The sequence below is a fragment of the Pseudochaenichthys georgianus genome, chromosome 8 (genome assembly GCF_902827115.2).
Source record: "Pseudochaenichthys georgianus chromosome 8, fPseGeo1.2, whole genome shotgun sequence".
NCBI classification, from domain to species: domain Eukaryota; kingdom Metazoa; phylum Chordata; class Actinopteri; order Perciformes; family Channichthyidae; genus Pseudochaenichthys; species Pseudochaenichthys georgianus.
In genome coordinates, this window is record NC_047510.2 from 9013408 (window position 1) to 9085496 (window position 72089).

General features: G+C 41.8%; 2 protein-coding genes and 1 long non-coding RNA gene across 7 annotated transcripts; all 3 read right to left on the reverse strand.

Moving 5' to 3' along the window:
• Nucleotides 1–16240: 16240 nt before the first annotated feature.
• foxk2b (forkhead box K2b) lies at nucleotides 16241–41715 on the reverse strand. The gene is made up of 9 exons (XM_034089066.2): nucleotides 41226–41715; nucleotides 26074–26268; nucleotides 23867–24020; nucleotides 23071–23217; nucleotides 22758–22951; nucleotides 20982–21184; nucleotides 20525–20767; nucleotides 18356–18556; nucleotides 16241–17758 (listed from the first exon to the last, which is right to left on the reverse strand). Exons 1-9 carry the CDS (start codon nucleotides 41516–41518, stop codon nucleotides 17568–17570), a joined length of 1821 nt encoding a protein of 606 aa, XP_033944957.1. The 5' UTR covers nucleotides 41519–41715; the 3' UTR covers nucleotides 16241–17567.
• A 9493-nt stretch (nucleotides 41716–51208) lies between these two features.
• LOC139434302 (transmembrane protein 238-like) lies at nucleotides 51209–52449 on the reverse strand. Its single transcript, XM_071204169.1, has one exon. The coding sequence runs from the start codon at nucleotides 52410–52412 to the stop codon at nucleotides 51936–51938; it is 477 nt and encodes a 158-aa protein (XP_071060270.1). The 5' UTR covers nucleotides 52413–52449; the 3' UTR covers nucleotides 51209–51935.
• A 15256-nt stretch (nucleotides 52450–67705) lies between these two features.
• LOC117451462 (uncharacterized) lies at nucleotides 67706–69959 on the reverse strand. 5 transcript variants are annotated; one of them, XR_011643661.1, is made up of 6 exons: nucleotides 69917–69959; nucleotides 69574–69726; nucleotides 69148–69284; nucleotides 68534–68633; nucleotides 68255–68368; nucleotides 67706–68091 (listed from the first exon to the last, which is right to left on the reverse strand). It is a non-coding gene; the product is annotated as an uncharacterized lncRNA (long non-coding RNA). The 5 variants fall into 5 exon arrangements; XR_011643660.1 differs by having other exon boundaries at nucleotides 69870–69956; XR_011643662.1 differs by having other exon boundaries at nucleotides 69912–69953.
• Nucleotides 69960–72089: the final 2130 nt, after the last annotated feature.

Below are 72089 nucleotides of genomic sequence, written 5' to 3' on the forward strand. Positions count from 1 at the left end.
AACTTTCGGGAGAAGTAGCTCACGGGGTGATCGATGGCCTGTGCATCTTCTTGTAGAAGAACAGCCCCTGTCCCAACTCCACTGGCATGGACCTCGAGCTTGAATGGCTTCTAAAAGTCTGGTGCAGAAAGAACAGGAGTACAACACAGAATACCTTTTAGGCTCTCAAATGACTGTTGACACTCACCGGACCAAATGAAAGGCTTTGAGGGACAGGTCAAAGTAGTGAGTGGGGCCGCTACCGAGGAAAAGTTTCTGCAGAAACGGCGATAGTACCCTGCCATTCCTAGGAAGCAGCGAAGTTCCCTCCTGGTGGATGGCAATTGCCCTGTTCTTTGCATCAGCAGGGCACACCTGCCCTCGACCAACCTGCTGACCAAGGTAGAGAACGGTACCTTTTCCAAACTCACATTTGGCAAGGTTAAGCGTTAGGATGCGGCCGACAAGCATTTAAAAAAAGGACAGACAACAATGTCGTCCAGATATGCCTTACAGTTTGGAACATGTCCTAATACAAGATTTACAAGCCTCTGAAAGGTGGCAGGTGCGTTACACATACCGAAAGGCATCACAGTATACTGAAGGAAACTGTCAGGTGTCACAAAGGCCGAGATGTCAGAAGCACGCTGTGTTAAAGGAACTTGCCAGTATCCCTTTAACATGTCCAGTTTACTGACAAATTGTGCAGGACCAATTTCATCGATGCAGTCATCAATGAGCGGTAATGGGTGTGCATCGGGGACAGTGACAGCATTAACCTTGCGAAAGTCAGTGCAGAATCTGGGACTGCCATCTGACTTTGTGTCTAGCACACAAGGGGAACTCCAGGGACTGGAACTAGGCCTTGCAAATCCGTTTTTAAGTAGATATTCAACTTCCCTTTTCATAACCTCTCTCTTAACTGGGTTAACTCTGTACGCCGCTGTTTGATGGGCGAGGGGTTGGTCAAAACCACATCATGAGCTAGGACAGAAGTTTGTGATGGAGTGTCATTAAAAAGACATGCAAAGTCAAATATCAGTTTCTGTATATCACTTCCTTGGATATCAGGAAGATGAGACAAGTAATTGGGCAAATCAGCTAATACCTCAGTATTGCTTAGTCTTGCCCCCTGTGGTGTTGCACTGCGCATCACCAACTCATCCTCATTTGAGCTCACCTTTGAAACTGAAGCCATAGGAGAGACGGTTGTCTCCACCTGGTGAGCTTTAGAAGACTCACTTTGGTCTTCCCTGGTGCAGTACTTCTTTAGCATGTTGATATGACACACTCTGGTAGGACGTCTGCGGTCAGGTGTTTGAATGACGTAGTTTGTTTCACCGAGCTTCTTATCTACAACATAAGGACCAGCAAATTTAGTAGACAGAGCAGAACCAGGTACAGGCAATAGAACCAACACCTTGTCACCTGGCTGAAACAAGCATGCTACCGCCTTCTGGTCGTAGCGTTTCTTCATGTTCCCCTGGGTAGAGGTCAGAGCTTCCGTAGCCAAGGAGCAAGCACGCAAGCATACTCCGGGATACTGCAAACTGTTTTCGTGGGCATGATCAAATGCTCTTTAAGAACTCTTAAAGGACCTCTGACCTCATGTCCAAACACTAGCTCAGCAGGACTAAAACCTAGAGACTCCTGAACAGCTTCACGGGCAGCAAAAAAGGAACACCGTCATCCCAATCTTTATGAGACTCGTGGCAATGTTTTCTTAACATGCATTTCATAGTCTGGTGAAACCTCTCTAATGCCCCCTGACTTTCAGGATGATATGGGCTGGATATCACATGCTTTAGACATGAAGCTGGTACCTTGGTCTGTTTGAACTACCTCCGGTAGACCAAACATGGAGAAAAACTTCAGAAGTGCCTTGGTGATGACCGGGGCAGTAATTTTCCGTAGTGGGATGGCTTCTGGGAACCTAGTGGAAGCACACATGACAGTTAAGAGAAACTGGTTTCCAGTTTTAGTTTTAGGTAAGGGTCCCACACAATCCACAATCACCCTTTCAAATGGCTCTCCCATTACCGGAATAGGAATGAGAGGAGCAGGTTTACCAACAACTTGGCACACATGACATGTTCGACAATAAAGAACTACATCAGACTTAAGTCCTGGCCAAAAGAAGTGTTTTAAAACTCTTTGATATGTTTTTGTTACCCCCATGTGACCTGACCATGGATGATCATGAGCCAAGGACATCACCTGAGAACGATAGGTTGTTGGCACGACAACTTGATAAATTGCTAAGGAGTCTGACTCCTCACAGGCATCACTAATCCAGCGACGCATTAATAGGTGATCTTCCATAATGTAGGCCATCTTCTTTGACTTGGCCTCTTCCTGACTGATAACAGAAGAGACATTTAGAAAGTGTTTCATCACTTAACTGGGCTGCCATGAATTCTTCCCGAGTGGCAGGCAGTTGTACAAGCTCTGAGCTGTTACTGGGTGATCCAGCACCAGCAGACCGGGCCTCCTCTGGCAGTCGGTCCGACACTGTCATGTCTTCAAGAAACTGCCCTGTAGCAAGAAAAGAATCAGACAAGTCCTCTCCGTATTTCTTTGACTGTGCCCTTGTAACAACACAAGCAGGAAAGATTTCGGGAGGTACTTCAGCTGATTTCTCTGCGTCTAAACTTAGATCAGGAGAATCAATGACCTCAGGTACTGGCTTAACTTTGCCCCCAGCCAAGTCATTACTGAGGATGAAATCAACACCTTTGATGGGCAAGGCAGGGAGGACAGCTACTTTAAAGAATCCTTTGACAAGAGATGAGTGAATATAAACATTGTGCAAAGGAGCCGCAACTAGTGTCATGCCTACCCCTTGAACAACAGCACTTGATCCACATGATGATCTGGAGGTTAAAGGTAAGATGCCTTCCCTAATAATGGACTGAGAACCTCCTGTGTCCCTAAGTACCTGTACTGGCAGCTGGTCTTTAGGATCCCCTGTTAAAGAAACAAAGCCCTTGGAAATAAAGGGTTTGAAACAGGGATCAGGTACATCATCTTCCTGGGACATTTCTATGTCTGATAGGGAAACTCCTTTAATGAGTCCCATGCCTTTTGGCGTTTGAAAGCGTTGCGAAAATTGTTGTTTACGCTTTAAGAAATTACACCCTGAAATAAGGTGTCCTGTTTTATGGCAGTAGCTACACTCCCCGTGGAGGTGATGGTGGTCCTCTAGACCTTTCAAAAGTTGTTGGGCCAAGATCAGGTCTTCCGGTTTGTGATATTGAAGCTTTATCTGGGCGCAAGGGTGAAGAAAACACAGTCTTGTGAGTGAGCATAAATTCATCCGCTAAAACAGCTGCCTTAGCCAGTGAAGTAACCTTCTGTTCATTTAAGAATATCACCATCCTTTCAGGCAAAGAATTCTTAAAATCTTCCAAGAGAAGTAACTGACGAAGACTCTCAAAATGATCCTTCACTTCATTAGCCGCACACCATTTATCAAAGAGAATGCCCTTCTCTCGCGCAAACTCAACAAATGTCTGCGTAGCAGACTTTTTATGGTTTCTGAACTTTTGTCTGTAGGCCTCCGGCTCATAAGCACGCAATATCGACTCTTTAAGCACTTCGTACTGCAAGCTTTCTTCCAAAGAAAGTGAAGATACCACTTCCTGAGCCTTACCTACTAATTTGCACTGAAGTAGGATTGGCCACATGTCTTTAGGCCAGACCAGTGCGGTAGCAATTCTCTCAAAAGCACAAAAATATGAGTCAACCTCTGACTCTCTAAAAGTTGGCACCAAAGCAATATTTTTACTAACATCAAAACTTTTTGTATGCGAAGGTATTGACCTCTCAAATGTCTGCTCTGAAGAGATTCTCAGGGCATCAACTTCAAGCCGCTTTAACGTGATTTCTTTCTCACTTGCGAATCTGCAGTTTGTAATCATAGTCCGCTCTACGCCCTCCTTTTCCTGGACCTCCATCTGAAGACGGGCAAGACGAACCTTCAGTTTGGCATTACTACTTGCACCTAAGCTACCTGGAGAGAAAGCCTCAAACCTAGGAAGCGTTGCAGGAGCTTCAGGACTAAACGTGTCAACTCTAGGTGGAGCTAATACTCTTTCCCTATCATCTTCAATAGACACCTCAGCCCTAGGCTGAGTTGACATGCTTGGGATTACAAGAATCTTTAACTCCTCTAGTTTTTGCAGGATTTTCTCTCTTATCTCTTTTTTTACTTTATACTTGTCTACTGAAATGTTAAAGTGAGCTACAATACATAACATGTCATCTTTGCGACAGGAATACAACTTATCAACACTTGGACTTTCAATAAAGTCCTGTAAGTCAAAACCCATTTTTCCACCAATGTACAACACCTACAATGACTTCTCAATTATTGGTTGTTTTTAGCTCAGGAAAATAGATGTCTCGGATGAGACCCCATGTGTTACATCCCCACTAAGGCCTAGGGGACCTGGAGACAATAACATACAACCAATACAAATGAGGGAGTCAGCGTAACAGTTGACAAAAGGTTTATTTTGTGTAAACCCCGAACCGAACGGACATGTAATTGAAACCCAGACGTACCCAACTCCTCCACCTCTCAACACACACACTTTCAAAAAGGTCAGACAATACAAAGCGAATGAGTTGCTAAACACTGCAGGCTCCTCAATCAGCAACAGGCCCAGAGTGAGAGAGCGAGAAGACTTCCTGGGTGCCTCCTTTATGGTCGGCCCTGGCTGCTGATAGGCCAGCTGAGGGTGAGAGGATCCAATCAGCCATCAGACTCAGGTGCACAGGCAGATACCGATCAGCTGCTGATCAGCTGTGCAGAAGACAGGGAGAAGAGAGAAACACAGGAGGGAAGGAAAACCACACAAGTACAGCCTGCCTGGCACGTAAAAGTCTTTTTTTTGTTTGTTTATAAAAGCTACAGCCAAATGAGATAATGTTGTTAATAAATGTATTCTTTGATATGGTTTAGCCTTTCTCAGGCTACACCATGGTTAAGTTTATGAATATTACTAAGGAATACAAATCCCTCTTTGCAGCGTCCTTAGGCTTTTCAATCACAATCATTAAACTGGAATAAAAACAATATTGTTAACATGAAAATATGATTTAATGTTCGTTGTTTAGAGTTATTCTAAGGCTTTACTCATTGGGAACTCGGTATGAGATAGAGCACACTGTTGAGATGTCCAATCTGCCTGTTGTACACACTTTGACCAACGGGGCAGTGATGTTACGTATTGCGCCGAGGCTTCGGAGCGTGTGTCGAGTAATCCCCGAAGCTTTTTGTGAAGCATGTTTCGAGGCTTGTATCGTTTTGGGTCAGTGACGTCATCGATGACAAACGAAGCCTCGCTGCCTGTCGATACCACTTGACTGCTTCAGGAAGCGATTCAGATCGGTTGAACCGTTGAACCACAACGCTCATATTACCCATGGATGTATAATAACAATATTACCCCTCCTGTACCCGGGCCCGGTGACACGATGGAATTAAGAGAGCTCAGACCCTCACTTATATAGAGGTCGCAACATGTCATAAGTATCAATGAATAAAAGCATAAATAAAAGTAGGAACAAAAACATCAATAAATACAGGAATAAATATGTTGCAGTGTTTTCAGGGAGCTGTAGTGTGTGTGCTGCGGCTCAGCTGGAAAGCAGTTGACTCATGACCGCAGGGTCCCTGGTTCGACGACTGAACAATACGTATTTGTTGTTGTTTATAAAAGCTACAGCTAAATGAGATAATGTAGTTAATGTATTCTTTGATATGGTTTAGCCTTTCTCAGGCTACAACATGGTTAAGTTTATGAATATTATTAAGGAACACAAATCCCTCTTTGCAATGTTTACCAGCCTCCTTAGGCTTTTCAATCACAATCATTCAACTGGAATAAAAACAATATTGTTGACATGAAGATATGATTTCATGTTCGTTGTTATTCTACTCATTGTGAACTTGGTATGAGATAGAGCTGTTGAGATGTCCAACCTGCCTGTTGTACACACTTTGACCAGCAGGGGGTTTGTGTTCAGATGAAGCCCATGATGAAGCCTCATGAGATGAACCCTTTTGAGAACCAATTGGCTGGAAAGCTTCAGAGCTTCATAAGGCTTCATCTCGCCATCACCAGTTACAACCAACAATAAAACACAGAGAGGAGCAGTGTCCTGGTGCACCGAGCAGGGCAGCAGAGAGAGAGCGAGAGCCTGTTCTGCAGCCCTCTTAAATACTGGAACCAGGTGCCACAGGTGGGTCTCATCACTGCTGATTAGAAGGAAAACCCAGGTTACAACAGCACCACCTGGTGGACAACCACAGGGTTGTCACAGCACACTTTTGCACATTTCTTATAGCATAATTTATTTTTAGAATATTCTAACCGTCAACAAAATATCTACGCTATAATTAAAAACATTATAATATGGGGTTTTCTCAAATTTGGTGATTCATGATTGCCGTCATATATTTTAATTGGTAAAAAAGCCCCAACATAATATACATTAACTGTGTAAAAGGACATTAATGGGCACATGACCCAACCAACCCTGTTCACATGTTATTCTGCTGCCATTACTCATCACACACTTTCAAATCTTATGTCAAAACATATTTAACTCTTCTCTCTATTTATTATATCTCTACCGAACTCTCTTTTTCCAAACAACTAAAAAAGTTGGTTTCAAAATAGTAGATGAGTGCAGGTGAACAACACAAAAATGTTGATGTTCCATTTTTGTTTCCGTGACCTTTACCGAACCAGAAAATAGCTTTGTGCCAACCAACCTCGGTCTCCCCTACTTGACATTTAAAGTGTTTTTAGCATCCCATTAGCATGTAAACATCAGTGGCAGCACGCTCTGTGTGCACGTCGAGGCCTCAGTGACATGCCTTCAAGTGCCTACCAAACACACGTCAATACAGCGTCCCAGAGGATTGCCCAGAGTAGAGTATCTTTCCTCTCTGCTCACAGCCACCCACATCTCTTTTTCACTGCCTTTCTCTCTCTGTCTCCATCACTCGGGCCTCACTCCCCTCTCTGCTGCTTATGGAAATGGATGACATTCGCTCTGCTTCAATCAGATGTCAAAGACATTAAGAGTCTGAGAATGAAAAATAATCCATTATATTCAACATATGTGGCACTTTAGCTGTTCATTGTATTGTGAACGCATCATCTGGTGCCGCACTTGTGACTTTGTTTTGTGTCTGTGTTTGTGTTTATGTTTACAACATCAGGAAGATACGTCCCCAGCTGACCTCACGCCTAGACTACTGCAACTCCCTCCTGGCTGGTCTACCTGCATGTGCCATCCGACCTCTGCAGCTCATTCAGAATGCAGCGGCTCGTCTGGTCGTCAACCTTCCTACATTTTCCCACACCACGCCGCTCCTCCGCTCCCTCCACTGGCTTCCGGTAACTGCTAGAATCCACTTCAAGACAATGGAACTTGCGTACCATGCTGCGAATGGATCTGGCCCTTCCTACATCCAGGACATGGTTAATCCGTACACCCCAGCACGTGCACTCCGCTCTGCATCAACCAAACGACTCGCTGCACCCTCGCTGCGCAAGGGACCCCAGTTCCCATCAGCACAAACACGTGGGTTTGCTATCCTGGCTCCAAAACGGTGGAATGAGCTCCCCATTGATATCAGGACGGCAGAAAGCTTACACACCTTCCGGCGCAGACTGAAAACTCATCTCTTTCAACTCCACTTTGAGCGATAGAATTACTAACAAAGCACTGCTAATAGTGCACTTATATACTAATAAAGGACTGGCTTATCTATAGCCAGTTGAGTAGCACTTGAAATGTTTGGCTCTATGAAACCTGATGTACTTATATGATTCTGTTTTCTTCAAGGTTGTGTCTTCCTGGTCGAATGTACTTATTGTAAGTCGCTTTGGATAAAAGCGTCAGCTAAATGCAATGTAATGTAATGTGAATGTGGAGGCCATGAAGCTTTCTAATTTCTCTAATTTCCCCCCCTCGACTCCTCGGTTGCGGTCGAATAGTCCAAAGATCAGCTCCTATCGTCCTATCGTCTATTCCTTGACCTCTGTTTGAAACGTCATGGGGCTAAGGAATAGTGGATAGGAGAATTCAAAAGAACTTAGGAGAAGAGACTGCGGTCCTTTGAGAATCGACTGCACTTTCACTATCCGACGTATTTATGATGCGCCATAAATGTGCGTCTGCTGCTGTGGGGAAACTATGGAAACTACAGTTTTCTATACAGCGGACTACAACATGGATGTTTAATAAGAACGAGGGACTGCTGTAAACTCATCTAGAGACTCTGCACCGTGCTCTGATGCTGTTGTTTTATGCTTTATGAACGGGGACAACAGAGGAACATATTCTTCATGACCAAAGTTGGAATTTGTTTTTTATTTAACCAGATAAAAGCATTGAGATAAAATCTCATTTTCAATGCTGACCTGGCCAAGAAGGCAGCAACGTTACACATAACACATCAAACACAGAGAACATACAGTAACTAAGAAAACAAAAGACGAAAAAGCAGTCACTACATTGTGCACATTAGGACAGTAAGAAAGGTACACTACTTATTACTGCAAGAGCAGCTGGTGGTAAGGACTTCAGACGACATCAATTTAAAACATGCTCTTGAGACAAGCACCCTCAGTTTTAGGCTTGATTGAAGATCATTCCAAGACCAAGGACCATAATAGAAAAGACTCCTTTTCCCAGCCGCAGTCCGCACGGCAGGAACCTGGAACCGTATCCAGGCACTGGATCTGAGGCTGTAAGAGTCACAAACTGTGGAAAATCTGGCACATATGTACAGTGGAAGCTTACCTAAAATGGCTTTATACATGAATAAAAACCAATGCTGCATCCTACGCATAGTAAGTGAGGACCATCCAGTTAGGCTATACAGTTTGCATTATGATGAGTCCTATAGGGTGCATTTGATATATCGCAGTGCAGCATGGTAGAGTGGGTCCAGTTTGGCCAAAACAGTGGGACAGGCAAATATATAGATGGTATCACCGTAGTCCAGCTGGGACAGGAATAAGCTGGAGACCAATCTTTTACGGGATGAAGTTGAAAAACAACATTTAAGTCTGAAAAGGAAGCCAAGAGTGAATTTCAATTTCTTTGTTAGAACTTCAATATGGTGTTTAAAGTTCGTATCGACAAACTCATCAGAGACGCCTAAATAAAAAAGGAAAATGAAACTTATGCTCGTCACCCTCTCCCTCCGGTCCACATAAATACAAATGATCCCAATAGAGAGCCGAAGTCCCTCCCCTTTCCTTATTTCTGAAAAATTGTGTATTGAAGTCAATGGAGAGAGAAAACGTATCTTTCAATCCCGTTTTAATTGTGCCATATGATGTTTGTCAATCCACCGGAAAGGGAGGGACTTCGGCACTGAGAGTAACGGCCCGTCTACACTACAGGCATCGAAAAATGCTTTCAACGCTTCGCCCATTCATTTGAATGGGGTGACGTAGAAGATTTTTAAACTTCACCGAACTGCATTGTGGGGACTGGAGCATGGCATGGCTTTGCAAGCATCACGAGCCTCAAAAGTTGAACATTGTTCAACTTTTGAGGCTCGATGCTTGGCATCAGCCAATCAAATCCCGCGTATGCAAATCTGACAGTACAAGCGCTAGCCAATCAAACCGCGTGTATGCTGGGAGAGACTACGCAGGTCATTTCCTCATATTCAAAAAAATGGAGCGGTAGTGAATCACCCGGTGCTGTATGATCAGTCTCTGTTCATCTACCGGGATACAAACCGGAGGAGCGAGGCATGGAGGGAGGTGGCAGAGACAGTGGATGAAACTGGTAGGTTTTCGCCTGTTTGTGGATTTTATATCCAGTTTACTTCGTTTTAACATTGCTATTGCTTTGTATGCCGGGGGCGGGCGGGAGATTCCTGATTGGTTGTTGGTCGCGAGAAATCGCCAAGCCTCAGACACGCCCAGCTTCAAGATTTTTTGATGCCTGTAGTGTAGACGGGCCGTAACAAATGCGTCACTTCCGGGCAAACATTTGAATGGCGGTCAATTCAAATTCAGAAGTTTTTGCCAATCCGATCAGAAATTTAAGAAAACCGTGGATTTTAGGATCTTCAAAGAGCCCGATTACAATGGCCAGACAGGCAAACAATTACATTAAATCATTGGAAATCGACGATCGGGCTCGATATATGGTTAAATATAGCAGTAGGCGATCGATGTCCATAGATGAGAGTAACATCTACGTCACTTCCGGGCGAAAATTATGGCCCTGCCCACTTTTGGGGGAAACAACACTGTCATTTGAATGGCGATCAAGGCTGAAGCCACAGAGCTCTTCTTTTACTGTCCTTTTTTCTTAGAGGAAGTACAGAAACACGTAACTCTGGATTTGTTTTAATGTTTGAGGTGCAATAAACGACACAGCAGCTTTTTGGCATGATAAAACTATTATTTTACCTAGAGGGGTGCTAGTGGAGCCTCGGCGACACCGTGCCGCGCCACACTAATTGCGCCGCATAAACGCATAGGTGCGCAGCATTTGCGGCTCAGTTGAGGCTCCCTCCGCAAGATGAGGCTCCCTCCGCGAGATGAGGCTCCCTCCGCGAGGTGAGGCTCCCTCCGCGAGGTGAGTCTCCCTCCGCGAGGTGAGGCTCCCTCCGCGAGGTGAGTCCCCCTCCGCGAGGTGAGGCCCCACGCAGTCTGCGTGATCTTCCTGTAGGGAGGGACAGCCCTGCGTGTGGTACAGTGTGTAGGTGTGTGTTGTACAGTGTGTAGGTGCGTGTAGTACAGTGTGTACTGTGTAGGTGCGTGTAGTACAGTGTGTAGGTGTGTGTGGTACAGTGTGTAGGTGTGTGTGCAGGGCCGCCTTAATGCACGGGCTGACCTGGGCTGAAGCCCAGGGGCCTATGGAGATCGGGGGCCTATCATGAGCCAATACAAACTTTAAAAAAAAAAAAATTCTATTTGAATTTTTTTTATTTCGGGTGTTTTATTTTAAATAAACAAAGTCTTGGCTTTCAGAATATGAAACTTGTATTTCCAAAATCACACGATAAATACATTTTTGAAGCTTGTAAAGGGAAGAAGACAGCTCTCACTCGCCACTCTGCTGTTCCACAGCGCCGCTCCCCCTCCCTCCGCTGAAATTATGAATGTAAGGCGTATAGTAATCATATCGTTACAGTTTGTTTTTATCTGATTTCAAATAAACAAAGTCTTGGCGTTCAGAATATATATTGTTTCGGCAAATTCAGATGATAAATACAGCTTTGAAGCTTGTAACGGCATAATTACAAGCGGAGAACGGAGTAACTTGACGTCACAGCAGGCATAACAACAGCCGGTATTTCTCGTGAGTGTTTTCCCCGGGAAACAAACACAATACACACAAACGCAAAAATACACAAACACGCACACACACACACACACACTCATGAGCTTCCCCCAGACCAGTAATCCAAACGAAAATATCATCCCTCCATACTATTTTGATCATTTGCTCCGCTAATCAATCAGATCGATGGATTCCAGAGATTTTTCTCAAAGATGATGACTCCGTAACAGTAAGTGGGCACCACTTAACAGCCAATCAGAATGAGAATATGTTTCACATGTGACTTATTCAAATTGCGAGTGATTGAGTGACAGATGAAGGTTGTTTAGGAGAAAATGTCGCAGAAGAAAAAGTTTGAGAGTGGCGCTCGGAAAAGGAAATTGTTGAGGGAAAAGGAGTTTCGAGACAAGCAGCTATTACAAAACATGCCGAAGCTTACAGGTTATTTTAAACCTGTAGGCCAGGATGAGGAGGAAGGACGGATTAGTTCTGTACCGAGCGGCAGCGGTGCAGTGGTGCAGTGGTGGAGCTGGGGGGTGGCTAGGGGTGGCCCTGGCCCTATTGGCCGCCCCAAACACCCTCACCACGCGGCCCAAACAATTTTAGAACATTCAGAACAAATGTTTTAAGTAACCTTTCAGCATTCATCAATAATTAACATTAATATTATGTTATATTGATAATGTACTCACTAAACTTACAATTCATTTAACTTATTTTCTTCCAAAAGTTAATTATCCAAAGCCTCTGTACACCCCCTTCTATTTACATCTAATGGTTTGGTCCCGCCTCCAAACGGTACTTTCTAGCAGAGAGTGAGAGCATGTTAGGAGCAGGGATGCTAGCACTTACGTGTGTACGATGTCTCAACGACTCACAAAGTCAGGCTTTCAAAAAGGAAAGAAAGGAGAGAAAGAAAAGAGAGAGGGACTAAAGGGCGACAGTATGTCACCCAGTATTTGAAGAGAAAAGGTGAGTGTGAGCATTTTTATGTTTTTTTTTTTACTAAGCTGACATTAAAGGTGGGGTAGGTAAGTTTGAGAAACCGGCTCGAGATACACTTTGTTGTTATATTCCATGAAATGCTCTTAACATCCCGATAGCAATGGCCCCCCAGGGCCTGATGGCAGGTTAAGGCGGGCTTGTGTGTGTGTGTGTGTGGTGTGTGTGTTGTGGGTGTGTGTGTGTGTGTGTGTGTGTGTGTGTGTGTGTGCGTAGATGCGGCAGACAGACGGGTCTCAGTTGGTTTGGTGTCCTATGCTTACTTTAAATACTTGTAAATAATACTTGTAAAGAAAACTTTTGGCCCGTAATTTCAGTTCCCCCATTGTAGCGACCAGAGAGAGGGGGGGGGGGGTATATCCAGTCTCTGATAGTGTTACGTTATTATGAGAGTGCTCTCATACTTGTTTGATTCTGAAATTGTATATATGAATATATATATATATATATATATAAATGTGTGTATATGTCCGCATCTGTAGCTTGTTATTGTCTCATTATACCGCACTGTCAATGAATTAAAAGTAAATATATAAGTCGTCATGAACACAGTTCTGTCCATCAGACAGAGGGCTGCTGTGCCTCCTGTCATCATTAATGGACGTCTCTTTAAAATGACCGCTCAGAGGAGAGGAGTTCTCATTTCTCTAACCGCCTGCTGCTTACCCTCCTCTCTCCTCTCTCCTCGGTTCCCCTCATCGACTCCTCCGCTCGCATCTCCTGCGGGCGGGACTAAGACACGAGGAAAGGAGTCGAGGAGGGGAATTAGAGAAATGAGAAAGCTTCCATGTGTGTGGACGTGCAAGTGTGCATGCTTTGCTCTACACTGCCACCGTGGGGTCAGTGAGAGTACTGCAGTCTCATAGGAGATTGTTCATCTGCAGCATTTTTCTTATGAATTGTGTTTTTATCTGATTATCAGATTTTCTAGTTGTACTTGCATCAGGTAGCATTTGGAGTGCATGAACTTTGTGGTGATTAATTCAGAAAAATCCCCCAGGACACATAAAGAGGTGCGTTAACACTGCAAGAATCATTCACAAAAACTGTGAACTGACTTCTCTCTTTGGTAAGTTATCTCCCTTAAGAGGAAATGTAGATGATATCAATAGAGCGACATTTTAAAAGGAAATCATGTTTCTCAGCGATACAGCGGCCCATAACACTTCCATTAGGAGAGACTCGTGGCAATCAAAACATAAAAACACAAATGTGCCATAACACATGAAAATTAAGAAACATCTTCACCAACTTGACAAAACATGCACAGCGTTTACTAAAAGTGCTGCATAAACAAAACACGGCAAATAAAAAAACTATGCAAGAAGCTCAAAACAACATGGAAGATGGAGATTATATAGATTGCCAACTGAACTGTCACTGGAAACTTACCTAAAAAGTTGTATCTGCTTATTTTAACAATGTGATTGCATGACTACTTTTGATATTATTGAAGATCTGCTGTAAGCTAGCTCGCTAAAGAAGCTAACATTGTCATTTCAATACTGACAAAACATTCACAATTATGAAACAGACTAACTCTGTGAGATTGACATGCAATTTACAGTAAACATATTGTTTGAAAGTGCAGCACGATTTTCCTAATTGTAGCGCGTTTGCATGGGTCGGCCACCGTACTATTAGAACCAAAAGATCAGGACACAAATAAGGTAAATAATTAGGAGAGAATTTATATTTTATTTGATAGGGACAATCTTTTCTGAAATGAAATGCTGTCTCTATGACAACACATAAAATATTGGAGAAAATAATATTAGAAAGAGCATCAGGAAACATAAAAAGAACTAGCCAACACTAAAAACAGTAGAGTTGCAGCTTGCAGGCAGTTTCTGCTCCAGTTGCAGCTCTCATTGAGTCCTGTGAGGCTGAACGAATGAAAGGCTTTTTGTTTTTGCTGCTATGTCTAAACAGGGATTGCAATAACTACCAAATAATTGGATTTGGTCTCTTAAAATAGCAGCGTCACAAGAGGAAAAAAGTAACGAGAAATGTGCGTCATCGCTCTATATCTCGTCTTTAAAGGTCATGTTTTCATGTCATAAGACCCAGTTTTAATGGCTCCTCACATAGTGCGCTGATCCCGGCTACTTGTGTAAAAAAAACTGCAGATTTAAGAAGCTGCAGATATGATCAGAGACCTGGAATAGTTTCCCACTGCACAAACAGCCTCATGACCTTAAGGAGCAGCTAATACCAGACATGACATGAGGCCAGAGGTTTTGATATTTGTTAGATCTCCATTCGTGAAAAGGAGGGAGAATTCTGAGAACAATTTGGATGAGGAGCAATCATGCAGCAGAGAATTTTGGATAAACAGCACTCTTGCTCGTCCCTCCAGTAGCAGCTCGATGCAGGCAGTCACAACAAGCTCCTGGTTTCTATGGAGACTCCATCTACACATCCGCAGTGGAGACACACACACATCCTCCCTGTTAGTCACCTTTCTCTGCTGACTGTCAGTACGCCGTACAGCTAATGTTAGAGAGTGAAAGCACGCGTCAGTGTGTGAGGAATATTCAGAGAGAGACTCGGAGGCAGGGTCTTTTTGCACAAGTACTAACTGAGGTTTCTTATTGAAAAGACTCAGATTTTTTAAATAGTTTCCATATCATGCGACCTGGTGACTTTAAATCAATGCAGCATTGTTATAATCCACTAGACAAATAGGACACATCTTTAGGATTTGAAATACGGTTATCAAAATTCAGCTTTTTCCTGATTGTTCAATAGCTTCCATGACATGTTATCAAATGAATTGAAGTAAAATAATTTGTTAATTGGATTTTAGAGGTTCTTGTATTTTATACACATATTGTAATTCGAATTATACTGTTTCTTATTTTTACATGAATATCTTACTGATAAAATGTTGTGCTTTTATTTAGTTTCTATATCATGTGACCTTTAAAGTCTCCAAAAAAAGTGTTCATTATATTAAACCTACGTCACCTTTGCAGCTGTTAAAAGAGGAGCTTTTTTCACTATCTATACTTCAAGGTTGCTTATGAGTTTCACCAAGTATCAATGAAGTTTATATTAACCGTTAACAATACATTATCTTTTTTTTGTTGGTTATATTTTGGATTTTAATTTGAGGACGTCTGCAAACTCCCGTTTAAAGAGGACAAATTATCCTCATTTCAGGTTCATATTAGTATAGTGTATCTCTACTGGGACACGTCTCCATGCTTTAATGTTCAAAACTCTTTATTGTTCTCATCCTGCCTGTGCTGCAGCACCTCTTTTCACCCTCTGTCTGAAACCAGAGCCCAGTCTGCTCTGATTGGTTAGCTGGCGGGCAAACACAGATACTGATTACCTGAGAACAGGGTGTTCAAAAATGAATTCTATATATTCTTATCATTTATGTGATAAGTGGCTAACAAAGTCATAGGTTTGTTGCTGCACATCTGCTCAGAGCTTTATCTGAATCTCCTGTAGCCTCTAATGTGAGGGACCGCAGCTCTATTTAGCCCGTCCAACACAAAGGAGGAACGTTGGGCGGGGTGCAAACTGAATAATTGTTCTTAAGTTGCTGGGAGTCTGTTTATCCAGAAACACAACGCTGAGAAACACCCAGAGAGCAGGGACTCTGTAAAGAAACTCTTCAATTTCCACTGAATCGATTTTAGGGTGTTGATGCTAATAGAGTATGATTCCGGCAATGCTGTTGTGAAGAAGAAAGAGTGACTTGTTCAAGTAAATGTAGATTTTTAATCCTGGATATGTGTGAGATGAACGTGCGCCAATTTAACAATGCTGTTACATCAGAATTCATAGAAAATTATTTCATGGGGCAAGTTATCTATGGTTCCATCTGGGGCAGTATAGGAGCACACTGCCCCCTTGTGGAGTGGAGCAGCAATTACACCAATAAAGCAAAATGTACTGATACAGAAAAGGGCTTTAAATTAATTTATTAAAAAAAAAAGCATTTCTCCACTTAAGCAGAACAAACATCAATTTTTTTTTCTTTTACTATTGTTTGGAACGTGTACAATCAGAAAACAGACTCGCCAGGTCGCCGGAACAGAGTAGTAAAATAATCAAGCAAAAGTGGGGGGAGGGGGGTCTGCCAACACCACAACGTCAACACAGCTGGGAGGGACAAGGAGGAGGAGGAAAACAAAAAAGAAGAGAAGGGAAATGAAAACACAAACATTTAATCAAGTGCAGGTCTGGTTTGGACAAAGCAGGTCTTTTTTCCTCCGTTCAATTTACAGTTAACAACTCTCATGTTGTCGGATACATGCAAAGGTCAACATCTGGAACTACACATGGAGAGATTTCATATGCTTATATCGGTTATCTGTGCAAGTATTAAAATATGTAGGTATAACTAAGCAAATGTTATATGGATATGTCAGAACGAGGGGGGGAAAGAAACGAATATTACGAAAAAAACTAATTACACTGTTTCACCGAACAGAAAAAGGAAGTCCACATAAAAAAGTGAGATTTCTAACTTAGTAACCGAAATGTCGTCGACCTCATTATTTTGTACGCTTCCTTTCATTAAATTATTACTTATCTAGATAAGTGAAAATACATAAAAAAAAAAAATCCTATGCTCCACATTTGAACAACAAAATACTGCATATCTACGTACAGCTGCGAAGGAAGGTCAGTATTGTGAGAGGCTAGCTGCCAGAGTTTCAGGATTATTGGCTCCGAGTTGATCCCTTTCTGAATGCGTTGACCGTTTTTCATTTATTTTCTTTAAACCTTTGAATGCTCGTCGTACTCGTCGCTTGGTTGCTTCGTCCCGAGCTGCCCCGACAGAAGGGGGGTGGGAAGGTGTGGTCTCCTGTCTGCTCTGAGGTAGTTTCGACAGAAAGGTGGTGTTCGGCCCCGAGCTCCGTTAGGGCCTCTCCCCGCGCGGGGCCGCTCCAGGTCAAAGGTCAGCTCTTAAGGGTTAATTGTTGTTAAGGCTTCCTGTGGTCTTGGTTTAGTCACTCTCCTGTTTCAGTGGCTCACAGGGGACACACCTTTGAGTTCATCTTTCTTTATTTTTGTTCTCAACCCACATTCAAGTCTTTAAAGGGGTAGACATTATCTTTTTTTTTCTCATGTTGCTCTAGAACAGAAAAATGAAAAGAATCCTCTCAGTTTGGCACCTCAGGAGTCAGTGGTTGAAGGAAGAGAAACGAAACAAAACGACGGGGACGAGAGAGAGAAGGTGGTGGTGGTTGTGGGGGGAGGGGGTTGTGTGGTGTGTGTTGTACAGACTAGTTGTGGCCGGGGTCGTTAGCTGCTGACGAGTCTGAGTTCGCCGGGGTCGAGGCCGCCTCGTCCTCTGATTTGATGCGCTTGGCGTCCGGCTGTTCGCTGGCCTGCTGCTCCCCGTTCTGACGCTTGGTGGGGAGGGAGGCCGAGGCGGAGGCGTGGGCCGCCAGCAGGTGGAGGGGGCTGGCCACAGCTGGAGGGGAAACAGATGGGAAGAGGGGGGTTAGCCGTGGAAGTCATTGTGTGGTTAACCGACATCTGTAAGCAGGAAGCCTGTGGGAGCTGTGGCTTTCTGTGATTCAGTGGAGGCAGAGAAAGTTTTAATCGTGTCAGAGTACTGCCTTAAATATTAGGGTGAGTAACAATCCCACTAACATTAGGTCATGACAACTAGAGTGGAAAGCAGTCGGTTTAATCTGAACACTTTTTAGAGAGGCCCCTTTTGGCTTTTTGGGCTTTTCCCTTTCCCGTAGTGTGCTATAGGTGTTTGCATGTGAATGCTCTGCGAAGGCTCGGATCCCTGTGTTCCATTCAGAGGCAGTTTTTCTCCCACACTCCCCTCCCTCCCTGCTGAAACGCCACCATTGGACTCCTTTGTTTACTTCCGTTAATGTACTGACATCACTACGTAACATTCGGGTTAAGTCTTGCTTCATTGTTCCACATTTTGTCCATTATTGTTGAATGTAAACTATTCAGCGAATACATGATGCATACTTTCTTCAGACTTAACAATCAACACCTAAACCCTCCATGTTCTCTTCCTGCTCGTCGTAGAGTTGCTTCTCACCTGAGCTGGTGGCTCCGTGGATGGCAGTGGTGACGCTGTGGGTGCCGTTCTGTGTGATGGCCTTTATGGGCAGCTGGTGTTGACCCATGGGTGCCTGCTGCACGATGGTCACAGTCTGCAGCGAGCCACCGGACTGAGAGCTCTGGATGATGCGACTGGAGCCGCCTATAGAGGTGATGGTGGGAACCGTCTCCACTTTAACTGGGAGACACATTTCAACAATGACTTCAGGGGAAAAAGGTATTCTAGTTTAACAGTAAGAAGAGGAATTGACAGTTAGGAAACCAGCAGTAGTATGATTCATTTAGTAAATTAAAGATGATAAATAATTGACTAGAAAAGAGCTATATCTCACTCAATAATCCCTCCAGGCTCTCTTACAGTAAAGATATGGTTAAAGCTAACAAGCTAGTGAAAATAGCATTGAAGCTAACAAACATGTGGATGTAGATCTTGTTTCATGTCTCCATTCAGAGGATCATAAATCAGGTGTGGAATTCATCTTCAGCTCTAGTTCGACATGAGACCAAACTTTTCTATGAATTAAGTTTTAGAGCCACTTTTTATGCTTCACTAAAATTAAATAAAGGTTCTAAAAAATAATAAAGTATTTTAAGTATTCGTTTCTCATTTAACAAGCTAAGGTTTTCTGTATTAGCTATCATTGAAGATGGAAACATAACCAGTTATTATGTTTGAAATAATACTTTTTGTCCTCGTCGGTGAACGTCTTTATCTAGGGAGACGAGACTCAGGAAAATGTTCCAGCCAGGAACATGAATGTTCATGTGAAAGCCACTGATGCCAGTACGGCTTTGTATCGACTAAAATATTTTTATTATGGTACCAATACTGTATTGATGCCAAAACATTTTCAGTACCCAAGTAAACAAGAGGTTAATCTCAATGTCCCTCCTCGACTCCTCTCTCCTCGGGACTTGACCCAGACATCGATCAAGACACGCCATGTTGAAGGACGTCCCAATCTCTTAAATGCACATCGAGGAGGGGGGAGGGAGGAGACTTCCAGAGGAGACGAGAGGATACACAAGTGTAGACTACGCGGAAGTGTTTTCACTACTTGCCCATCAGAGCTCCGCCCCCACCTTCACAGCCTCTGCTCACTGCAGCTGATCTTACCGTTAAAGGAGGATCAGAGTCATTAAATGTTTCTTTAATGAGTAAAATAGATACATCTTTTTAAACGAATGAGGAGATCATACTCTATAAAAACGTGTGAAATATACTTACAATTTCAATAATAATGTTTTGCTTATAAAATAACTTGCAGTTCTTACTTGTGGTTTTTGATGCATGTGTGGTAGACCCACAGAACGTCAAACATTTAGGACATATACAAATAGGGGTAGAATAACTAATACATATGTTAGTGATTTGTGTCTCTTCTGTAGGACACAAATCACTAACATATGTATTAGTTAAATAACAACATCCAATACACAAGTTGATCTGAAACTAGCTCAAATACCATAATGAAATTAATCCATCAATTATTATTAACAGCCTTCTCCATCGCTGCCCCCACACATCAGAGACTGCACCGACCCCCCCACCTTCAAAACACACCTCTTCAGACTGGCTTTTAATTATTGAATTATGTTGCGTTGCTGTTTTAATATTTTTTTATTCCATTATCTCGTTTTATCACCACTGTAAAGCGTCTTTGAGCACCTGAAAAAGCGCTTGGAAATGAAATGTATTATTATAACTTAAATGAAAAGTTATACCTGGAAAAACAAATACAGGACCGTAAATAATACATAGAAAACTATAATAAAAGAGATGAATGGAAGAGATGGACGAAATCATTTCAATGAGAAAACTAAATCTCAGGTTTGAAGGGATTTATGTGGAGGGGAGTCCAGTGACGGGTGATAAAACTGCGCGCACCAGAAGTAACGGGCATTGTTTATGGTGACGTTGGAGTGAACGAGGACATCCCTATTAATACCTGAGGACTCCTCTGTCCTCGCGTCTCTTCCTGGTGTCTCTCGCTCGCGTCTTGCGGAGGCGGAGCTAAGACGCAAGGAAGGGACCCGAGTGAGGGAAAGGAGGAGGCGAAATAATCAATTGAGATGAACTCCAGATGTGTGCCAATTTACAAAATGGTGGTGGATAACAACATTACCCAGCATGCCCCTGCCTCACCTTTGAGCCCTGTGTGGTCTCCGTTCTCCTGCAGCTCGCCCTTGATGATGGTGCCTGGCTGGGCGAGTACGGCGGAGCTGATGCAGCTGGCTGGGATCTGCTGCAGGACGTGCACCGTCTGCATGGCCGGCTGCGAGCTGCTGGTGCTCACCGGGGAGGCCATGGTGTAGGTCACTGGCTTGATGCTCTGAGGTAACTGGCGCTGGACTGCTATGAGTACCGGCTGGTTGTTAACAGGCGTGCCTGGAGAAGAGACCGAGAGGGACACAGGGATATTTAATATACACCTTTGTTTATTTGAAATCATGGAGGTAACTTATATTATTGCTTCCAACAGCTTTTTAAGAGTAAAATGTAGACATGTTCAAAGTACCTAAACCAAAAATATCCAGTGTTGAAGTCTCTATAGTCACTCAAGTTGTAACTACAAATGCAATTGTGAAAAAGGGTTTTATACCTGGTGTGTTTTGTGCAAAGCGTGCTTCCTGGATGACTGCCAGTTTGGGCTGGACCACCGTGGGGATGGTCGGGGCAGGGGCCGAGGTGGTCTCCATCTCCAGGGGGACCGGAGAGCCCTCTCGTGAGAGGCTGTCAGGAGTCTGGACGCCGCTGGAGTGAGCGGAGAGGACACCCGAGTGATTGGGAGACACTGGGGCACTCCTGAGGGTCAGAGAGAGGAGGGTTAACCATCTTACAGCTAAATCAATATTTTACAGTTATTAAAGAGGTGGTTAAGATTGTGTTCGGTATGAAGCCGACCTCAGTGCATGACATTAAGGATTTTGGGAGATGGCCCTGTTTGTTTGTTCTTGTTTGTGTTTGCTCGCTTGCATGCCCTGCATAGCTATAAGAAATACTTAAGTTGTTGGTCAAAACACTTTCCATCTGATGAAGGCAAATGCCTTCCCAGATGGAAAAAAGTAGAACACATTACATTCAGTTATAACTGCCAAAACAAACATTATTTACACTAGTATGGCCCCTGTTAAAAATGTTTGTAATGTTAACTACTGTAAGTTGGTCGAACGAATGCCTCCTCATCCGGAAGCTGACCGAGCAGACCCGAGCAGCAGTCGAGAGGAGCCGAGCGCATCCGCGAAGCACACGTCAGAGTTCCCGTTAGCCGCAAATCTAAATATCTTCGGTCAAAATAATTTCCCTTTAGAGCAATACCGCTTCAGTTGCGCCACTTATGTGACAGACAAGAAGAGTATGTGACAGACCAGAATAGTCAACTCTAATGTCTAACACTTAATGTGGAGAAAGAGATGTCCTGTGTGGGTTGATTGTGCGTTGATCTGTTGGTAATGCCTCGGGGTTCCGGTGGTTATGTAAACAAATGCATAATGCTGCGCTATACTTTGGGGCCTCATCCAGTTGCATAGCGACACTTATTGTGTAGTTGTCTTTTAATAAGCAGGTAGTCATATCATTAGCTAGAACTAGCTGGATCTGATCGATATGGACATAAACGCGAGTGAAGTCTAATCTGACGGGAGAGAGAGATCAGCTGCTGCTAACGTGTCGAGACTCGACACGCAGCTCTGCATAAGCACATGCAGCGGTGAGCGGAACAAAACACACACTTCAGGTTAGAATATCACACGTAGCTATTTTAATTACCTCTCAAACTACCTAAAATAGTTATAGATATGTTTAGTTTTACTGTCGGGTCACTCATTACTGGATCCGCGAGCTGCATGATACTGGCATAATAGATTGCCCGATCGGGCAACCAGCAGGTGAGGCTTCATTGGCCGAGCTAAATACTAGATGGCCCCGGGCCGTCGGGCAGTCCTTAATGTCGAGCCCTGGACCTTCATGCGCACCATGAGTGAACATCAATGACATCAAAAGCAAACCATTGTTATAGTTTATGGACAACAATGAAGGAATATTTGAGAGTGGGAGCAATTTCTGGTTGTTTTTTTAGTAAAATGTTTTGATAAATGAAGTACTGGACCCTGGACATGTTTTTAAATGTTGCCATATAAGGCTTTAGTGAGATCGATGTAATCATTAATGCTTTGCAACTCATTTATTTTAAGCAATGTATCTCAAGCATGTTTTCCTCTGAACAAAATAAAAAAAAAAGGTGCTCTTTTATTTATTAACAAAATAAAACTACAATTAGTAATACAAAAAAAAAGATTGTGCTAATGAACGCTACAGTTACTGAATGATGTGTGTATGAATCACATCTTGAGTGTGTGACAGTGGGATGAGAGCAGACCTGGAGGAGAGGGGTCCGTGTGGGGTCCTGAAGCAGGGCACGCCCCGGGGCCTTCGTTTCCTGAAGGCCTGCTCGATGAGCTTGCCCTCTGAGGACGGGTCTATCCTCCAGAAGGAGCCTTTGCCCGGCTCCTCCTGCGACCGCGCCACTTTGATGAAATAACGGTTCAATGACAGGTTGTGTCGAATAGAGTTCTGCAGCAGAGGACAAATTGTGTGAGGGTGTTGCCGTGAAAATAAAAAAAGTATTTTTGATGATGCATTTGTAATTCTTCTGAGCAGGTTCTGGGGCAGAGACCCTTCAGAGGACTCACCTGCCAGCCCTTGTCTGCAGTCCTGTAGTAGGGGTAGTTCTTTGTGATGTGATTGTAGATTCCGTTTAGTGTGAGCTGCTTGTCTGGAGCCAGTGTGATGGCCTGGACTATCAGCTGTGCATAGGAGTACGGAGGTTTGGAGTCATCCTGTGGAGCAGAGGAGAAATGCATATTTAAGTATGAAGCAAACATTACAAACAAAGTATATCATTTTCTCCATTCTCAGTTTAAAAATGTGGATTTTAATCCCATTTTTAGTCTTGTGGTTATTGTATTGCTAGAGTCTAAAAACACTGCCAAACTGGATATTGTCTGAAATGTTAGGCATATAATAGTATAAAACATCTAGTATATAAGATTTTGGTTGGATACAATTCAGTTTTTGCAAAAAATAACAACGGTTGCTGGACCAAAATATAGCCTTTATTAGTTTGTGGGTAGAGATGGCGATATGTTGTTATAGCTTGGAGCTGAAATGAATCATTTAATTTATAGAGAAACCAATTAGCAAACATTCTGATCATTTACATTTTGAAAGAAATCTTTCTAAATATTTGATATTTATTAGTTCTGTCTTTTTAAACTTGATAATCTGCCATTTATGCTGGACTATAGTTTTTAATATTCTGACTATGCAAAATGACATTTTGTTTGATAACTTACCAATATCTAAAGAAACATCAAATTATATAAAATAGTATTGTGATGAAACTTTGAACAGTGTCACTAACTGAGGGTCAGCTTTGATGCAACCCCCCCCCCTCACAGAGTGACCGTCCTGCGGTCCCGCTCTCACCTTGGGACTGTCCCCTCCAGAGGCGTCTTTGTCGTTGTCGGGCTGGGAGTTGTCATTCATGAGCTGCAGCTCTGCAGAGCTGACCATGCGACCCCCCATCCTGTAGCTGGAGGAGCCTGCACCCCGCGGGCTTGAGGGGCACGAGTTAGCAGCACTGCAGGAAACACAATAACAACCGTGAGATGCAGAGACATTTTTTTAAATATTGTGAATATTAATTCGTTATAGGTCTTATTTAGTTGTTTATTAGGTGCTTCCATCGGAAATATAACTAGGCTATTATATCCCAGAAGAGGCACAGTTGGAGTAAGCGCAGTCTGTGCTGCAGAGGCACGCTTTTGTCCCACATCTATGCAAATTGCCTCACCTCTCAAACACTGCAGTCATTTAAGAAGGCACCATCAGGCCTTAAGCAACAACACATACCAATCTTAACCAAGTCCAATTATCTATTTGAATAACCCAGGAGGAAGAGACCTAACATTAAGGCACATTTACATATTTTAATGTTTATTTCAGGACTTAGGTGACTGGAGATGTTGGTACACATCACAAAGAAGCAGCAGCGCTGGACTGTGCTACACCTGGTGCCACTTATCTTACGCCGACTGTTCATTTACAAAGAGAAAACACATTATATCATAACCTTGAAAAGGGGACCCGTATGACAGAAGAAACCTGGTTGGTTTTTAGCCATCTGGCTGAGATCAGAGGGTTGAAAGGATAAGAGGGTCTGAGATGGAGGCGCCTCTCTCTCTGAGCCCTGCAGTCTCTGAACTAAGCCTAAGCTGATCACCCTGCAGGGCCATGTCAAGGTCGGCTACAGGCGGAGAGGGAGGGACCACCGAGCACTGATCTCAGGTGTTAGAATCAGAAAATGGTACGTTTACACAACTGAAGAAAAAAAGGGGAGCATTTTCATCATCCGGGTATTCAAAATTATCCTCTATGGCAACTTCAAAAAGTTTTAAAAAACTATCGAAAACCCCGCAGTAATTATCATAAAAGAAAAAGCTGAGCCTCAACATTTATTGACCTTATATTTATGCAGGGGACTTTACTTTTAAATATTACCTTATTTAAGATTGTTGAGTTCACTAAAAAGGATGTCCTGTGAATATGTGATGCAATGCTGACATTTGTTTAAAGGAGACATGTCATGCTTTTCCGGTTATTACCCTCCCCTTGTGTGTTATGAAGGTTTTTATGCATGTAAGCCGTGTGCAGAGTCAAAACCCTCAAAGTACACCCTGTAGCGAGTAAACTCTAACACACTACCTCCCCAAAACGCCTCGTTGGTGAAACGTCATTGTCATTGTCCATGACCAATCCACGGACTTCCTCACACACTCAGTGCATGCAGCTCAGCTGATTTCTCCTCCCTGGCTGCAGGCTGATAACAGACAGTTGGGATCGCAGCGAAATTCTCTGTGCAGACCCATTCTCACAGCGTTTATCAACCTTTTTCTTACTCAATATCAAGCCACACTTATTGTTTTTACTTCGGCTGTGACTTTGTGTGTGCTCAGGGTGAGTTTGGCTGTGTTTCGCTGTGTATCGCTAAACAAGGAAATCACACCTCCACGGAGCTCAGCGCGATTCACAACATCCCGACTGGTCCCGACCAATCGGAGCACACTGGGCTCACAGGGGGGGGGGGGCAAGAGCTGCAACGAGCCGTTTAGTGGAGAGAGTGAATACACATACTTTACAGAGATGCTGTATGCGAAACCAATGTGAGTTTGGAAAATTGCACAGTATAAATCTATTCTAGTAGACCTCAACAATGGAATTATGATCAGTGGAAATGGCCATGACACCTCTCCTTTAACATTTCAGGTTAAGGGAGTCCACTATAGAGCCATTTTAAGAGATTCTCAGGATAACATAGTGAATGGCAATTATTTTGGCCAGGACTCAAATGTTTCATATTCTTCAGCCCAAAACATGGGGCCAATGGTGCCCTTGTACCAAGGCTGAAGCCTTAGCTGTGGCCGGTTTAAAACAACTCTCTGCGAGGAAAAAAGACAAATAGGCCAAAAGAATTATCTTAAAACAAAAAGCAGGAGGCAAATTAATGCTAAATGACCTGGCAAGTAAACAACTCCTCTACAGAGGATACATTCTAGACACAAATTGTTGTTGGTGTTAGGAAAAGTTCTTCCTGCTTTTAGCTAGGGAACACAACAGTTTGCAGAAGGGCGTACCTAATGGTGCCAGTGGGCGATGGCAGGGGGCTCATGAGGTGAGCGATGTTGTCTGGAATGTTGATGGTCAGCGGGGAGATCATGGGCTGTACGGGCTTCACCGGAGACTCTGGAGCTTCACGCTTCACCTTCTTCCCGCTGGACAGCGCTGTGAACGTGATCTTGATGTTTGTGCTAGGAAACCTGAAAGTGCACCTGCAAAACAAAACAAGACACAGTTTTAAAGAGCTGGCAAGTAAGGAAGAGGTACCCGTCAATCATATCAACATTAGGAAGGCAAATCAGTGAGCGCTTAATAACCACACGTAAACCTCAGCTGACGGGCTCTAATTAGCCGAGAGACAATGCGCAAGTTTATTACATTTCAATACTGATGCAATGGCTTAATGAAGCTCCCTTCTAGCTCTGCACTGCTGGAAATATTTAGTTTGTGCGGCTTCTAACTGCAAATGATCACAGTACTGCACATTATTACACTGCAGAGGACAAAAACACAGAGCTATTACTCACTGGAGTACCGGCGAAAAATAAGCCAAGGGATACAAATTAGGACATGCGAACAGCCCACTAGTCTCAGCACCATGTACAAAATGACAATGCTTGCATTCAATTGTATGTTAACTCCTCTTGTGTAATAAATAAGGCTGCAACAAATTACTTTAGTGCAAGTACTTAACTTGTGCTAATGAACGCTAAACAATAGTGATTTATTCATCAAGTATAAAATGGTCAATATGCAAACGCTTTAATGCCATGTTTATTTAATAGTTATTTAAGACCCGAACCCAATTTGGAGATGTTAGTTATGCTACAATGAGGGTTATTGGCATTCAAAAATGAAAACAGAAACATTACCACAAGGCAGTACATCAGGGTCGGGGCAATAAGAGCCTATCACAAATGTACAGTATTGGTGTAAAAGTCTGTTGATAAATAACTATACACAAAACAGTAAAAACTCAAGTTTCAAGTCCAAGTATGTTGCTAAAAATGCCCCATATCAGTTGGACTATCACAAATGAGCTGTGAGGCAGCAGAGTGGCCGCACATGAACCAACAACATCGTTCCAACGGCATAATGTACAGGATTAGATTTGAATTCACATACATGTTGCTTCTTATTTGAAAAGAGAATAAGTAACCTACATTACTTGTCTCAAAGAAGCCCTATTATGCATTTTTGGGGTTTCCCTTTCCTGTGGTGTGTTACAGTGGGGCAAAAAAGTATTTAGTCAGCAACCAATTGTGCAAGTTCTCCCACTTAAAAAGATGAGAGGCCTGTAATTTTCATCCTGGGTATACCTCAACTATGAGACAAAATGAGAAAAAAAAAGAAAAGAAAAAAATCCAGAAAATCACATTGTCTGATTTTTAAAGAATTTTTTTGCAAATTATGGTGGAAAGTAAGTCTTCACAAGGTTTTCACACACTGTTGCTGGTATGTTGGCCCATTCCTCCATGCAGATCTCCTCTAGAGCAGTGATGTTTTGGGGCTGTCGCTGGGCAACAAGGACTTTCAACTCCCTCCAAAGATTTTCTATGGGGTTGAGATCTGGAGACTGGCTAGGCCACTCCAGGACCTTGAAATGCTTCTTACGAAGCCACTCCTTCGTTGCCTGGGCGGTGTGTTTGGGATCATTATCATGCTGAAAGACCCAGCCACGTTTCATCTTCAATGGCCTTGCTGATGGAAGGAGGTTGTCACTCAAAATCTCACGATACATGGCCCATTCATTCTTTCCTTACACGGATCAGTCGTCCTGGTCCCTTTGCAGAAAAACAGCCCCAAAGCATGATGTTTCCACCCCCATGTGTCACAGTAGGTATGGTGTTCTTTGGATGCAACTCAGCATTCTTTCTCCTCCAAACACGTCTAGTTGAGGTTTTACCAAGAAGTTCTATTTTGGTTTCATCTGACCATATGACATTCTCCCAATCCTCTTCTGGATCATCTAAATGCTCTCTAGCAAACTTCAGACGGGCCTGGACATGTACTGGCTTAAGCAGGGGGACACGTCTGGCACTGCAGGATTTGAGTCCCTGGCGGCGTAGTGTGTTACTGATGGTTACTTTGGTCCCAGCTCTCTGCAGGTCATTGACTCGGTCCCCCCGTGTGGTTCTGGGATTTTTGCTCACCGTTCTTGTGATCATTTTGACCCCACGGGGTGAGATCTTGCGTGGAGCCCCAGATCGAGGGAGATTATCAGTGGTCTTGTATGTCTTCCATTTTCTAATAATTGCTCCCACAGTTGATTTCTCACACCAAGCTGCTTACCTATTGCAGATGCAGTCTTCCCAGCCTGGTGCAGGTCTACAATTTTGTTTCTGGTGTCCTTTGACAGCTCTTTGGTCTTGGCCATAGTGGAGTTTGGAGTGTGACTGTTTGAGTTGTGGACAGGTGTCTTTTATACTGATAACGAGTTCAAACAGGTGCCATTAATACAGTTAACAAGTGGAGGACAGAGGAGGCTCTTAAAGAAGAAGTTACAGGTCTGTGAGAGCCAGAGTCTTGTTTGTTTGTAGGTGACCAAATACTTATTTTACCGAGGAATTTACCAATTAATTCATTACAAATCCTACAATGTGATTTCCTGGATTATTTCCCACCATTCTGTCTCTCATAGTTGAAGTGTACCTAGGATGAAAATTATAGGCCTCTCATATTTTTAAGTGGGAGAACTTGCACAATTGGTGGCTGACTAAATACTTTTTTGCCCCACTGTATATAGATTTTTGTGCATGTAAATGGTATGCAAAGGATAAAATCCTAAACAGGAAGCTTCTCTGGCGCACAGTGAGGCCTTTTCAAATGAGTGTGCAAGTTTGAAGTATTGCCAGCCGCGTAACCAATTTTAGTTGAACAATGGTCAGCTTTGGTTCGGTCCACATGTCTTTGTCCGTCATCCTTGTACGTAACTGCGAAACCAAAATGTTCCTAGACTTCAATGATGCTGGAGAATTTTTGAGCTCAACTTTATGTGCGTTCGCCATTTCCCCAAACTACTGACTACATTTGAACGCATCCCTGTGACCAGCTCTCATAGTATGCCTCTCGTCCAATGAAATGACTTGGTCGCTCTATGACGCGTTGAACCCAATGTGAGCAAATTACACTGAACGCTGCACCTGAGATTACCGTACTATTCGGACTATAAGCCGCGACTTCCCCCCCCCCCCCCCATTTTTTTTGTACAGCTAACGGCCACTAGGGAACCCCCTAAATCTATGGATTTTACAGGTCAAATTAACCACCTTTAACACTATGGGCTCTATGACCGGTCCGCACCCGCCACCTTTAAGCGGCGGGCTCCAGCAGGACAAGCTGGAGTCCGGAAAAGAGTGAGACAGGTAGCGCGCCAAAGTAAAAGTGGAACCGAGATATAGAACGAGAGCAAGACAGACGGACAATTTAGCTGCTGCGGCTTATATGCAGGTGCGCTTTATAGTCCGAAAAGTACGGTACTTCCAAAAAGTTTTTCACGTCCTAAATTTTTTACATTTCACGTGATATTCGTGTACCGACCCGAAGGGCCCATATCGAATATTTTCGGTACGAATACATATACCGTTACACCACAGTAGAGGCACAAAATACAAACATTAACCTAAGAATGAGCATAACAGGGCGCCTATAAATGGATGAAAAATGTAACTCATGGCTTCTCCATTTGGTATGCAGTAGAATAAAAAAAGAAAACGGAAACAACCAACAAAACTAACTCAGGAATGCAGAGACATTGCCAACAGAAACTCGCATATTTTTGAGTGGATTCCTTACAATTAGATAATAACAGACTCCTTGCTGGTGACGGGAAATGTTCAACATTCACAGATAGTGGTGAATAGAAGGAACCTTTCTAAATCACTGTTAGGATCAGGCAGTCTGACACCGGGGAGACGGAGCAGACACACATTTGTTTTCTTCTAGTCACAGAGGGCCAGGCAGAGCAGTTTCTTTGCCAGGCCCTCACAGAGCTGGCATCTGCTGAGAGAACTGGATCCCTGACACCTACATCTTGCTGCTCACAGGAGGAGACTGAAACACTTCCTGGGGCCAGACTGGTGAGGGGAGACACTTTTCATTGTGCATGTTCCCTCTCAGCACCCTCCAAGTAAGGGTAGAGATTTTACTGTGGATCTGACAAAGTCACGAAGGATCCTTTAAATAACATCAGAGCACTTCTCAATATCCAGCGGCTGTGGAGAGCTGACAGAGTGAGGGCAGTGATATCTAAATATATCAAGAACTAATAAAATATCAAAAACCATCCTCCTCTTTTGTGTTTTTGTCTGTATTACAAGCTGCTGAAAATGCGAACCGCTGTATGTCCAATATTACATTTTGGCTCATGACAAAGCCTGAATGTTAACCATTAGTGCAGCTTTGATAAACGAATATTAAATAATAAGGATAACATTGGCAGCATAGTTCGTTTAGAAAAATCTTAGCATATAATCAAGGTTAAGGTTTCTTTTATATTTTACATATTAATGGCCTTTGTCTTTGGTAATGGTAAGTAGGGGTGCAACAACTAATCGACTTAATCGCTTAAAATCGATTACCAAATGAGTTGCCAACTAATTCAGTCGTCGATTCGTTGGTGACGTCATCACGTGCGTTTTACGCGCCGTTAAGCTACAACGTTATCGGTACTGGGGACATTTAAAAAATATATGTCATGTATTATTGATACAAAAACATTATATCGGAGTCTTAGTGTGGCCAGCTCGTTTATAATATGTAAAAAGACAAACAAATGCGTCTATGATGTATTTTCGATCAGACGAGATCTCTCTCCCTGGTCTGTGTGGGAGGGGGCGGGGCAGTTTACACACACGCGGCTGCTACATGCAGCAACACACTGCGGAGATGGCGGAGAGAACGCCGCTCCGAGGTGCTGTTACACTTTACCCGTCTCGATGCTCGTTGCCAAAAGTGCAATAAGAGTTTAGCATGTAAGGGCGGTAACACGAGCAATTTGTCTAAACATTTAGCAAAAGTGCTCCACATCCAGACGGAGAAATGCACCGGGTTCGACTGTCTTTCTAGCAGCTCTGTAGCCCCGTCCACGAGTAATGTTTTCACGTCAGGTGTTATGTATGCTAGCAGCAACACACGGAGTGAACTCAATTATATAAACATGGGGTAATAATTTGGAGGTAACTGAATTAGTTAGTTTGTTAAAGTTTCAGCTATTCTGTTTACAGTTCTGTCATCACATTATTTATTATTTGCTAAAACACTTGTTTCTTTTGATGTGAAATATTATTTATTTAATTTAAATGAAAAGCAATGTTCATTTTGTAAACAATTCGTTTAGTTAATCTAATAATATGTATGTTGTAATCAAGTATTCATCTTTATTGTCTTCATTGTTAGTTTCCACATGCTTAAAACAACCTCAAACTAAATCTAAAAGTTGACTAAATAAGAGCGTTTGAGAAATTGTGCAAGGCATAATAGTCCGAATAGTCGATTAATCGTTTCATTAATCGATAGATTAATCGACTATCAAATTAGTCGTTTGTTGCAGCCCTAATGGTAAGTGGTCAGTCTATACCAGGGGTCGGCAACCCGCGGCCCTTTAAGCCCTCTGCTCTGGCTCCCTTGAGTTTAGACAAAACTAAGAAGGAAATAAAATAAAAGTATTTGTAGGACTATTTATATTTTGTTGCATGGTTGAAATGTTTTCGTATCTTGTATTTTGAGGTGATACTGTGACACATAAATAAAAAACAAAACGGTTTTAATTAGGTCAACTAAAATATGCGTCACATCCTGCTATGGTCCCGCGCGAGCGCCTTTTCTTGGAGGCGAATAACCCCCGGCTCGATGAGCGAACTATGGATAAATCAAAGAAAAGTACCCGAGGAACACAGGATTTAACTCTGCGTGGACAGAGTTATCTGCTTTCACAGCAAACGATGCTGGTTTACCGGTATGTTTGATATGTAGAGAGAAGTTGTCAACGGTGGTGCAGCCTTTACGTATCGAGGAACAACACGGGAGAGGAAGACAGCTGACGATCTTCAGTCATAATTCAATGGGGTATGTAATTTATTTCAGAAAACACTTTGTTATATTCCATGGAATGCTCTTAACGCCCCGATAGCAATGAATATATTAAATGCTTTGACAATAAATACAAAAATTAATCTGTGGAAGCCGTAGCGCTGTAAAAAGCACAACCAATCATCTGCCTCGGCCCGGCTAAAATAACTGGATGGCCTACCTGCCTGTCAGCCTTCCATCTGTGCACGCACAAACTTATCTCGTGCCCTCATTGGTCATGTGCGTGTTCGTGTGTGTTGGAGGAGGGACTCTGTAAGAAAGTCTGAAGGAAGAGGCATATTTTTTCCGGTTGTGTATTTTCAAATTCTAGCGCACTCGAGCTGGTTTCGCCATTCTTACCTACTCTACCTTTAACTCTTTTTAGGGTGCAGCTATATGTTTTATTTATTTCAAAGTGGGCCCATTTTAATAATATTTGTTTTCCCTTCAAATGTGCAGAGGACTTCCCCAAGTGCTGCGTTTAATTTATTTTAAAGTAGGCCTGTGTATTATTTTTAATTCTCCTTATAAGAGTTCTTTGTTTCTTATTAGAGGTTAACAGTTTTATATCATGTAATAAATAGCATAATAAATGCAAAAAAAAACTAGTTTTTGTCTGATATAACAATAAAAAAAACTATGAAATATGTTTTGCGGCTCCAGACAAAAAAATGTTTTGGAAAAAGGAGCAAAATGGCTCTTTTGGTCAAAAAGGTTGCAGACCCCCGATCTATACAAAAAATACTCAAGGAACGACACTTTAGAGAACATTTTGGTTTGATGGATAATGTGAGATGTCCTTTATTTAAAACTAGACCCTTACAATAAGCATATCTTCTCAAATGAATGAATATTTAACATTGTAGAAAAACAAGATGCCTTATAAGTAGGGTTGGGTACCGACAACATTCGACTGTGAGTTGGTATTCAGATCAGGAGGTCACAGGTTCAAACCCCACTGCAGTCAGCATGTCGTTGTGTCCCTGGGCAAGACACTTCACCCCAAATTGCTCCTCTGGGGATTGCCCACAGTATTGAGTATGTAATTTGCTTTGGATAAAAGCGTCTAACAAGTGACATGTAATGTAATGTAATAATTAAGTAAATGTAACACCCTTTTCACCCCGGTTACACGTTTCATTCGCCCTGTACGATGGTGCTGCAAGTGATGAAAATGGGGGATGTTGGCTTATCTGGCGCCCGCAGCTCACAGCCAAAGTGCGAGTGAGCGTGGGAGAAAGCGAGGGTGCACTGGAACCGGCACTGTTGTTATTAGCATCTGGTGCTAGCTGCTCTAACGGAAGAAGAAGATGTTTCTACAACAAGGTGGAGGGAGAGTCCTCTCCAGTCAGACTGAGGCTGATAACTTCAGCTCAGTGAGGTAAAGGACTCTGAGGGTTTAGATAGTTCACTTTAGTCTAAGTTATCTCAGTGGGTCTCAAACGTTTTGATCACAATTTATGTAAACACATATTTCCAAGGCACTCCTTTATAATTATTGGGATAAAACAGGTTTGAAATCATTCCAATGTATACTATAGGACAGTAAACCAGACATATCCTTTTAAACTGGAGATATAAAAAAATATTCATAAATAAAATAGTAAAATAAGTAGGGCTGTCAGTCGATTAAAATATTTAATCGCACATTTTTGATCTGTTCTAAATGTACCTTAGAGGAATATTTTTCAAGTTTTTAATACTCTTATCAACATATGAGTGGACAAATATGCTTTATATGTGTGTTTATTATCATTTGAACAATGACAAATATTCTCATGAATATTAAACACAACAACCTCTGAACATTACAAATATTCGCCTCAATTCAACCTGGAACCTCTCTCATACAATACAAAATGGTGTGTGTGTGTGTGTGTGTGGGGTGTGGTGTGTGTGTGTGTGTGTGTGTGTGTGTGTGTGTGTGTGTGTGATCGTTGGAGCTATGTGCAACTCAAGGCATATGCTCAAACGGGAGCTGCCTGGACGCTGCAATCATGTTGCACTACCCGTGATGAGTGTGCTGACTTTTCGTACAATGTCCCGCTGTCTGGCTGCCTGCATAAAGTCAAGTGCTCGGCGCAGTTGTGTGGATAGAGCGCTCCTCTGTTTTCATTTAAACAGCTCCTTATATCCGTTGGCGCAGCTAGCTAGCACCAGATGCTAACAACAACAATGCAAGTAAGGTCTCTCTCTCGCTCGCTCAGGCCACACATACACACACCCTCCCGGTCCTCCCGATGGCCAGTCGGTGCCTGCCGGTGAGCGTGGAAGTGTGGTCTGCCACAAGCGGACAGCAAGAGCGGGGCTGTCAGCATCAGCTTGTAGATGGTATTTTAAACTTGATGCGCTCTGAAACTACGGGGCGGCCGAGAAAAAAAAATACACATGCGTTAATCGCGTTAAAATAATTAGTGGCGTTATTTTTTTTTGTTGACAGCCCTAAAAATAAGATATGAATGAACAACAAAAATAAAATACGTTACATGTATTTGTTATTGGCTATGGGTTATGCTCACATACTTATTTAATTATTCAAATGTAAACCGATCTTTTTCATATGGATGTTGTACCCTGGTTGTACCCCCTAGATCTAATCTCTAGTAATTCTGCTTCAAGTGCAGCAGATTGAAGCATTTTGCTTTAAAATGTTCAAACATTTATTCCTGGTATGCCTGAGAAGGCAGATATGCTTGTTTTTCTCAACAAGAACATAATCATTTGTTTTACCTTGCTCCTCAAAGAATCGGAATTGAGAACCGTTAAGAACCGGAATCGTGGAAATTCAACCGATACCCAACCCTACTTATAAGAAATTATCCAAGATATAATAAGAAGAAAGTGGGCTAAATTGAGAATTTTTTTATGGTAATAGGACATCGATCTTTTAAACGTGGCAGTTTTTAAAAGCTATTGACACAGGTTGGCTAAGACTTAAAGGTGGGGTAGGTGAGTTTGAGAAACCGGCTCGAGATACACTTTTTGTTATATTGCATGGAATGCTCTTAACATCCCGATAGCAATGAATATCTGAAGTGCTTTGACAAAAAATCCATAAAAAAAAAATTCATCTGTGGAAGCCATAGCGCTGTAAAAAGTACGACCAATCATCTGAGCCAGCCCGGCTAAAATAACTGGATGGCCTACCTGCCTGTCAGCCTTCCATCTGTGCACAAACTTATCTCGCCCTCATTGGTCATGTGCGCGTTCGTGTGTGTTGGAGGAGGGGCTCTGTAAGGAAGTGGCAGATTTCTTCCGGTTGTGCATTTTCATATTCTAGCGCACTCGAGCTGGTTTCTCCAAAATTACCTACCCCACCTTTAATGTTGGGTTTATGGATTTTTGAGAATGGGGTTGAATACTATTTTAATGATAAATGCTAACTAATCCATATAATGCAACTGGGGGTGCAAATTACCATTATCAGTTCACAGTTTTCAATTAATCAATACATGTTGTTGAGTCTATAAATGTCTGACCAAAACCCAAAGATATTGGATTTACATTGAAATAAAACATCACATTTGAAAGCTTGGACCAGCAATGTCCTTATATTGTTGCATTTGAATGACCCAAAACATTTAATGTACACTATTTTCTCAATCTTTAAACGCAGATATTTTAAGAGCTAGGATAAGTGAGTTAAATTTAAGTCAGGAAAGCTTAATTTAGGAAATATCTGATCAAAGAGTGAGTTAATATGCAAGAGGATCTAACCAAGGACTTAATGGCAAAACTGATATTAGACTTTAATTTATCGCCACTTATTTGATGATATGAAGAGGTTCCTCACCTAGACCAAACATCAATTCATTCCCAAACCGTTTCAGCCCTACTAAAAAGACGTTATTTTTAATTAATAATTGGACATTTTATATAGTCTGGGTGTGGTTTAATGTCATGGGAAACTGTGTCCTTATTGTTGAGTAGCCCCCTGAAAGCATGCATTCACTGAAGCCTCTTTAAATCGACCCTATTTCTCTCCTGTATGAACAATGAGGCCGAACTCCATGAACACTAACGCACAGTTGCTATGCTGCCAAGCTGTGAGGACGGCAACAAACAAAGCTCGTTCAACTGAAAACTTTCACTTGATTTTCACTCCCACCCCCACCCAAAATGCTAAATAAGAATGTAAACAAAAGGAAACAGGAAGAACTTGGAGTGTTTTTCGGGTGTGGGAGAGGACATGGAGGGGAGGGGAAAAAAGGGGAAGGGAAGGCTGTTCCTTTCTGTTTACATCACCAAATAGGAATCCCTGGAATACAACAGACCTGTCCTCTGGGCCAAAGCTGTGCAAGTTCTCTCATGCTGTCAATCTGTGCTTTAGCAGTCTTATCCTGTACAGTGAGGGTCGTCTGAGTGAGCTTGCGGATTACAGTAAATCATGTTAGCCTGTGCTAGGTGTCTTACTTATGGAAGTGCTTGTTGTAAATAGTGCAACTGATTAAAAGCTCTTTATTGGCAGTGGGCCTGATCAATACGAGAACCTGAAACCGCCACCGCTTCTTCTTCTTCCTCCCTTGGTCCTCTGGGTGCCTACTAATTAAATGCATGGGTGTATGTACGATGTGGCAGTGCAATCATTGATTTACTATTTAGTTATGAAAACACAAACATGTTCAGCTGCAGACAATATTTTTGAGAAAAAAGTCCAGTTTGAGGTTAAAAAAAAAGGCAAAACAAGCTTTTAGTTTGTGCAGTAAAACGTGGTTTCACGTTAAAAGATTGCACAATAGCCGAGAGCAGTGTGCAAAGTCTGGCCTGTAATGGCAGTGGCTCAGTCAGTAGGGGCTTGCACTGGGAGCTGTAGGGTCGCCGGTTCAAGTCCCCGACCAGACGTAAAATATGGAGTGTGGACTGCTACTTGGAGAGGTCCTCCTGCCCTGCCGTGGTGCCCTTGAGCAAGGCACCGGACACCCCCCTTACTCCCCGGGCGCTGTACAATAGCTGCCCACTGCTCCTGGTGTTAGGATGGGTTAAATGCAGAGAACACATTTCACTGTGTGTGCTGTGTGCTCTGCATGTGTGACCATTAAAGAGGGTTTCATCCCTCCCAATTCTGTTCAGAGGCTGTTTTTTTTCTATTGTACAACCAACTTTGGTCAATTATTGCAACCAATAATGGTTTGTTTTGAATCCCAAATAAATCCCTCTCAACACAATGTATACAGGGTAGTTTGTTTACAACCAGAGATGATGTTCCCATTAGGGATGCTCCGATCGCCGGAATCAGTATCGGCCGATACCGATCCGATCGAGTGGGCGGGGCCTATGGGGATCTTCCATTTAAAGTGATGTTTAAAACTCAGTTAATGGAACTCATTCACTGGCGCTTCCACAAACAACAACCAACATAATTATTACATTCATATGAAGTACATTATTCAAGTTTACATTCACTTTGGATAATAACTAGAGATGTCCCGATCCGATCACGTGATCGGGGATCGGAGCCGATCACGTGATTTTCAAAAAATCGGGAATCGGGATTTTTTTTTTTTTATATATAAAATATTTATTTTAATTTAATGTTACAAAACAAAAATGACCATGCTACGCTACCTGAGAAACAAACACCAACAACAACACGGCGAGTACACAGCGGCCACTCAGGTAACGGCACTGAAACAACAAACACTTTCAGAGACTTTCAAAAGGAAAGAGAAACTGCCCCAGAACAGTGAAAAGGCCAAACAAATAACAGCCAAGATAGCTGAATTCATCGCATTGGATGACCAGCCGTTATCTGTTACCTTTTTTTTCTCTTAATGCATTGCATAAAGATCGGATCGGGAAAAATCGGTATCGGCAGATTGTCAAAATCAAATGATCGGAATCGGATCAGGAGCAAAAAAAGGTGATCGGGACATCCCTAATAATAACACGGGAGAAATGAGCGGACGCGCTCTCTTTTCCTCTCCCCCCTCCTGACAGCCTGTGAGTATCTCATGCAGCTCACTGATCCAGTAATGAGTGACCCGACAGTGAAGAATAAATATATTTATAACTAGTTTAGCTTGTTCCAGAGGTAGATAAAATAGCCAAGTGTGTTAGTTCTAACTCTTACGGTACGTCCACACAGCAGCTTCAGAAGCAACTTCCACCGCTTCTCTGCCCATTGACTTTGAATGGGGATGACGTCACTTTGCCTCGCTTTTCCCCGAACTGCATTGTGGGGGAGCGAAGCGAAGTTTTTCAGGATGTCCAGGATTCAAAAGTTGAGCAATGTTCAACTTTTGAAGCTGAGCTGGAAGTGCCAGCCAATCAAAACACGTTTATGCAAATCTGACAGTAGAAGCGCTAGCCAATCAAACCGCGTGTAAGCAGGGAGAACCAGACCGCAGTTCATTTCCTCATATTCCAAACGAGAAATTACGGTAGCAAATCACCCGGTTCTTTACGACCAGAACTATTAACGGGATACGAACCGGAGGAACCAGGCATGGAGGGAGGTGGCAGAGACAGTGGGTGAAACTGGTAGATTTTCGCCTGTTTGGGGAGTTTATATATATATATTGCTCGCATAAAATCCCCGGGGTTTTTTGCTTTGTATGTCAGGGGCGGGAGATTCATGTGATTGGTTGTTGGTCGCATTGCTCGCAAAAAATCCCCAAGCTGTCAGACACGCCCAGCTCCAAGATTTTCAAGATTTTTGAAAAGCTGCTGTGTGGACGTACCGTAAGTGTGTGTTCTGCTCTGCTCACCGGTCCGTCATAGCAGGTGGAGCTGCAGGATTTCTGCTCAGACACATTGCATACCGCTATTTTATTGTCATTTTCGGACACTTAAAATACTGCCAGACTGGTGAAGCCATTTTAGCGAGCTTGTTTTGCTGCGCACAGAGAAAAGTGTCATGTATTTTACGTCACAATTTTACATTATGCGATCGATCGGAGCATCCCTAGTTACTATTCTGTTTTGTAGTTTTCATTGTCCATTAATCCAGAAGTTACTTGGCACTAGAACATGCACGTTACACATTTATACTTTTGGTTTAAATGTACATAAAACAATTGATTACACATTTGTTGATAATAAAATATTTGTTTTCTGTTAATAAAATTCTCATTTAAAGGTGGGGTAGGTAATTTTGGAGAAACCAGCTCGAGTGCGCTAGAATTTGAAAATACACAGCCGGAAAAAATCTGCCACTTCCTTACAGAGCCCCTCCTCCAACACACACGAACGCGCACATGACCAATGAGGGTACGAGATACATTTGTGCACAGATGGAAGGCTGACAGGCAGGTAGGCCATCCAGTTATTTTAGCCGGGCCGGCTAAAATGATTGGTCGTGCTTTTTACAGTACTACGGCTTCCAGATTACATTTTTTATGGATTTTTTGTCAAAGCACTTCAGATATTCATTGCTATCGGGATGTTAAGAGCATTCCATGGAATATAACAAAACGTGTATCTCGAGCCGATTTCTCAAACTTACCTACCCCAACTTTAAGCATTACCAGCGCACATAACTAGTAATGTGCACTAATAATTATGACTTTATTGCTTACCTTTATATAAAACCAGGGGTGTACATAACTGGTACGCAGGTACACGGCAAAAATCTGAATTGCGTAACGTCCCTTGTGTCACTACGCGCCAGTCCCCAACTCCGGGGACTTTGGGTGGCAGTCTACGAAGTGAAGGGTCGCGATCTGTACTTAGTTCATGAGAACTAAAGAGTTCTCATGAACTAAGTTCTTATGAACATTTGTGGGAAAAGTACTGCGGTGTGAATGCGCCTAAAGTGCAGATTGGTCAATTTCAGAATAATATATATGATATGTTTTGTAATGATTGATCATTAAAGTGTTATCAAAGCTGGTAAAGGTGCAGCTAGTTTTACAAAGTAGATCAAAGTCAAGTAAAGTACTTAAGTACAGTACTTGAATAAGTGTACTTAGTAACTTCCCACATCTGAAATCAGATATGACTTCAAGTCATGTGATCATTTCTTAGTATTTGATCCTTCAACTTGGCCTCAGGAAATGCTAGGACTTCACAGTTTTGGCAACAAGTTTTGGAGAAAGCAAATCGGAGGCTTAAAAAGAGACAGGGAGGTGCATCTTCATCGACATCTAGCATGCAAGAAGTGTAAATAGAGGACAGTGAAGACACTGAAGAGGACCACGCTTCGTGTGGGTTGAGTACCAAACGCTGTTTCCTGGTACTCATCTGAGTAACTCACTAAAAAAAAAGTTATGTGCACCCCTGTATATAACTTTCTCTCTGGCAATCCACATCAGGCAGCATATATTTAAAATTCCATTGATCAGGGCGATACATTCCTGAGTAATAAAAGTGTGTTGAGAAATCAGCACATTTCACAACAGCACATTATCAACAACCCTCAAAAGATAAACAATGGCACGGTGCAGGCTACAACATAGCTCTGGAACTTTCTTTTGGAGAGGCAAACCAACCTCTATGGGAAAAACTTCTCATTTAACTTTGAAATGAATGAGGAGGGTCAATTCTCGTTTATCAATACTGTTCATAATTAACTACTTAAATACACCAGCGCGCATGAATTCGAATTTGAACAGAGGCCAAAGGTCCCGCAGGCTCTGTTGTGAGCCGGTAGGGCGGGGACGGGCTGGTTTGTTTACGTTTAGGGGTCGAGAGGAGCTCCATTCAGAAGCACCAGCTAACTGCTAGCTAACGTGTTTGCATAACAACAAGGGCGAATGTTTACAGTATCACAAGATATACATTTCTGACGTACGGGTGTACACGTGACAGAAAAAGCTGCTACTAGTCAATATCAACAACAGCGTCCCCAAAGCTGTGTGCTAGCCTAGTTATTTTGGCTATGTAGCCACCAAAACAGACACAGTGGAATGCGGCGAACGCAAAGATAACCACATGAGGGAATGTGGGGTGAAGGCAGTCGGCTAATTCACGCTGTTGCTAACAAAAATGTCAACAAAGAAAATGGCATAGGGAACAGGATGCGGAGTTCTTGCTAACATGCTAAAACACGTGGTGCTCTCAACCCTGCTAGCCACTATCAACCCAATGTTGTTGACTGTTAACTTTAGCTTCTCGGCTACTAGCGCTAGCATCCACATGTTCGCTGAGAGGGGGAACTTACATTCGTGGTAACTGCAGAGGAGGGGCGCCCCGTCTCAGGAACACTCCATCTACAAACACCCCGTTTTTACCGAGACACCTCAGATAAAAATCCCCGTTGCCGGTGCCATCGTCGCTGGCGGTGAATATCTCCAGATGCCTCCGGGAGATGAAGCTGGAGTGGCCCATACTCACGTCCACTGAGCCCTGAGACGAGTTCCGCCCGATGGTCACCGAGCGCTTTTTCATCATGTATTCGAATTCACGGCCCTCAAGCCGGGCAACCGGCCCAGACGATCCGCTCACCACGGCCATGTTCGTGTTTAAGTCTCAAAATGCCAAATACTGGGGCAAATAAAAAACGGTGTATGGACGCCCGACTGTGGCCTAACAGAAGGGTCTAAATGGATCAAATGTACAATAGGGGCATCAAATAGAAAACAGGAATTTAGAGGGGAACATGCGAGGCCAGGGACAGCGGCTCCGACCCACCGCCGAGAGAAAGGGTAGCAGAGAGCTCCAACCAAACAGAGCAAGAGGCGGATATACTTTTAGTGACAGCGCGCTCCACCAATCAGAATACAGGAAGCCGGTGCAGCCCTGCGACTGCACAAATCACGCGTGAGTATTAATCTGAGGACAGATTCAAGGTCGGTTGGAGAGTAGCAATACGCGCATATGCTGCTTGGTGAGAAGCAAGAAGTGGCGTGTACGGTTTTTACCAGACCAGGAAAGGAGTGGATCAACCGGTTTACACGTGCAATCTGTCACAATAATCACTACAGAGAGAAATTATCGACAATCTACAATAATGCATCGATATCACCATCCAATCGTGTATTAAAACTCACAAACTACCGCATGTATGAGATTATTTTGCAGGATCAATTCTCCCTTCAGTCTCTACGTCGCAGCAGCGCAAAGCCACACTGCATGATGGTCTTCCTCCTCCACTACAAAATCAATGACACGTTTTGCACGTTGCCCCCTTTGCAGCATATTGACATTTTGAACTGAATACAGAAATTAATTTAAAAGATTCCTCATTAAAAACAAATGTTTTATTCTTGACAGAAAGATTGGGGCTTTATATGCCCTTGCCGGGGCTGCAGGTTTATAATCCTGAGCTGTCCTGTCTGCAGGCCTTGTTATCATACGGGTGAGTGACCCTGCCATCTGTAGGCCACTTGTTTGTAAACACTGTCTGTGCGGAAGTGGTGTGTGTGCGCGCGCGCAAGCAGACATCAGATGATAACAGCCATGGCGAGTAAAGAGTAAAGTAATGATCACGCGCTAACTGATTGGTTTCATTGAATACAGCATGAATTCAAAACCAAGGTTAGTCAACATAAAAATAATACATTTATTTCATGGTACATTCTAGTTTGTAGGTCAGAAAACATTTCCACATAGAGAACTAAAAGAGTAACATGGTCTGAATCCTTATGGAGGCAAAACATAACTAAAAGAAAGGGGAAAGCCTTATGTGTGTCAAAAGCTTTTATTTAATATATTAATATAGCAATTTGATACACAAGATTTATGTGACATACTTTACTTAAAACAAAAATATGAGTCCCTTTATAGTTATACATTAAATTGTCCTCAATTAAAGCTATATGATCAGTTATTTGTCACAAAAAGTGATCATAAAAATATCAAAAACGGCTTGCTTTTGCCTGTTTTTGATATTGTTAATTAATTAATAATATTGTTATCATTATTATATTTCTGAAGTTTGTTCAGACAAGCATCTGAAGAAATAGCTTTTGGAGTTCTCACAACGTTTTCACATTTCATAAAATAAGAGAATAACTGATCAATCGTGGAAAATAATTACAGATTGGTGATTGGTTACAAATATTCTTTGTTATTACCCCACATTTTATTATTGCATTAAGTTCAAATACAGAATTAATTTGTACAACTGCAAAGATATGAAAACATACTACTTCAATGATGCCCATCAATTATTTCAATACTATGCCTAGATATGAAATTAATTAAATTAAGTATTTTATTTTAGAAGATTATATCTACTTAATCATAGTATGGTTGAAGGGCATCATTCACCTCTAACTTTTCTCCACTGGAGGGAGACATGCACCGCCACAATCCTCCAAAGATGACATCACAAAATCGCCAGCCATTTTAAGCTTTTAAGCTGAAGTAGTGTGCACAAGCAGAATAATGAACATCATCACTTCATCACATGCCTAAAGACAGATGTATGTGCCCACAGCCACGTGTAGGCCTACCAGTATCTGCTTATTATGAAAAGCATTTGAAAGATGGATACAATCAATACAAGTTCCCTAATGAGACATATCCTTATCTGAGAATACATTCACACACCTCAGATGTATTACTGATTTTGATGGCAGTTCTTGTATTACAAATCTCTGGTAATCATTCATATACCGATGGCAGAACTTTTAACACATGATAGCATATCATATCGTAACCCTGCTGTTGTCTCACCTACCATTTTAACATGACAGAATATCATAGGTACTCGAAAGGAGAGTCAGGCCGATTGTCGAACCTCAGATTGAGGAGGAGCAATGCGGATTCCGTCCTGGTCGTGGAACGACGGATCAGCTTTTTACTCTCGCAAGGATCCTGGAGGGGGCCTGGGAGTATGCTTATCCGGTCTACATGTGTTTTGTAGACTTGGAGAAGGCATATGACCGAGTTCCCAGGGAGTTACTGTGGGAGGTGCTGCGGGAGTATGGGGTGAGCGGGTCTCTACTCAGGGCCATCCAATCTCTGTACTCCCAAAGCGAGAGCTGTGTCCGGGTCCTCGGCAGTTTCCGGTGAGGGTTGGCCTCCGCCAGGGCTGCGCTTTGTCACCAATCCTGTTTGTAATATACATGGATCGGATTTCGAGGTGTAGTCGTGGGGAGGGGGTCTGCAGTTCGGTGGACTAAGGATTGCACCACTGCTTTTTGCAGATGATGTGGTTCTGATGGCTTCATCGGTCTGCGACCTTCAGCACTCACTGGATCGGTTCGCAACCGAGTGTGAAGCGGCTGGGATGAGGATCAGCACCTCCAAATCTGAGGCCATGGTTCTCAGCAGGAAACCGATGGACTGTCCACTCCAAGTAGGGAATGAGTCCTTACCCCAAGTGAAGGAGTTCAAGTATCTCGGGGTCTTGTTCTCGAGTGAGGGAACAATGGAGCGTGAGATGGGCCGGAGAATCGGAGCAGCGGGAGCGGTACTGCAGTCGCTTTACCGCACCGTTGTGACGAAAAGGGAGCTGAGCCGGAAGGCAAAGCTCTCTGTCTACCGGGCCATTTTCGTTCCTACCCTCACCTATGGTCATGAAGGATGGGTCATGACCAAAAGAACGAGATCGCGGATACAAGCGGCCGAGATGGGTTTTCTCCGCAGGGTGGCTGGTGTCTCCCTTAGGGATAAGGTGAGAAGTTCGGTCATCAGGGAGGGACTCGGAGTTGAGCCGCTCCTCCTTCGCGTCGAAAGGAGCCAGTTGAGGTGGTTCGGGCACCTAGTTAGGATGCCACCTGGGCGCCTCCCTAGGGAGGTGTTCCAGGCACGTCCAGCTGGGAAGAAACCAAGGGGTAGACCTACACTCTAAAAACGAATTCAGGCGACCTTTCACCTCCACTTAATTAAATGCATGGTTGCAAGATAAAAATGTGAGTTAATTGATTTAGATAAACATTTTAAGTTGCAAACATTAATTTATAAGTTGTGTTGACGTAATAATGTTGGTAATTACATCAACTTAATATTGTGTGTAATTTGAACTCTGATTTCTGCGTTAATTGACTTAAAACTAAATTCAAGTTGGAGTAAGTAATGCAATTGGCTTGATAACTTCATTGTTCTACACCTTGAGTTAAGGATTTCAAGTCCACTCCCACTTAACATGCCTGGACAAGTTCCGACAGTTAAGACAAATATAAATACTATACAAAGGACATTTTAAGGTGAGTATCATCTTTTGTCATTCAAATACAGTAGATAGCCTTGTAGTTGCACTGTATAGGCAAATTGCTGTTTGACCAAAATTAGCAGCCTTTGAACTGTGAATAGTTCTGTGAGAGGATACAAAGTAGTAGAGGCTGCTGTGAGTGTAAAAATACTTTGGTTACTATTGTGATATCGCTTTTTATTCAAAATGAATCTTGTGAAGCAGATCAAGGAGTTGTCATTGAAATGCAAGTTGTTGGCAGTCACCCATTCAGAATATATTCATTTAGGTAATTTCTCTTTTTTTCTTTTTCAAAAATAGCACAATACAATTAAAGTACGCAGAGAACTATAGCCATCCGCTGCCTTGTCGTGTACCTTGGAGACAAGGAAGAGGACCTTTTCAAGGAGTTTAGCGACGTAATTAAAAATCTTGAAATAAAATAAAATCCACGGGCACAGTGTAAAAACACAGGACAAAAGCACTGCTCTATGTCAGTTACATTTTGAAGCATATTGCACTTTTGGCCACACCTCAATTAATAATATCTTAGCAACGTTCAGCATGGATAGGTGTTGACAGCAATGGCATGGGAAAAGGATTGTGTAATATTTGACAAGTGGCTTCTGCTCTTCACTTAACCAGTTCAAGTATTGTATGGAACCTGCAGAAAAGATGAGAAGATACACTAAAACTTGCACGGTTGTGATTGACAAAATCTGTCCACATGCATTTAAACACTAGGCAAAGTACTCAAAAGCACCTCTGTGTGTCTTCAGGACCACATTGCCATGACGACACACACATGCAGACTCAATAGGGGAAAACAATACCAGTGTTGCTGTTAGCTAAGAGTGACAGTTTAAAAAGTATGCATTACCTAATTCATTATCTCTTATGCGCTAACCTATTGTTTAATGTGCTTCAAAAGGACATGAATATCGCCTTCATCAGTGACCGGTCCACCCAGGATCTGACCATACGATGGCAACCATCGTGGTCGAGGGAAACAAACGAATGAGCAAGCATTCTGCGTTAAATGTGTTCATACTGTTTGAAATAATGACTGTCGGCAGTGTAAACATCTTTGTTACATCTTTTGTAAAATGGATGTGTGTGATCTGCAGATTGGTGGCCATTGAGAGTTTGTTTCTGTTCTACAAAAACTTTACAGATTTGACATATTTGGCACTGGTTTTAAATATGCAAAGGCCTCTAACTTCGTTGTGATGGCAGCATGTATTTGCTGTGTCCCCATTTCCCATGGTAATATGGCTAATGTGTTTATTTATTATTTGTGGGGCAATTTAAATGTGTTATTTATCTTTTTTTCCAAGATTTAAATGAAGCTCAGCGCAAGTTCTTTCAGGAAGACTGGGTGTGTATACATTCACTCCGTGGCTGCATATAATCAGCTCATCACAGGCGTTCTCTTTAACCTATTACATTTCACCTCATTCTCCAGCAGCCAATCAACGTGCTGCAGCCAAACTATAACATGGTTCTCCTCTCTCCTGCAGTCAGCTGTGATTTCAGGTGTTCATGCACCTTATCATACTGTGTGGCATGTGTCAATACATGTTCAAACAAAATGAATTCTCTCCTGATTGAAACATCATGTGTTGAAATAAACAACTGCAGTTCAAAATAAAAAGTGAATTACCTAATATTTTTGTTGTGGAATCAATTAATGTCTTTCTTTAAAGGCAAAAACATGAAAAAGCTAAGAAAAAAAACTATTGAATACAATATATTTGGAGCAACTTAATTTATAAATGGTTGTCAACTTAAAAACGTGTTTTCACAATGATGGTAATTAAGTACATACAACTTAAAATTATTTTTAAATCATGTGGTAAAACTAGGACTCGGAACAACTTAATCTTTTGAGTAATTAACTTCAAAACGTGTGTTTATGCTACCAATTATTAAGTAAGTGGTAATTAAAAACACCTCTGATTGTAGAGGAAAAGCCTTCTCCCCTAACTCAAATAACTTTGTTGCTTGAAGACAATAGAAGTTGTCTTAACTCAATAAACATCGATGCAAACTGTTGCGTTGATTTTCTTTGTTGAGCCAAGGCATTTGTTTTTAGAGTGTACCAGGTGGAGGGATTATATCTCTTCGCTGGCCTGGGAGCGCCTTGGGATCCCCCAGTCAGAGCTGGTTGATGTCGCCAGGGAAAAGAAAGTTTGGGGCTCTCTGCTGGAACTGCTACCCCCGCGACCCGACCACGGATAAGCGGGAGAAGATGGATGGATGGATGAATATCATAGTACAAGGTTCCATTATCCATCATGGATCATATCTGTAAAAGTGTAGGAGTATTATGCAAATATCTTTGTAATTTGTTGTGTCTTATCTGCATCTTTTTTATTTATTGCTTTTTAGCCCTGCTTTTTTCAAAACTTGAGCTTCTTTAATAAGTACTTAAATCCTTTTTTTTCAAACTATTATCTTATCTCATCTCTTCTTATTTCTTGTATCAAGATTAATAAATAAAGCCACATCTAAAATATTAAAACTTAAAACATTTATAAGTGTTTCTTATTATACTTCCTGTGTAGCCTACTGGTGGTTTTGCCACAGCTAATGGGAATCAACTATTAGCTAAAGCTCTTTAAAACCACAGGATTAGGAGTCATGACTTTTCTCAGCATTGCCGACAAAATGCTTCATCATGCTGTGTTATTTGATTAAGGCTGTAACCAACCAGGAAGTGGATCTGAGCCTCATGCTCTTGTAAAGTAGAGCCTCTCATATGCCATGTATATCGCTGAGATGCTATTGTGCACTGACAAGTACAGTTGTGATTAAGATTATAATGAGATATATACCATCAAGACAACTTGGGAATTTCAGCACAACGGAGAAGGCGGCGCCCCGCGGGGGAGGAGGGGCTGAGCAACAGGGTTTCCATCTCTTTGCAGTGAGAGAGCCCCATTACGCCTCTCCTCCATTTCCTCTCTCAGGGGCAGGAACCAAATGGACACATTAATAACTCTCTCCATGTCTGAGGGGGCTAATGGTGCCTTGAGTGCTGATTAAGCCTGGGAAGAATTGGGCGTGGAAGGGAGGTATTAGTTTCATTCTTCTCAATGGCTGTTGTGGTGAACAAACGGAAGCTCAGCTCGCACAGCTTTGGTTTTCTTTTGAGGGAAAACCTATTGCTAAATTACAGAATGCGCCAGTACAGTAGATACACACCTTAAACTCCAATGTTACACTATTCTTGCATCTATCTATCCAATCATTTTAGCAGACCTTTTTAACTGTTCATCCATTACTGTAGCTAACTTTGAGCTACATATTTCAACTATGTATTCATGACTTTTAGCTAACTATTACAATTGTTTATCCATAACTTTAAGCTAACATTTTCAACAGTTTAAGCATTAGTTCACAGATTTTTCAACTGTATACCAATACTTGTAGCTAACTTAAACTAACTATTTCAACAGTTAATGCATTATATAAGCTTATAATTTCACGGTTTATGCCTTATTTTAGCTAACTATTTATACAGTTTATGCAATAATTTTAACTAACTATTTCAACTGTTTATCAATTATTTTTAGCAGACTTTTTCATCTGTTGCCATTAGCCTTCTTTTAGCTTACTGTTTTCCAATCCTTTTGGCTAATTAAATCTACGACTTATGGATGCATTTTAACTACCTGAAGCATCTCTGCTTGCTTGCTAACACGTTTTAACAAACATAAATGCAATATTAGGCCTACAGGTGTTACAGCTGATGTTTACATGTGTGGATATATTATTGTAATGAAATAAAAATACCTATGGTTTCAAATCTCTGCTAGTTGGCTTTGTGAATGATCATGATTCCTGTCTTTCTGGATAGCTTAGTGATTTTGCTTGTGTGAGAGAGATGTTAATTCTTCCTGTTGAACTCTGTAGGCTAAAGACTCAAATAACCCAGAGCAGAAACCACAGTTCCTGTTTGGACAGTTCTTATGGAGGTGCAGCCCAACAACACACAACAAAGGACACAACAAATGTCATTTTAGAGTATGTTTAGTCCCTAATTCCAAAAGCTTATACATCTAACATGAATGTGCAAAGATATGTTGAAATATAAATATCAAATCATAATGTACATGATAACAACATAAATAAGGCCTACAGTTTCCCACATTTTTAAAAGTTTCCTTCCAATGAAAGTGCTGAGAAATACATTTTCCACTCCAACAAAGTCCAGGAATCAATGCTGTCCACACACAACATGACAAGTTGTTTTACCCTGAAGTCGTGAGGGTGGAAAAGAGTTCTTTTTATCTCCTGGGATTAGTCAAATGTGTTCCTGGTCGTGCGCAGATTTGGTTTTATCACACATCCTTCACTTGAGGCAAAACTTCAAGGAGTGCCAGGCTCACAAATTCATGATTTTTGACGAAGCTTCTGCTTCAATCCCTTCCTCGTCATCGTGCTGCTGGGTCGAAGGAGTCCGGCTCGGCCAGCCCTGCTTCACACATACTGCCTCACAGTATGTCTTGTTTGGTCAGGTTGAGCTCCTCGTCAGACACCTTGATGTTCCCCATGTACCAGAATATCCAAAAAAACGTACTCATGAAGATCAGCAAAGGTCCGGACAGCACAAAAAAGTCCCAGTAACTCAAAGGTGCAAAGATCCCAACAAAGAAGAGGATAAGTCCGGCGACGTCGAAAATCACAGCAATGGACACGAAGATGCTGGTATACTTCCCCTCCTTCATAGTTGGGCCTTGAGAGACGGACAGGTGGATGTCGTCTGAACGTCTGACAGGAGTGAGAGCAAGTCTCTACACAACAGAGCTTTCAAGATCATACTGTTTCAGCCTCAGCACACCTTGCATTTCTATCATAGCACAAGACTTGTTGGGAAGACTGGTATGCAACCACAACAACTGGTTGAGCTGCTCATAAACATGAAAGCCTCTCGGTCCTCGGACTTGTTTTGCTACTTCCATGTCATTAAGGGGACGCCTCAAGCATTGTCTGTAAGCTGCATGGCAGATTTATGCACATATATTTCGCAATCAGCCGCCATTGAGCTTGTGTGTGCACAGCGATAAGCCTGTTTGCATTAATTGAGGCCCCCCTGATCCTTTTTGTTCAGCTAATGACACTAAAGTGATTTGGAGCGGCATCAGTGTGTTGCATCTTTTATCTGATGGTTCAAAGCTCGCTCTCGACTTTACTCCGACTGAGTTCAGAGAGTGGAAAGAAACGTGCTCTTCATATTTAACTTGGGAGCAGCTCTGCAGGGTGGATGCACTTCATTCAAGCCTTCCCTCAATATTTGATAACCCACGGTTCGTGCGTGACAACAATAATGACACCTATTGTGTGTCACAATGAGGAAACGCACTTAATGGAGACTTCTCTTTGAGCTGCTTGTCTGACATGACAGGCTGCCACCATTTTATCTCTGCAATGCGGATGTAATCTCCTGCCCATAGCTGGTGTACACAGCACCGATGGGTTTTATTTACTGTAACATCACACGTTCCGAGTGTGTCAGGCTGTCATGCTAACTAACTCTGTGTGTGGTAAAGGCTGCTTCAGGTTAAATAATTACACACCTGGCACGGCCGGGACATTTGCATAAGGTGTGCTATCATTTGGACTACAATTTGTGTCTCCTATTGCCACATTTGCTTTAGTAGATACAGTTTGTTCCTCAGGGTCCCAGGTCATATGATCCTCTGTCCGGAATGTTTAGGTTTCAACAACACAACACCGTTGAGACAAAACCAGTCCGACGAGTGCACGTTGCTGACAGCTAACCAAAGAGCAAACATGACTTGACTTTTCTTTGTCTCGTAGCAGCAACAACTTGTTTAAAATAGGTGAAATGTTTTGGAACATGTGGGAAAGAATTTGAATGAAAAAAAACGGACATGTCAGCTTGTTAGACTAACACAACAGCCTTTCGGAGGAGGCACACTATTTTTGGATTCAATATAAATTAGAATATATATTATTAGGATTTACTCCTAGACATAAAATAAGAAATACAAAACTAACTATCGATTATTAGTTTCATGTAGAATGGCTGACGACACAACATATTCATTTAAGAAATAGATTTGAACCTGGCACCCCTTTAAAATATGACACGGCTACAAGTGTAATGCCCTTAAGACCTTCATTGTTAAAGTTTCTAATGTGCTTCCGTGTAAATACTATATATACTAACTAACAAGAGAAAGGTTGGAAATAGTTGAGACCTTAATGTTTGTGAATAAAATGGACATATAATACAATTGAACCCTTCAAGTAAAACACAAACATGTGTTCAGGTCAACAATGATTAGTTTCTTGGAAAGACAATTTGTAATTAAATGGAAACTATGAGTTTTCTCAACCATTTCATTCGAAAACCAAGTTGATTCATTTTTAGTGACTATGTTAACTTAGTTCTTCATGTACTTTGAATTGTTTGCTTGCCTGTGGATCAATGTTCACATCTTGGCATATATACAAATATTGACGTACAGTAGCTTTATTTTTAGTGCAAAACTAATCTTCCCCGGTAGCATTCTTTCCATGAAACTTACAGACATATACCATAAAGTGTTACTGAAAATAAAAGAAACAATATACCTTTTAAGTGCAATAACAAAGGGAGTGTTTCAGGGAGTACATTGAAGTTTCTTTGGATCTCCATATTTCTAATAAATCTTGAGTATGACTTTATCTCAATGCTTTCAGTTTTGGGCTGGGAAATAAGAGCATTTTTAGCATCTTACGTGAAATAGTACCCAAGGCATATGTTCAGATGCTTGCTTCTTATTGTTCTATCTCCAATTTCTTCTCCACAGCAGGGGAGTCTTGACCCTCTTCATAGCCCTCATTTTGGTAGGCTGTGGACCTGCCCCATGTCACCCGGCTGGCTTTGTGTGCAGGTAAGCTCTTCCCGCAGTCATCTTCCTCATCCACACATTTTACGCGTGGCTCCCCTTTCAGCGTCTGGCTCAACCTCTCGGATAGTTTCCTGGCCAGCTTCACTATACGGCTCCTCTTCTTCCACCCGTCGTCCTCCGACACCCGGATGTTCCCCACGTACCACATGAGCCAGAAGGCCAGGCTCACGAAGGTGATCAGAGAGCCGGTGTAGATCAAGAAGTCGCCGTAAAATAGTCCGCTGCTGAGGCGCAGGTTGGCGAATATGCCGACGAAAAGCAGAATCAGACCCAAAACATCGAATAATATGGCGATGAAGAATACAGTAATGCATCCTCCTATAACATTCATTATCCGTTCCATGGTGGACACATCACAGCTGCTTCATAACGGGAGGATGTTTCAGGGTTTGTACCTGAGCTGAGTCAGCGCACCTGTAGAGAAACGCCCCACCTTTAGAGTGCAGGTAAACACGGGCTTTTCCCAGGCTTATTCCCTGATGCACACACCCCTGAACACACACACACACACACACACACACACACACACACACACACACACACACACACACACACACACACACACACACACACACACACACACACACACACACACACACACACACACACACACACACACACACACACACACACACACACACACACACACACACACACACACACACACACACACACACACACATACACACACACTCTTTCCATGAGGCAGGCTTATGGCTTCCTTGTCTTTCATTACAACACAGCAGGTTAAAGTCCACAATATATTGCTCCAGGTGACATAATGCAAAAGATGCAGGAACTTTAACATATCGTTTGACATTCAAATGAAGGTATCGTGACTCAGCCTTTTTCTAATTGTGAGGACTGTGTAAAGCCCTTTAGGCTATGATAGGCCATATAATAAATACAATGTTGCCATTTACTGTAAGACATGCTCCTATATTCTCTTGTACAAATAAAGCTAAATCAGCATTTCTATGAAGCTTTATTACATTTCTGTGTGCCTTCAATATAATGGAGTGTTCAACAGAGAAATGTGGTTATTTTATATTTTCCAAAAACGCTTTATTGAAGAATTTGTGTCATTAGATTTGTCTTTTTTTGGTAAATCTGACCATTATTTTTCTCGATTATTCAACATGAAATGTCAGAAAAAATTCAAAATGCAAGTTTAGAAAGGTTTTATTCCTGTCCAAAGATCTTCAGTTTGATATCTTGAAATATCCTGAAAAGTGAGTTCTTGTTTGAGTATCATTTTTAGATCATTTTTACTGACCAATGATTCATTGATTAAAGTAGTTCCATTATTATTTATGTAAAAAACAAACCAATAAATGATCTCTGCTGGGGTTCTGATACCTCCAGAGTACGTTCACATGTGTGTCTGCTGTCTAACATGTTTACATTTAACACACATATTTTATAGTTTAAGAGGCTGGGGGACTCAAATGTACTGCAGTGTACTGAATAGGGAATTCAATAACCAAAACTTAAGTATATTAAGTAAAATAATATGGCATTCACTTTACAATATTACATTGATTAAATAATAAACATCATCATTTCAATTTAACATAATCTGAAGTAGTATTTCTTTAAAAAATAAACAAGTTAACCACTGAAAACAATAGTAGTTCTAGAAAGATAGTTGTCATAACCACACACAACAAAAAAGGTGTCTGTTCTTGTGTCAATTTTGCCACACATTAATGTATTTGTTATATCTGTATAAAACTTTATTTAAGGCCATTGGGCAAGAGCTGTAAACACTGGAATACATTCATGGCTTCTACAGATTAAGGCAAGTGCATTTTCTTACAATTTTAAGACATTTGTAATGCCACCCTGGATGAAATCGAAGACTAACTTCACAATAGAAAACAATTGTACCCAAATGTTAATGTTAGCATGTAATGCTATAGCTAACAGACAGGGCATCCGCAAACAACAAACAAATAACATTATTAGTGTTGTTGGTTCCTTTTTCCTGATCTGTGTGGCATAATGTTCGTGTCCACTAGATACAAGATAGACAATATAAATTCTCCATTTAATGATGCTGTGGTACTAAAGGATCTGCTAATGTTCAATACTATGTTATTTAGCAGTAGTACAATTCATGCCAATACAGCTCAGTTGAATTGAACATAAAGTAGTCCTGTGATCCCTTACATATTGATTAACACTACTACTTTGAATGTAAGTGCATTTCCAATTGCACTAAATATTTCATGTCCAGTTTGATGGAGGCCAAGTCTGAAGGGGTTAATACAAATGTCTTGCCAGGTAATATTTAAATCCTATGAAAATGTGCTTTCAGGTCACAGCAGTCAAATGTTCGTCCTTTACATATATCTGAAGATGAATGTGCGCAGATTCAAAGCCTCTGTTCCACAAAAAGGACTTCAGTGCATGCAACAAGACACAGGAAACCGGGAACTGACAATTATAAGCTCTCACAACCTTTAATTATTCATGAATTGGTCTAAACTCTACCACACAGCATTAGGAAATCCCCTCGTCCACTTTCCCTCATGAAAATGCATAGGACAGTTTGCCTCCTCGCTAAATTGTGCTCCAATGATTGCATTTTCTACAGCACATTGTTGTCCTTGTGCTCTCACCTTCATTTTCCACGGCCATGGCTACTAATGCAAATGTTTTCATGCACACTTGAGATAAGTGCCCGTCAATCCTGGAGAAATAAAAAATAGTCTTTTTATAATAAGCTCCCATGCTGAACTTTAATCCAGCGTGCTCTTAAAGTGCCTCGTGTTGATTATCCCCAAACATGATTTAGTTGATCACAGGTTATAAACCGGAGGCCTGTAGTAACTGAGGGGCTTCTTCATGGTCGCCTGCTTCCTGTTCTGCCTGGTGATGGGGATCAGAACCACACCCACAACAAAAACCATCATCCCGATGCTGAGCAGGGCCGGACCCAGGAAGTTAGTCACAGTCCTGCAGTGACCGGCGAAGTACAGGCTGCTGATGATGATGCCGCACGCCAGGAAGCTGCCCCCCGTCGACATGAGGTGGATGGAGAACCAGAACTCCTCACACTTGCTGTTGCGGGGGGTCTCTGTGGTCCAGATGGACTCGCTGCGGGACAGGCTGAACACGGTGCTCTCCGTGCGGCTCGGGGGAGTCAGCTGGTCCCTGGACTGGGAGAGGGTGCACTCTCCCAGGGGGATGTTCTCTGGGCTGCCTGACATGGCCTCCTGGAAGACTCTGTTGAAGGAAAGAGTCAATCTGTTCAGGGGAGATGCAACTCTCTGAGGTCTAATGCATGACGTTATGACTAATACAGTGAAATCCCTTCCAGTGACAACAAATGCAGATCAGGAAGCCACTTTTGAACTTGAAATTATGTTGACTTCAAAAATAAGCATTACATGTTAAAATGTTGACTTTATCCATCAGCGTTATGGACTAACACATTTCCTATCCAACTAAGGATTGCACATTTTAGTTTAACATCCATCAAAATCCTCCTATTTCCACCGGACGAACAGAAGTAAACAACACCCACCTTTAAATCTGGATCAAGTTTCCTTGTTTGTATTTTTGAGGAATCAGCAATAAGTTTAAATCTCTTAACCATCGGGAAACATCCAGAGATCTCAAGGAGACAAATATTTTCCGCCCACCGTGCAACCAGTAAAATGCAGTGCTACAGATTCCCACTGAACAACCATCTACCCCCCCCCACTCCCCCTCTTATGCTTTCTCCACCTCCTCAAGAGAATCCTGTGGCCACCATCCCCTTACCATCATCTACCATCGCTGGCGGTCACTCCTGATGCTGCATGCAGGGCAAGGAGCTTGCCTTCCACTCCCCAGAGGACATCCATATACCTCCAACCACTCATGATGATGCCTCCATTCTTTAAAAACGATTTCAAAAACTTCAGCTTGGGTGTCTTTTGTTTGAAAAAGCCTCAAAAGAACCAGACAATGAGATAAAAAATATCTGCCTCAATAGCCTGGTACACACAAAAGAGGAGCAGGGCAGGGCAGCAGCTCGGAAATGACTGTCTGTAGAAGGATTGATGTAAGCAATCACCCACACACAGACTTTCCAATACAGCCTCCTATGTTGGTGCATTATTGATCACAAAGTACCCCCGAGCAATTATCTGCAAGTTGTAGTTTTGTCCGCTGAACATCAGATCAATGGTGTCCGTGCAGCGTAATTAACCCTCAGAAAATGGAGGAAGTCAGGGAATCTTGGTCCAATTTAGGACCTTTGTGTCATCTTGTAATTCATCTTCCACAATGCCCTGCCTCGGATACACAGGGTTGAAAACAAGAGGGATGTTTCTGCAATATGACTCCTGCTTACAATAAGCAGCCCCCGATATTACATTTGTGTCTGTGTTGTCTTTTGGGAAGACACAAGTGTCAGTATGTCGCCATTGATCTGAACATGATATTGGCCTTTAACTCAATTACAGTCCACAGAGAGCAGCTGGGCTCTAATACGCCTCTCCTGCACGACGTGTACTGGTACACACTGAAGTTCCTGCATGGAGTCATTGCATTACTGCTGTCTGAAATGCACCACTGTACCATCCTGTGGTGCAACACTGATGATGAATCCTGTCAACACATGCAATGAGAGGCTCAATCCACCAGAGGGCAGTACCAGCATGTGTTTTGGCATGAAGGCAAAACGATTAGTTGACTCATTAACTTTTATTGGAATGTTTCGTGGCAGGATTAGTTAATTAATCAGTTAATTCAGTATTTGAGTAATTACCATATGGCGCTAGTATATTCTGATGCACATTATGCATCAAAGTCTTTTTCTGCTTCCACATATGAGAAATTAATCAACCATTCCATGTAATGTGCTACAGTATCTTGCGATTATGATGTGCCTAATTCTCTTTAATGGTCCATTTAAGTGGGTTGTATCCCATTCGTTGATCAAAGTCGTCTGAGGGCATTTCACACTGCTGAGTAAACCTGCTGGAGGATAAGATGAACTGTGTGTCGGACCAAGATTAGACATGATATATGTGGTAAAAGATTTATAAACCCATTTTAGAAACATGTAATGCATGTAGAAGGTTTGATTGATATGAGGATTTAAAGAAACGTGGAGTCCATTTGTCAACATTGGTCACTTGATGCACAACAATGTATGTGAAAAGCCAAATATGTCTATATAAGATAGGCACTCAGATGCAGTATTGACAGTTACTTTTTATGATCTATCAATTAGATTTATTTTAGAGACTTTTTTTTATCACAACACAAACCATTTTTATGACACAACATTGTGCTTAAGGAGACTGTCACTGCCATTGGTGCTGGGGTAAAAGATACGACAATAGGATAACACTTTATTGTCAGATGTATTGTCTGAAATGTTTATAGCATCATAAGCATCTCTATTAAGAACATCAACAAGGTGAAATATCGAGACGAGAAACAAGGACAACATTTAGGATACAATACTAAGGGACGTTATGTTCCAAACTCTTTACGGTGCGTTTGACCTGAGATCGAGTCATGTGACTCACAAACATAACTGAAACATCAAATGTTGTTCCACAAAAGGAAAGGATTATTGTGTTTTGTACTTTTCCCAGTCTTACATTTGAACCCCTTTGAGCAGCCCTGCAGTGCATTCCTTCAATGTGTGTCTGACAGCCACAAACACACTTGACCTTTCACCTTTGTGTACGCCTGCATGTGCAAAAGGGGTCTGTGCACAGAGCTGACCTCTTTACTAATCTAAGCCCAGAGTTAATAACATCTCTGCTGAAAACACAATTCCTCTTATATTTTGTTGTAAATTTCCCCTCAAATAATCATAGTCCTTTTTTATTACACAGAAGTTAGATTTGCTTTTCCCAAGTAGCATTCATTTACTAAACTACAATTCTCCCTAGTGTATATGTATTGCAGTTGAACTCCTTCCAGTGTGACGCATATGGTAACTTGCATCTTTCAAAGTAGCTTTGTCTTAAATAATACAGCAAAATAATATATTGCTGACCGAATAACAAGACCTTCGAGAGGTTAGTTTTCCCTAATTGTTGCTAAGGAGATCAGACCGTTGCTAAGGAGGATCAAGAGACTATGTGCAGTCATATTAATCAGCAGAAAGAAGTTTGGTAAATGTAACGTCAGCTGTGGACAACAAACTATAGTTTTCGCCGTAAAAAAATACCTTGGAATACTTTTCGAATATCATTTTTTATATTTGTGGAGAGCACTCAATGGGGATGAAAATGTTTTGTATACATTAATTACGGGCAATTAAAACATACTTGCATGTTTTCAGATGTTCCTATAGTCAATATGTATCACAGGTGGATTCTTAGCCTTGTTATAAAGTTAAAAGTGGAGCCGATATATTGGTATAGCGACACGCAGGTATCAGCCTAATCCTGTGTGATAATACCAACACAGAGGGTTGCAGGGATTAGACTTCATAAGCCTGGTCTTGAGTCAGCACGCGGAGTGTGTTGGTTGGAAGAGCTTTAGGACTGGATTCAAATGAGCTGTGGACTTTGAGGTGCAGCGCGCAAACCCTCCGGTTAAAGCCACCAGAACTAAGACGCTCTAACAACTCCTACCCTTGCTGTTTTTTTTGTTTTTTTTACAGAGGCTGTGGATTAAACAGAAATACTTTTTGGCCAAATGAGGCCTCACACAGAGCTTCGTTAACTCCCGAGCAAATATCAATAAAATCCGTGCAGCGACTCATCTGCAGATATTCTTTCTTCTGCAGAGAAATCTCATATTTACGCATGGCGACCTTTTCTGTACAGGTGACCTTGGGAAACTAATTAATCTGCTTTGCATATTTACAGCTTTTTGTTCAGTAATCCCAGGGGGAAAGGCTTGAAAACAACCGTGGCATAAAGGTTCTTTCACCCGTGGAAATGTGTGATATTCATAGTTCTCTTAAAGCCATCAAACTTACTTTAAAATGAAAACATGGATACTTTAATCAGCTCTATTTTTTGTGTTTAAGATTGGTATATTTTGTAGGCGTTTCCACTTCAACCTTAACTGATTAAGATTCGCTTTTCTGAGCGATTAACTAGGTTTTCACCCAATTTGCTGAGTTACAGCCACTTGACAACATAACACATTTGTGGCTCAGTTTGGGATGCAAATAAAAAAAAAACGGAGAAATAAAGCTGCAAAAACTGCACTACCAGATCCCCCATCCCCAAAAGAAGCAACGAAAAAGAATAAAGGCAAAATAAAGAGAACAATCCTAAACTAAGGATCGGTGAGGTGGCTGGCAGCAAACAGTAGAGAGCCTCCAGCCTTCTTTTTCTATGGGTGATTAGTGCAGAGCAGGGACACCTGAGCGACGGAGAGCCAGGAGGAGACCGGGGGTTCATCCCAAATCATTATTTGGCTTCCTCCATTTCCTCACTTGGGTCTCTTCCTCAGAGTCAAGCTATTTAAACATTTTAACATTATATCAATGCTGAAGGGTTCTCCCTCCTCTCTCCTCGTGTCAACTGATTTGTGTGTCAAGTGATCCATTAGAGGAGAGCAGTACAGTGGCCGACAAGTGCAAACGCAGTACAATGGCTCAAACCACTTCCATTAGGAAAACACGTGCTGCACAAAAAAGATGCATATATAAAAATACGGATGTACCAAAACACATACAAATGAAAAAAGTACCTTTACCCACTTGGCAACACATACGCAGCACAACAAATGCTGCAAGAAGCTCAGAACTCAATGTAAACGGGGCACTACAAAGTGACAGTTGGTCAACAAGCACCCGGGTCCCAACTGTGTGCATCACTTTTTATTGTCCCCATTTCCGTTGTGTTTTGAGCTTCCTGCAGCGTTTTGTTAAGGCAGCTCATTTAGTAAATGTTGCACATGTTCAGTGAAGTGAATGTTTTTTAAAAGATGCACATGTTGTCAAGTTGGTGAAGATGTCTTTTCAGTTGCATGTGTTGGTTTTTGAAACTGGGGTGCGTTCCTCTGAGTCACGATGGAAATGTTTTGGGCCGTTATAATAACGCATTTTCACCTGTCGTCCCCCGTAGAGTTGAGTGAGTAGTCGAGGAGGGACACGGGGATGAACAAAAGGAGCACCTGGAGGAAAGAGAGCAAAGAGGAAAGGAGAGAGAGAACACCAGGGGGTAGTGCGTAACAACAAATACATGTATGTACAGTTGAAGAGATATCCACAACCACTTCACCCTGAGGTAGTCCAAACTGTCACACATGGAGATGTCAAGGGCACAGCACTAAAGCAGAGACAAAGACACAAACAACACAACAAAAATGAATTCTGGTTTGGATTTTGCCCCAGTGCCAACACATGTCTGACTTGCCCTGCTGCACCGGCAAAGACATCAGTTCTAGCCCCTTCATGTTGGGGCTATGTGTCGTGTGTGCACAGCATTGTAAAAAGTTTCAAACCTCAGAGCTTTAGTGAGTCAGAGTTGACACTGAGGCCTACTTCCTGCGCATGTTGACTATATGCTTTTGCACACAGAGGTGATTTGTCTTTTCAGATTCATGAAATCTGCTTGTTTTTCTGATTCATTACAAAAAGAAAGGCTTCCACCTCAGGCATTTCCCTGTGTAGATGATTATAACATCCACAAGTATTACTAAACATAGCCAGAGTTTTTCCAGCTCCCTGGAAGAAGAAAGGAGCGTAATTATGCTTTCAGTAGGTAACGGACTCCATGATCCGCTAATGATGGTCCTTGGGCTTTCGTGACGTGAGTGGCCGGCACTGCTTAGTGCTGTGGCATGTCAGAGTCAGAGGGGCAAGCGGTGCTAATAGATGCAGCATGCATCAAACCATTCAGCTGTCTTTGACGTATTTTATGTCTTGCAAGAAAGTTCAGTCAGTCATACAGAGAGCGTACAGTCTGCAGAGTGAAAGACGAAGAATAGAGTTTGAGTTGCATATTTAAACACAGAGAGAGGAGAAAGGGAGGGGTGAAGCGTGGTGATAACAAAGGAGCATTCTGGAAGTTTAGGGAGGTAGGGGGGCCATATCAGGAAGTTCTCAGTTCACCTGAGTTGAAGGTCATACGTTGGTGCACATAGAGTGTAACTAATAACATTGCAACACATCTTCTTAATAAGAAATTGTCCCAATCTTAGCTACGAAGTGTGAGAAGTAGTAAATATAGATGCACATTAGCAAATGCGAATCACACAATGATATTATTAAAGTAAGTAAGTGGGTACAACATTTTTCTATTACAGCTGTTAGATTTCTAAATTGCCAGACAGTAGCAAGTTCAAAGTTGGAATGCATAGTTAGAATGACCACATTCACAAGTCGTTCTTGTAAACACTGTTACATGCGGGAAGTTAGGCTACGTCGCTTTTAGGTTTTGTTTTATGTATGTACAGTTAACGTATAATACATGAGTTTAAGGGGGGCTGGGAGGTGCATCTTGTTACCTTTTGACAGATTAACTGTTTCCTCGTGTTTGTGTCCTGCACAAAATGTCTCCCATGTTTCTGCTAAACTAATCTAAGCTAACTGGCTAGCAGTTTTTATTTAACAAAAACATATATATTTGATTTGATTTGAAAAATTGAAAAAATTGAAAATGCCTATATAAAGAGGTACAGTACATGCAGCGCTGCACAATCTGATTTATTAAAACAACAACATTGTAACTGAGAAAAATTGAAATGCTGTTCTGGATTAAGTCGTGGACTTCGGGTCGTGGCTGAACCTGTCTCTGCGGTCCTGCTTGGGTCTCGTCATGCTGCTTCCCTGATGGCTTCCACAGGATTGTAGCTGACATCCTCGTGGATTCATCTTCTTATTACAGACACATGCATTTCCTAACATTCGGTCGATATGCTGTAAAATGTATTATCTCTTCGATTTACACACAGCATCTATTGCACGTCTGTCCGTCCTGGGAGAGGGATCCCTCCTCTGTTGCTCTCCCTGAGGTTTCTCCCATGTTCCCTTTAAACTGTGGTTTTTCTCTGGAAGTTTTTCCTTGTACGATGTGAGGGTCTAAGGATAGAGGGTGTCGTTTTTCTCATACTGATATTCTGAACAATCTGTGCTGTTGTATTTGCTGTAAAGTGTCTCTACTGTAGGCTATTTTTATTATATGTAATGTTTATAAATGTGCTATATAAATAAAACTTGATTTGATTTTATCTGAAAGAAGTATAATTCTTCCAGTCTAACTCGCTGAAAGAAAGCAAACAAATGTTCTCTCTAAACTAAAGCATAATTCAGCGGTATTATTTCATGAGTTAAAAAAACTCCTGACATTTAAATCTTCATTACCTGTGGCCCTGTAGGTGGAACAATGCCCAATGCAGCTTGAAAGTACAATTGTAGCATATTAACATATTCTTACATATCTGACCCACTGCATTGTCATAATGCAAACCATAAAAAAGGCAGCTTCAATGAATATCTCGGTAACACCCAAGAGCAGATTTGACAAATAACAGACATTTCAAATAGGCCCTTTAAAGGTATAAGTGAGGTGGGTGAGTCACTGCCAGTCTGCATGGACACAGTGCTTCAGGAGAGAAAACAGGCAGCATAAACAGGACCTGCCTTTGATGACGGAGCCTGTCTCAGTGGGTGAAGCACACTGTCCGGAAGAATACACTCAAAGGGCGATGTTCACACTCGAAATGAATAATTTCACAATTTTTCTAAAATATTATCTAATAATGAGTCTGTGGTGAGTCATGGACCATTTTGGATAAGAAAAAGGCACTGAGGAGAGGACCTGCAGCCTTTTTGACAGAAACACAACAGACCTTTTATAAAAAGCACTAATACATTGAGTGGGAAGATAACACCTTTTTTTATTATTATTTTTGATGGCCACCCGATTGAATTCTACATATTTGACAATCTGTAGTCACTAGATGTTGAAAACACCCTAGTTTCTAAAAATAGCAGCTTCCACATTTCTATTCAGGCTTTATAATTGAACACCTACAACTTTCATCAAAGACCATTAGAGGTGTTCTTATGTATGGAAAACCAGCAGGCCTAGTGAGACATTCTTGTTATATGCACTTAGGTATAATCCTAGCTAGATACATACAAAAATAATGAGCAGATGGTGTACTTAAGGTACATTAGCCATTATTAGGGGCTATATGAAAGTGTCTCTTCTGTTAATTTATACAGCTTGAACAGTGTTCAAGAGAGAATATGAGTGTGCTATAAATTCTCACTTTCGTACCGCAAGATAAGAATCTTACTCGAAGTTCAAGTCTGACAACTTTAAGCATTAAGGTAACACTTAGAAAAAAATATGTTTTTGACATTGAGTCATGACAACGCTTTTACAAACCAACATGTGATCTTTTTCAATTAAAACCATATTTTTTTCTTCAGAAACTACTTTGCACCTATTGGAGCAGAAAAGCTTGTTGCTGCAGGAGTACAATGTTCAAGTCCGCCAGATTTACTGTTTTGGTTTACTTTCACCTCTCCCGTATCGTCTGGCCTCAGCAGGCAGCCGTTTTAAACAAAAGCAATTGGTGAGATGACTGATTTGACAGCAGACACATATAGAGACTAGCTGGTGAACATACAGGATCATTTTGCAGCTAAAGAGACCAAAAACAGAAAAAGAGAGAAAAGAGAGAATATAGTCTTACATTTAATAGGGTTGGATAAACACGACTCCATATGGATATTCATGCTGCTTTGTAAATGCTCTGAAATGGATGTGTTTGTAACTAGTTTGCCATATCTACTAAAATAATAATAATGATAATATGTCTGTTGTTCGCACACGACACAATCCAGCTCCAAACTCATCAAAAATGCCACTCTTTAAGCTTTGACTCTCTGAGTACTTTACCTCTGTGTTGCATCAGTTTGGACGTGTCATTGTCCCAGTAACATGCTAGTATCTTTTTCAAAATATACTTCCAACGTAAGTTAAATTAGTTTTGAAGTTAACTTACCAATCAAAAATAATGGGTTCGACTTGGGTTATCGTAAAAAGAAAGACGTTTGTTGTTACGTAAAAGGAGTTTGCTTTGTTCCTAGCTCTCATACAGTTCACTTCTTAATAGCAAACTACAAAACAAACACACTAGTAAGGTCTCTTTTTGCAAACCTTTGCATAGTGTCATGGAGAAACTGACGCCATAAACTGTAGTGCAAAGATGCAAGATTAAAAACATTTACATGTATCAACTTAAAGTAAATAATACTTTGAAAATAGTTTGTTCCCACCAACATCACTAGCCTGTATCCGGTTTATTTTCTATGCGTGTCTTTCTTAATAAAGTAAATTGGGATTTCGGTAATTAAGCAGCCATGATACCCTGTAAATTGATATGTATGGTATGTGTCTCTTCACTAGAAGGCTCATAATCAGGGGTGCACATAACTTTTTTGCCCTGGTTCTCAAAGGAGCCAACACATCCTCACTCCCAGGTCGGCCTATGTTGACGTTATGTCAAGTCCCCTGCCGGCTTTTTCCAACGCAAGGGGGGGGGCCTTAGAGTCCATTTTCAACACAAGGGGAGGGCCCTTCGCGTCCATTTTCAGCTTTCCGGGATGTCCATATGCTTCTATGGACGCTCATGGAAGCACGGCATTCGTTTGTGTCGACTGCCCTTAAAGGCAATGAGAGCGTCCATTCTCATTGGATAACAGAGAATTGTACACCCAGAAGTAAGTATTCCCCTTACTGTCGATTGATTTTACAGTGATATCTGCACTACTCATCGACTAAAAAACACCAGATTATCCTTGTTAATTACACAACATTGATTGGTTTAAATTGTGTGCAATGCTTTTGTATTTTTCCCCTTCGATTCGGAGAAACAAATCTTTTTTCGGAGTAAAGGATGGCAGAAGACACTACACTACCCAGAATCCCCAGCTATCGTTTGGACTACACCATAAACTCTGTTTGACGTCACGTGATCTTCAAATTTGGAAAATGTCTATTTTAAAGTTAGTTTGGCCATTTAAATGCGTTTTGATGTCATTTGAAATATGAGTTGTTATTTCAGATGATGTGTGCAGTGGATGTACATGATCTTTAGTTTGCTAGTTATTACGAAGATTACTTCAGGAAATTGCGTACAACGTTTTCATTGTTACCAAGGTAGTTGCTAGGGACGCTGCTATCGATATTATTTCTGTTATGTTGTGTAACTGTTTAATGGTGTTATCTTTATTGCTACCCCCTTCCCCGTCAATGTATAGTGTTGGTCCACAGCGCAAACATATTAGTTTAACACAATCCGCATCTAAAGATACGTTATTTTCTCCTGTGCAATTCCAGTCTCACATATCAGAGCACATTGTCATTAACAAATACCGGAAACAGACCGAAAACATTTTTTAAAAATAAAATAATACCTTATTCCGAGTGTACTTGCTTTTCTCTTTGAAAGTCATCACATAACGGCATTGTAATACACGGTTCGGCTGCATTAAATATTACATATCTGCCGTAGTTCTGTATTTATAGAGCCCTGATGAGAAGACTTCTAGACAAACATGAGGAACTGAAAACGTGACGTGGATCATAAATATATCAGCCATTAAACAACATCTTACATTTCTTTTCACACAATGCGTCTCCTTGCAGTATCAACACCAATTCGGCTGACTTTTATATTTGATCCAATTGGTAGATAGGCTGTATTTACACCATAAAGGTGCACAGCTGATATAAAGGGACACCTGGTGGTTAAAGCATGTTATTGAATTTCATTATTTTTATTATTAGATATTAATAGGATCCTTATAAAGTATATTCATTACTCGTTATGCTCTTCTAATAGTTAATTAAAGATTGTATATAATGACTATTTTGCACATCCCTTTCAAGATTTCAATATTTTCTAAGGTTTATTGACATATCATATAGGCCTACACAACTATGGTGTAGTTCTGCACTGAATGAAAAACTTGGGTCGCAGGTTCCTCAATAGTGCATTACAAGACATCTATCAATATGTGTGCATACCTCCATACTCTGAGCATGCGCAGTGTAGTTTTTACAGTCACCATTGACTTAAACAGGGAGAGGGAGGGCAGGATCGGGTTTTGTCCCACATGGCTCTAAACAGCTCAATAGGCACACTGTAGACACTAATTAGAAGAGCACAGACTAAAACAGCAATGTACAGACGAATCAGATGATTAAACATGATCTTAAAATGTATTTTATATATTTTTTAATTTATTTTTTGCATTTTTTTGTAATCATTATTTTTAATACTTTCTGCTGACACTAGGTGGGGCTGTGCCCCACCTGCCCCTAATGACCAGTCGCCACTGGAGACGTGCCATATAGAGAACATGTTGCGAAACAGAATAGCCAGCATGTGTAGTTCTGGGGACGGGGTGGGGGAGGGGGGACCCGGTGGACCCGTTCAAATCCAGTTTTGGACAGTCTGCCGTGGTTCCATCCCATTTCAAGTGCTGTTCGAGGCTCGGTAACCCTCGAGCACACTCTCCAATCACAGAGCTTGAGGACTATCACGGGGTTTGTCAAACAGAGCACATGGTGTAGTCCAAACGATAGCTGGGGATTCTGGGTAGTGTAGTGTCTTCTGCCATCCTTTACTCCGAAAAAAGATTTGTTTCTCCTAATCGAAGGGGGAAAATACAAAAGCATTGCACACAATTTAAACCAATCAATGTTGTGTAATTAACAAGGATAATCTGGTGTTTTTTAGTCGATGAGTAGTGCAGATATCACTGTAAAATCAATCGTCAGTAAGGGGAATATTTACTTCCGGGTGTACAATTCTCCGTTATCCAATGAGAATGGACGCTCTCATTGCCTTTAAGGGCAGTCCAGAGCCATAGAGATATAAGAGTTACGACACTCTTTGATGTCAGCCGGTCACGTGGTTTATGTATGCCGGGATAGTTCAAATCGCACTTCCGTGGCAATGCTTCTCTATGGCAAAAACAGCACAAACATGGTCACATGATTTACATGATGTGGTTACACTTTGTATGGATTGGCAATATTTACAAGTTTCGTTATTTAACGATATTTTGAGGGGAAAGTGTGGTAGCACAAGCAGGCTATGTTGCTGTCACTGTCAGGTCAGTCACGTCCGTAGTATAGTTGCGCTGCGCTGTCATGTTCTTATATGGGACAGACAGACAGCAGCGATTGCGTTATTGAATAGTAAATATATATATTAAAAAAACACACACCCAAGTACTTTTTCAGCTGTAATTGCATTATTGCATACTTTTTATTGACAGTTTTGCATTTGGAGAGGCAGGGTGACAACGGAAAGCTTGGTAGCCTATTACTTATTAAGAACAGTGTATGGAAAAAGTGATGTGTGTTAGAACAAAACAAAGTCAAATGAATGAGAATGAGAACAAAGAGGGTTAGGGTTCAACAGAAAAAGATTAATTCAGCCAAAAAACACAATTTTGATTAATCTAAAGTGTAAAACAATCTTCAACACAGACCAAATTAGTGCCCTTGGACAACAAAATATATGGTGGGGCAAAGAAACGATAAATTAAATTGAGAGAGTGGGAGACTGAAAATGATTACTATGATAAATATTCAAACTATTTACAAAACTATTTACAGAAGCTCCTGTTGAACCATGGTTCAACAGAGCAACACAAACAGGTTTGTCAACAATCAATGACGAGCCACTTTGCCAGGGGGAGGTGATCCAGCGACGAGACAATAAAGCAATTCATATTAAGTTCTGTTGAGACACCACAGGATATAAAACCTTCCAAGCGATGACCTCTCCTCACCTTTCACCTGTCTTTCCTCAGGAGACTCAGGTCCTTCAACGTCTGCAGCACAATAAGCACCCACCCACAATTGTTGTTCGCACAAGCATAATTGTGCGAACAACAATTGTGGGTGGGGGCATTTTACAAATATTTACAAACAACTATTTACAAAAAAGCAACTATTTACAAAAAAGCAATACAGAACTCTAGTCTAGGGCATCCAGGGGCCTAATCATTTTGAAAAAAACAAGAAGGTTCCTTTGTGAAAGGGACATCCTCTTCATCTGTTTCCTGGGCCCTAAAAAGCAGAGCAAGAATAGGAACAGTGGTGAATAATGGGAGAGAATACAGTTGGGAGCAGACTGAACAGAGGACATAGCAATATTCATGTTAAAATGTTTGCACAATAAATATTATGGCACTTTCGTTTATATTGCATTTTAATAGATCAGTTGTCATACATAGCATTTGGGTGCTCTAATCGATCCGAGAAGGGGTTCCGGATGTATGGCTTCCCTAAGGACGTAGAGCGAAGGAAGAGATGGATGGCAATGGTCAACAGACAAAACCTGTGTCTGACAGAGGACAACAACAGCAGAAAACTCTGTCATGTAAGTAATGTTCACAGAGGTGACATGACTTATTAACATTTTAAAGGGCATCATATTTCCAAGTGTAGAGAATTATGACTCTTCAATGACATTTGAAGTGTGCAGGGGAAACTGATCAAACCTACCTACCCACAGGTACACTTTGAAGACGACCAATATATTGGCAACAAATCAGGAGGAAATTTGAGGTTGAGGCCAGATGCTGTTCCAACAGTATTTATACATCGGCCTAAACCGAAAAGGAGAAAATTCACGTCAAGGAGTATGCCTCCAGCTGTCAGGAATAATGACCACACCTATTACTGCACATCAAACATTGGTATGATATATGAAGCTAACAATGTTTCCCATGTTATATAATTCAAGGATAGACTACACTCCTAATGCAACTTTCAGATTATACAGCTTCAAAACTACCAGGGTTCAGGGATTCTCTGAAGACTCATATACCACATGTACATAATCTACAGATTTCTTCATACTGTAACATTGCCAATAGGCGAACTTAGATGAATGTCACTATAGGAGTATAGTGTACCCTTAAATGACAATAGGTGCACATGTAAAGGCAGCATACACATATAACAGCAATTGCCTTGTTATTGTTACAGAGATTCAGGGAGATATTGAGGTGGAGTTCCAAGGGAATGAAAGGGACATCACAGACAGAGAGAGTGAGACAGATGTCAGCAGACTGCCAGGGGCCAGTATGTCAGGGGCCGACAATCAAGAGGCCACCTTACCAGAGATCAGTGTGCCAGGAGCCAGTCAGTCAGGGGTCAGCTATGAAGAGGCCAGTTTGCCAGGGTCAGGTGCTCCAGGGACCAGACTGCCAAGGGCCAGTTGTGACCGGGCTCACGTGGAGGATCTAATGAGGCAACTGAGAAGGGAGAGATTACTAAGAAAGAGAGCCGAGAGGGCTCTGGTAAACCAGAAGAGGATTCATTCGGCATTAAAAAAAAAACACAATTTGATTAATCTAAAGTTTCAAAAAATCTTCAACACAGACCAAATTAGAGCACTTGGGCAATCAAAAAAAGGTGGGATACGGTGGGGGAAAGACACCGTGAAAAAAGCAATACAACTAAGGTTCTGTTGTGGCACTACAGGATATAAATGAGAGAGCTGGTCTGCTGGTATTAAAATAATTTAAAAGGGGTGCACTTTACCGTCCATCAGATGAGGTTTTCACCCTTGTTCAGAACGTGGAGCAGCTGTTCCGTGTGAGGATGAGCGATTCCCTCATGGAGTCCTCAAATGCAGTGTCACAGCTGGAACAAGAAGCCATGTTGCTGGACAGCAACCTGCCCTCATGCCATGACCTGAAGAAAAAAATCCTCTCAACATACATCAGGCTGAGGTTAAGGATTGCATCAAAGTGCATCAGGGCTGAGAGGAAGGATAAACATAAAGGGTATCTTGGCAGCAAGAGTCAGAGTAAGAAGGCAAAGAAGACCCAACAGACCTCTGCACCGAAGGTCATAACATCTAGGCCACTGCCAAACACCTTACTCGTTGCCATCGATGTACTTGGCATCTCCATTCCCGGTCCTCCGTCAATATTTTTAAGACTGAATAATACCTTTGAAGAACAATCATTAAATTAGTGTGTATATTACAATACAAAGGAATCTATCCTAGCATGCCATCAAGCATTAAAAAGTAGCGCTAGGCTAGTTGTACAGTACAGATAAGTTAACACGGAACAGTACACACAAAAACTAAGTACAGTCAACATGTCACATAATGAAATGTTAGTATATCCCAAAATGCAATGAAATATTTATCACAAACACCACCTCATTTCTACTAGTGCTAGCAGTTAAGTCATATCATACAGAAAAAGCCGACTAAGGATGGCTGACACGGTCAGGTTCAGCAGATAAAAACCAAAATAACAATAAAAACACATAATCAATCTAAATCCTGCTTGTTAGTTACCCAGCATCATTGATATATAAGCTGCTAGCGATTCATTACTGAAATCTTACCTTCAAATCAAAGCTGACGAAGTCGCGCTAGCTAACTAGCAGGCAATGCTAGCAAAATTGGTTGTAATAACCAAGATAAAATATAGATAATTACGCTGTGCATATACAAATGAAGACCAGTATAAGCATCATAAAGGGCCTCTGATACAATATAGACAGTTGACAATTCAAAAGAGTTCGATATTTCAGCAACTTACCTCTGGAACTAATCGACGCGCCGTAATGTAAGTGAATGAGGTCCAACGCCCAAATGACAATATTTTGAACTATTTCGATGTCCATACCCCGGAAGTAGGCGCCGCCATTTTTTACAACGGAGGTCTATGGGAGTGTCGTAACTCTTAGTATCTCTATGGCTCTGGGGCAGTCGACACAAACGAATGCCGTGCTTCCATGAGCGTCCATAGAAGCATATGGACATCCCAGAAAGCTGAAAATGGACGCGAAGGGCCCCCCCCTTGCGTTGAAAATGGACTCTAAGGCCCCCCCCCTTGCGTTGGAAAAAGCCGGCAGGGGACTTGACATAACGTCAACATAGGCCGACCTGGGAGTGAGGATGTGTTGAAGGAGCACCTGGAGATGTTGCTTGGTGCTCATCCTTAAAATGAAATAAACCGTAACTTTTGAGGGGGTCTTGACTTTATTTGCCAGACACACGGCACTGAACACACATGCAGAGGTGAACACAGAACACACGTGCAGAGGTGAACACAGCACACACGTGCAGAGGTGAACACAGCACACACATGCAGAGGTGAACACAGAACACACATGCAGAGGTGAACACAAGACAACATTAGCACGAGCAGTAATCCTACAAGCTGTCATCACTCCCTCCAGACTGTTCTCCTCACTGTCTTCCTCTCTGTCAGACATGGTAGCTGATGATGTAGCCCTACTACTTCTTTCTCTCTGGTTGAGTCTGCGATTAGCTGCTTGCATCCACAAGTCAACAGCTGCTTTTGGGTCGAAAGTCTCTGTTGTCATCTTAGACAAGTGGATGTAATCAAATAAGTATGTGAACATAACCAATAACCTACCATAGCCAATAACAAATTAATGTAACTTATTTTATTTTTGTTGTTCATTCATATATTATTTTACCTTAACATTTATTTATCTATGCATTTTTATGCATCTTTCCAGTTTTAAAGGATATGTCTGGTTTACTGTCCTATAGTATACATTGGAATGATTTCAAACCTGTTTATCCCAATCATTATAAAGGAGTGCCTTGGAAATATGTGTTTACATAAATTGTGATCAAAACGTTTGAGACCCACTGAGATGACTTAGACTAAAGTGAACTATCTAAACACTCAAGAGTCCTTTACCTCACTCAGCTGTAGTTATCAGTCTGACTGGAGAGGACTCTCCCTCCACATTATTGTAGAAACATCTTCTTCTTATATCCGTTAGAGCAGCTAGATTCTAACAACAACAGCGCCGGAACCGGTGCACCCTCCCTCGCTCCCACGCTCACTCGCACTTTGGCTGTGAGCTGCGGGTGCCAGATAAGCCAACATCCCCCATTTTCATCACTTACAGCGCCCATTGTATAGAGCAAATGAAACGTGTAACCGGGGTGAAAAGGGTGTTACATATACTTAATTATGAATATTGTTACACCAAGGCCGAAAATTAGGATGAGCCCCAACGGTCAAAAATGTTTTTTTCCCAAGGTGACCTCTGTG

Coding starts and splice junctions, on each gene's coding strand:
- foxk2b (XM_034089066.2), bottom strand. CDS start 41,518: ATGGCCGTGGTGAGCGGATCGTCTGGGCCGGTTGCCCGGCTTGAGGGC. Junction 23,218..23,866: donor CTGGAGGGGACAGTCCCAAG/GTGAGAGCGGGA, acceptor TCTGCTCCACAG/GATGACTCCAAACCTCCGTA. Junction 17,759..18,355: donor CCACGGAGCCACCAGCTCAG/GTGAGAAGCAAC, acceptor TTTCCCCTCCAG/CTGTGGCCAGCCCCCTCCAC.
- LOC139434302 (XM_071204169.1), bottom strand. CDS start 52,412: ATGGAACGGATAATGAATGTTATAGGAGGATGCATTACTGTATTCTTC.